At 40.1% G+C, this 61,022-nt stretch overlaps 1 protein-coding gene across 1 annotated transcript; it reads left to right on the top strand.

Moving 5' to 3' along the window:
- Nucleotides 1–9,435: 9,435 nt before the first annotated feature.
- Nucleotides 9,436–33,887, top strand: BCAT1 (branched chain amino acid transaminase 1; the record flags this gene model as incomplete). The annotated part of the gene is made up of 9 exons (XM_080363350.1): nt 9,436–9,561; nt 13,044–13,154; nt 14,027–14,146; nt 16,446–16,609; nt 18,257–18,399; nt 25,104–25,189; nt 27,035–27,175; nt 28,286–28,360; nt 33,846–33,887. The coding sequence occupies exons 1-9, from the start codon at nt 9,451–9,453 to the stop codon at nt 33,885–33,887; spliced, it is 993 nt and encodes a 330-aa protein (XP_080219476.1). The 5' UTR covers nt 9,436–9,450.
- Nucleotides 33,888–61,022: the final 27,135 nt, after the last annotated feature.

Below are 61,022 nucleotides of genomic sequence, written 5' to 3'. Positions count from 1 at the left end.
ATAGGTTTTCTAACCTGCAGGAGGGAAACTGATTGACCTGCTATCTGAAGCTGTAGGATTTGCAAATAACGCTATTTGTCTTCAGCAAATAACAGGAGCTTTTAACCAAGATAAAAGCAAAATGTTAGGAGAACAGCCAAGGGACAGTTTGACTGAGTTGATTTATAGGACAAAGAAAGTGATGCTTTATCTTTTTTTTTTTTTTTTTTTTTCTTTTTTAACTAGGAGCTTAAGATGTCTGTAAAAGCACAGAAATTCTAGTCGAATTTTGGAAATTCCATTTGACTTTTATAATATTCTGGATTTATTTTTACCAAGGTGAAGAATTACTTTTAAACTGCAGGGCTTCAGCACCAGCCAGTGATTCCTAAAGGAAACTATATGACTGCAAGACTTAAAAAATCCATTGTGTCCATACAGGTTTCCAAGAATTCTTAAATGTTAATGTCATTGTGATATCAAGTCCCCAGATTTGATATTATCTGTTTTCTTTGCTGAACACACATGAATAGGAACTACAATTTAGGAAGATAATTTATTCCTTTTTTTTGCTAGAGTATTCTAATGGCCTTTCTGCTTGCTTTTGAAAATGTGTCTATATTCTGACTCGCGTTAATATAACAGCCTAGAGAGCTGGAATATTTTTATCTTACTCCCATACTTGGTTCCCATTTCTAGGAGAGTGCTGAATAGAATGAACTGGCAAAATGTGGCAGCTTCAGTGGCAGATCAAACATTGCAATTCATGGCAAATAGTAAGTTTACCTCCTGTCTGCTAGTGTGAGAGGGAGATGGGATAAGAGAAAAGACAGGTGTGGCTAACTGCATGTTTGAAATTATTCCTGTAACCTATACATAGGAAACTGTAGCAGGAATGCATTTTATATTCCCAAAAGTTTTTGAAATTCCATATGAAATGGTGAATTCTGAATGCCTTCATTCCATGAATCCACTTCCCTGCATGGCTGCAAGCTTATTAAAGTCAGGGTAAGAAGATTTAATTGCAACTGGACATGTGAGATTATGATTCTATTCTTGGCTATTCCACATAACATGTTTGTGACTGGCCAGGCTACTTAGGTTAAATATTTCTAACTTGTTTGCCTGAAATTTAGGTTTCAATTTCTTCCTGTAATATGGCTACTTTTTTAGAAAAGCTTAGATGTAAACATCTCATCTTTTGTTTCACTTTGTGTGAAATAGAAATTATAATGTTTCCTGAACCAGGAGATAGTCGTGTCTTGAATTTTTGTGGACCCAATTTATAAGGTTAGTTGTTTTTTTTTCCATACAGCATTATTTAAACATCTAAAACAATGCACCACTGTGCAAAAATGCGGTATCTGTGAAATGTCACAAATCTCTCTATTCCAATTTTGTGTCACAGGCCAGTGTGAGCCCTCAGCTTGTGTTAGGCTCAAACCTTCTCCCAGGCAAACTCTTTCTAAAAATGGAACATTGTGTTTATGCTGCAGTGCAGAAGTACAGTGGTTCTGAGGCAAGGAGCAGCACAGCATCAGGACTTGCATTAACCAAGCTGTCAGATCTTTTGAGAAGGAGCAGTATATACTAGTAGGGAATAGTATGAATAGTGTACTTAGTTGATGTCTTCCGTTATGAAAAATGGTCCTAGTTTTGTATTTATGGACATGTTTGAGTATGTGTCTATGAGAGGACCTTCTGTGCAAGGAATTGGGCTATTGCAGAATTGCACTCTTTGATTTCCCTTGTAGTTATATATGGAATTACTTCTTTCTAATCAAAAACCCAGGTATATCTACATTGCAGACAGGAAGTGCAGTTGCTTGGCCAAAGAGGATTTTTATATAGCTAATTTGACCAGCTAGAAGGTTTCCTTAGGATCTGTAGGAACCCCGTTTCTTCAGCTTTCTTAACTTTAAAAACTTACTTCAGTGGAGAACAAACTAATGAGTATAAGACAGAAAAAAAAAAAACCCAAACCATTACTAGTCCACTTCATTTCCCTGAAGTAGTAGAAATGGGTGAGACTATAAAGACTGAGGTAGTTTTGCTTCCCTTACAATCCAGATTCCTGTGAAGCTAGAAGAAGAGGTCTTGATTAACCTAAATGGGCTTTGGATGAAATTAGTGGGAGTTGGTGCAGTGCAACATTTTAGCACATATGAAAAAAGTCTTAGTGCCATTGAAACCAATGATATTATGCAAAATCTAAGTGTTTGAGTGTTTGTTGGTCAAGATTGGTTTCTTTAATGCTTTCTCTACAGTCTAGGTAGACTGTAACTTTCCATCATCTTTATTTCCCCTTCAGTGTGTTTTGGGAGCTTCAGACTGTGTTTTGAGCTGTGCTGCTGCCATAGGTGCCCTTTACATTCTCTAAGGCGAGAAGTTCACGTCAATTCCAACAACTTATCTGTTGTCTTGTCAGAGCAGGTTTACTTCCCTGCCGTCTGCTCCAAATCCAATATTCCTGCATCAGAGTTGGAGCATCTGGCAGACCAAAGGAAAGGTTAAAGAAGCCAGCGATATGTTGTACCCTTTTCCTTTTCTTCCCATTGCTTGCTGAGTGTAACAGAAGGTCATTCGTTGGTTTGACAAATATGTGATAAATATTTGTTATGAATCATTTAGGTAGATAGATATCTTGCAGAGGATGGACTACACAAAGTCTTTCCAACCCTATTTTCTGTTGCTTCCATGGTTGACTCACAACTGATTCAGAGTCTTAACTCCCATTTGCTTTGCCATTTGTTCTGTGGTTTGTTACCCAGTGTACAGTTAACCTGATGCAATGATTCCTGACTGCAGTCCAGTTACGTGTGCTAACATATTCTCGGATGAAGTCTCAACGAAGCTTCATTTTGAAAGTTTTCTGGATATTCTCCCTGGGGTTGCAGAATACATTTTGTCATATTTTGTTTCTCTTCATTTTTTTCATAGTAGGAAGATTAGGCCTTCCTGCTCAAATCTTTTTATATCTAGGTACGCTTTCCATTCTCAAGCCTCAGGCTCTGCTGTAAATTTAAAATAGTAATGATGATAAAGGGATTATAGGATAGCTTACATGAATATTACTTTATATACTTACAAGCTAGTAATAGATTTACAAGAATTTATTTAATTCTGTCCTATTCTGTTTAGAGATGATGATAGAATTCTTATTGATCTTATTTTTTCTAACATAGACTTTATTATTGTGCTCAGAGCCATACAAGGCTTAGCCCTATACAGATGGTCCATGCCTCTGAAAACTAACAGTCTTTTCCAAAGAAGGTGGGGATGAGAGGGGGCGGAAACCAACAAAACAAACAGATCTTGTTTCACTCACAGCCTTTAGGACAAAAATCTCCTCTTTTTTATTCAAGTAGGTGCTGCTGTGGTGTCAGCTAGTGATTAGTGGATAGAGCTGAGAAGTAGTAAGTTGAACAAACTACACAAAAATAACACCAGCTAGAAGAGGTTGTGGTTGGTTTCATCTCCTGCAGTAGTATTCAGCATTTCTATTTCTAAGACAGGGTTTAAGAATAGGCAGAGCAGGCAATTGCTCATTTTGTCCCAATGGAGGAGCAAAGTACCAGTTTCCCTAAGACCACACACAACCTCGGTAACCTTTTCTGCTTTCTAGTTGCAGAGCCTGGCACTTGCTCCTGTCTGCTCTGATGCCACTGATGGAGGAGTTGGCATGTCATCCCTGATTACTCTGAGTTTGGCATTAGTTTGGCACAAGACTTCTTTTGTGTGTGTCTGTGTGTGCATTAGTAGCTGTTAAGCATGATTCACGATGTCTGCCTACAGAAAGCAGACCCATGTGGTGAGGCTCTTCCTGGGTCAGGTTGCGGTTCCCTGTGGATTTCTCGTAGTAGCTGCTCTACAGGAGCAATTATGTGCAACAAATAGTAGCGTGAGGCTGCTGGGCTGGAATATCTAATGGATAAACTTCTCCAGCCAGCTGAGAACACTGTTCAGGTTAGCAAGAAGACAGGGGCCATCCTTTGCCACTTGCAGCTTCACATCTGAAAAGTGATGGAGATGAATGAGTTACAGGAGAAAAGTGGTAGCTTGCTCCTTGGCTGCAAAGCCAAAAAAAACTTCAGAGAAGAGAGAGTTGCAGCTTCCAAAGCCACTTTCTTCAGCCTAGTTAGTATCCTCAACCTAGTTTCTCACCACTGCTTCGCTTTGGCAGTGAGAAGAGCTTCTCAGCCCGTCATATATGAGGTGCCTTGGGTTTCAGGAGGCCAGGCAGAAAGAACTATGGGGTGAAAGCAGCTGCACCAGCAGAAAGAATGGCTTCCTGGGATAGAGATGGGCGAGTTGGGAAGGGTCCAGAAGCAATGATGAGGGTGCCACAGCCAGAAGGACTGAACAACATCCTCGCCACTGGAGCCCTCCTCAAAACCACTCAGTCTAGTCCAAGCGTCGTTTGCTGCAGCTCTCCCTGGCTACACTTCGTTACCTTTCCCCTTTATTTACTCTTTGTCATCTCTCTCTTCAAAATTTCCTCTGCTACTGCAGCCCCATTTTGCTGTTCACAAGTGCAAGGGGAAGACAAGTTATTCAATTTTGCCTATGCTTCCATGTCTGCATCAGAAGGACCTGATCTTTCCTAGGATATGCTTACAAAGTCAGCATAAGTAATAAATAAATAATTGCAGTTGCTTTGTGATCTTGAATGAACCACCCTGACTAGAACTCAAGGAGGTTACTTATTTCATCAGAACAGGTTACAGTCACACTGAGCAGATGTTTTGAGGATCTCTGCTCAAACTTGCCATTATAGTTAGGTAACTTGTAACCTGTTTTATAGCCAAGGTTGCCAGTTCTATTTTTACTCAAGTAAGTGATAGAAATGCTTGGCCCAGCACAGTGTTTAGAAAAGTTTTAGTATGTCAAATATGTTACACCTGTTAAAGCTGCTCAACCTACTGCTTATGATCTGGTAGTTTCAGTGGACTGAAAGTAACTGCAGGCAAGGATCATTTGGGAAGTCATTGGCAAAACTTGATGGAAAGAGTAGGACAAAATATGCAGTTGCCATCTGCACCTTCCCAAGGCAGATCTCTGGGGTAAGAAAGGGATGTAGTAGTGAGAGTAACAGCTCTGGCCAGAGGCTGCTGTCAGCTCCAGATCCACTTAAGGCTATTGCAAAGGCTGGGAAGAATAAGCATTAAACTGACATCTTGGCTAGGGGCACCAAATGTCTTGCTACAGTTTTGGTTAAAATTGACACTGTCCAGCATGTCACTTTTAATTTGACCTAGCTCATAATTGACAAGATCTGGTTTGATCAAATGATGAATTTTAGTTTCAGGAGGTCACAATATATCTTCTTTGCTTGGGCTGGGTAAAGCTTCGCTCTGGAAGCAGTTGCATTGGAATCAGCAGGCACTTTTCAGATGAGGGTCTATTCGAAAAAGTGCATCTGGTCAAGGCAGTGGCTGTTTGTAGGTGTAGTGGTGGTATATATGCCCTGAAAATCAACAGCAGCCGGCCGGCTTCTGCACCGCTCCTTTTTGCCTACCATAGACAGGCCAGTCTGGTTCTTCCTATTTTTTACCAGGGTGCCCTGGGCTCGGACTGTGACATGCAGAGTTTGCAGAGCTGGAACTACATATTTTTCATTTTACTTTAGGCAACAGGTGCCAAATATCTGCACTCAGTAGTCTGTGTGCCACATCTGTTTCTTTTCTTTATCTCCCTTATCATTTTTGTTCCTGCATTTACCAGTTTTACTTCCAGTTTAATGGTTTTATTAGGCAGCACTGTCAGAAGGTGCTTGAGAGCATGTTAATAAACAATGCAAACAAAACCTAGCTGAAAATTGCCCTTTGTATTGGCAGCATGAAGAGTGGAAATATGGGTGGGTGTTAATGCCAATCCCTAATGCATCCTTAATGCTGCTTTCAGGGCTGTTGACAAAGGAAATAGCTAGATGATCTTTTGAGGTCCCTTCCAATCCCCAGCGTTCTGTGTGATTCTGTGTAAATTCTTCTTTATAAAGGTCATATGTGATACCATGGTAGCACTGCAATAATTTTTATATGAGTGATAATTAAGTAATAGGCTCTGCTCTCTTTATGTGGGTTCTTCTCAGTGTCTGGTTTTCCTTCTGCTCATTGAGCAGCACCACAAAATTCTGGGGCAGAACTTTGGGGCAAGTGAAGCCAAAAGGATATGTGGGCCAGAAGCAATGTTATATAGGGGATCTTATCACTTGGGGACCTACAAGAGGTTGAGGGTGCTGGCAATACTTAGTGCTACAGACCACAGTGTGGGAAAAAATAATCCAAGGATGGCTTCTCCAACCTCCTCCCACCCCCCATGGAAAAAAAAGATTGAATGTGTTGTGTGTCTTTATATAAAATGTATTTGGATTCTGAAAGATTTGGGTCATTTTGCACACTGTTAACTTGCACAACTTGCTGCCTGGTAAACAGAGGAAGAAAAATACAATAGCATGAGTAAGAGGGAAGAGCCTTAAGAAAGAATCTTAAGGAAGTAATGGCCAAAAAGAAATTCTTAAGTGCATTTTCTGAAAGCTTAACAGGATTATAAGGATCTGGAAAATAGCCTTTTTGCCTATTTTAATGATTGTTGCTGTACCGATCTGTGCAGTTTAGCCTATGTTTTATGTCTTCTGCGGGGTGTTCCTACTTTTATTTAAAGGAAACGTTACAGGTCAAGTGTCGTACCTGATGTTATTGAGTCTGATATTTGCAAAATGCCTGAATGAAAGCTGATTTCCCTAAATGCTGAAGGAGGTGAGAAACAGCAAGCGGGCTCCTTGTTCAAAGCACACAGCTCCAGGAAGTTCTGTGGTGGAGAAACTGTTTGCTTCCTTGCTGGACAAGCATCATGGGTACCTACCTCTCTAGGCTTTCTGCTGTCAAGTGACTCAGCCTGAAATCCAGTCCAGTGATCTATGTTTGTGACTGCAGAAGAAGCCCCCAATCCTTGGGGCTGAAAGCCAAGTGGCGTGGCTACTGCTGTGAGCCACAGGTACTGCTGTGTGGCCGCCTGTCACACAGGACAACCCGTTTTATTGAACCTGCAGGAGTGAGCACTTGCATGCCTCTGATCTCTAATGAGCTAGCAGGGAAATGACTCGACCTGTACCCCTCTTTGTGTTAACCGTTGGGGCATAACAGTGTGCTTGCATTGGGTCAGAATAGTTTTATTAAATTATCACTCACATGCCAAGGACTCTGTCCAAGGCTCTCTTGAACCCCAGGTCTCTAAAGCTGGGGAAATCTCTGTGGTGGCAAAACTGGGTGAAAGAAGGCCCACATGTTCCTAAGTGAGCGTGTTGCTTCACTTGTGGCTGCAGCTTGCTGCTTCCTCTACCTGTGCTTGTGGGCCTCTGAGGAGAGCCAGGTTAAAATCCTTCCCCATCCTTGAAGTAAAAGCTATTTATTAACCTCGGTGAGTTTAGCAAACAGTTTTACAGTGCTGCCTTTCAACTGTTTGTGCTACAACAACTGAGGAAGTGGCAAACTGAGACATATGTAGCCCACATGGCACTAAGTTAAACTGTTAGTACAACTGCAGCTGATAAAATCAGCACACTGATGGGAGTTCTGGGGGATGAGACTACCATGGGATAATTCTCATCCCCAGGCCAGTTTATTGTGAAGATAATTACCTTAGGAAAAATGACCTGAGATGAGACAGAAGCCTTAACTTTGTGAGAGCTGTTAATACCACTGCCGATAGGTGTTCTTTAGAAGCTGTGATTCTATCCATAGAGCCAGGCATATAACTGTGCTCTACATCCTCGCTTAAGCCCCACTGACATCCTGCTCCTGTCCAAGTGTTTTCCTGAGCTGAGTCTTGCATTGTGGATAATTGCAAACACTCCTTTATGACTTTTATTTTGATCCATGTTCTTTGGTGATATCTTTCTTTCCAAAGTGTCTGATAAGAGCTTGTCAGGTAAAATTAATTTTTATTTTCAGGACATCATTAAGTAGTGCTTTTCCCATTGACACATTCACTGCAGGGTACTCTAAAGAGTTAAGGAGAGTAATTGTTGTTTCATCAGATTATGTATTAGTTCAACCAGGCTAATGCACTGTAATATCTAGACAAGCCCTATAATTGGAGATAGAATGAAACAAGCTTTTAGCTATTCATGTGCTCCAGCTCTAAGTTAATTTCACATCTAAGCCATTAAGAAAAACAAACAACCCTCCCCAACAAATGAAAGCCAACAATCAATAAAAAAAGGCCATTGTTCATTAAAGATATTTTGAAAATCAGGTTGTTTACAGAGACAGGGATGTATTATTCTTTTTCAAGAGCTTGGAACTAATTTTTTCTCATTTTACAGAATGTATGCTGAGTCTGAAGAGTCAAAGTCATTGATATCACTTGCAGAACCACCTTTTAAATGCATGCGCAAATCACTTGAACAATAATCTGAACAACCTGTGTTCCAGTCTATTCCATATCTACCCAACACAGAGGGGTGTGGGTACTTGGGTGTCAGTGCCTTCTGAGTCATGTGAGGAAGGAGAATGGAGCTTCAAATACAATTCTTTGTTGAGTTCTTGCCTTTCTGACCAGCACAGTTTAAATGCTCATACGGCACAGAAAGAGAATGGAAAGGGTGGATCAAGACTCTGCCCACTTCAGAGCGCTCTCTAATTGTCTGGCCACTACCTGTGTATAAAAGGGGAGTGACATGCTTTCTTTCTTCCCTTGGTGTTCTTTAGGATGATTCACACCATGTGAGCTTATATATATATAAAAGAAAACTAACTCTATCCCAGCCAAAACCAGCAGAAAAAAACAGTGCCATGTTTCTGCAACTAGTCATTCATGGCTTGTAAGAGAAAATCTCTGCAGTTAATTATGCAGGGAAACTTTTAGCCTTCTTTGCTAATGGGATCTTTCTAGGAAAATATGAAAGTGGATGAACAAGCTCGTGTGATGCAAGTAATCTGCTGACACTGATCTCTCATACTGGTTTTATGCATTAAAAGAAAATAAGCATGACATATTTACCTAGTTGTGAGGGGGATTAATTTCTGATGATCAGCTTATGTTCTGAGATACAGCAATTGGGTGTTTCTGGAACTTGTATAGATGTGTTAATCTAAATGTCCAATAAATTTTCATCGGCTAATTTTCTGGTTTTATACCTTGCATGGCTTACACCACTTAACAGTGCTTCAAAATATGTTAACTACTTCTGGTATAAGCAGCACTGTGTATATGTGTGCATACACAGTATGAATACTTAGCCAGCTATGTGATTCTGTCATTAAATGTCCCTGCAGATAAAATGTTGCATTTATCCATGTTCATTGACAGAGAATAGTTTTTAAATCCGTCTGACTTAAAGATTTTTATACACTTTGTTTTTGTTTTCATGTTCTTCAGGCTTCAGATTTGATTATCACCCCAGCTACAACTTTCAAGGAAAAGCCAGACCCCAGTGGTTTGGTATTTGGAACTGTGTTCACTGATAATATGCTGACAATTGAGTGGTCCCTGGCTTCTGGATGGGAGAAACCTTATATTAAGCCACTTGAGAACCTCTCATTGCATCCAGCCTCCTCGACTCTGCATTATGCTTTAGAAGTGAGTACCAGATTGATTTGGAAACTGGTATTTTATTTCATTAGCTCTCGAAGCCATAGCTTTGTAATACAAGGATTATTACTGTCTCAAATTTGAGTTACATTTTGGTTTGTTAACTGATGTCCTTCCATAACAATTTCATTATTTAAAACAGGGTTATATTTGTGATGCTATAACTCAGAAGCAACTCTGGTCTGTGGATTCCAGCTCACTTAACTTCCTAGCCTAGTGGAGCTGAACCCTTTCTTGTGTGGTGACAAATTCATTTGATAAAGCTGTTTAGTTCACAGATGGTGGATCAGCCCAATTACTGTCTCTGGTGTAACTTAAGGAAGCGCTGGATGAGACTATCAGAGATGCCAAGAATAATTTGGTGACTGAACACGCACATCATGAAAGTTATTCTATGCTGTTTTAAAGGTTCATAGCTTGGATTGTAGGACAGGCTAAACAGATGCTTGTTTGCAGCTCTGAATAAGTCTGGAGAGCTCCAAACTAGATCTGACACATTTGACATATCCCGATGTATTTAAGCAGCGAATATACAGCAAGGAACTTTGGAAAGTGAAATGTTAAGGCGGAAACCAGCGTGGTTAACAGTTTCCGTGCTTAGCTGCTTACTGTCTAAAGCTGCCTTTTGTGTCTCCAGAGCAGCTCTGGCTATACTCACGTCTGTGTGAGAGCCTTGGTAGAATCCATTTGCTGAAATGGAAGCCTGTTTCTTCTCCCACTTTTGGGTAGATGGGAGTGTGTCTGCTGAAGTTAGTGGAGTTACTTGTGCCTTTTTTTTTCTTCCTTTTTTTTTTCCTTTTTTTTTTTTTATGTTTTAACACTAGTAAAAGGGAAGGATCAAGCCTTTCTGTGCTTGTTGTCATTGAGCTCCTGCATTCACAGTTTTTTGTTGTTGCTGTTTTTTCCCCGTCTAGTCACCAGGCCTCCAAAGGTCCTGTGTAAATTACAACAGGCCTCTGTGATCAAGGCTGCAGCTCTTGATTTGCCCAAGAATTAAGAAACCACGCTGGAGTCCCAAACCTATATTTCACTCATAGTAGCATATAACTTTAATGCTATGCCTCTGGCCCAGTCTGAAATCACTGCTAATATGAATATGCTCTTATTTTTTTCCATTTTTTTTATTCTTTTACCCTTGTTGCATCACGTTTCCTCTAGCCAAGAGGACAGACAGAGGAGAATCTGGTGCCAATGCTGTGGCTCAATGAATACACAGTGGGTATAACAAAAATGATGAATTTGGCATTCCTTCCCCTTTTTCCTTGCCCTCCATGATGCAGTGTGATAGTCTGGATCTGCTGAACTTCAGATCCAGCTTCTGTGATGTACAGATGTTAGATAATGTTGTTTGCACACCACTGTAACAACCAACCATCAAGCAACCACAGCAGTTGCTTTTGTTCAAGTTGAACATTCCTGGAACACATCACTGTCTCCCTTTTTAATGAGTGAAAGGTTTTACTGAGCTCTGGAAGGTTAAAAGTATTTCTTTTTGGAGAAAAAAGTTTTAACAGCTTGAGGAGGCTTTGTGTTTGAGCAATGATGTGATTCTTCTCTTAAGCCATTGATCAAATCTTAGTAGTAACATTCCTTCCTCTTCCCTCTCATTAAAAGTTCTGTGAATGTGCTTGGGAGAAGGGTGGGGGGACACAACTGTTCTGTGATAAGAAAGTAGCGTTACAGAAATGTGGTATTTAGTAACTGGCCCAAGAAAAATCATATCAGTTATCAACCATATCAGCAGCTAAGCCAGGGGTGTCAAACTCATTTTCACTGGGGGCCACATCAGGCTGGCGGTTGCCTTCAAAGGGCTGGAGGTTATTTTTTTGGACTGTATAAATGTAGGAGTAGTCCTAAAATAACCTCCAGCCCTTTGAAGGCAACCGCCAGCCTGATGTGGCCCCCAGTGAAAATGAGTTTGACACCCCTAAGCTATGCCATCCTTTATTAAAGATAGACTCTTTTCTTGTAGCTACAATGTCTATCCTAGCAACAGTTTCTTTTCCAAAACTGCATACAAAGCTTTTAATAAAGTTGGCATTGCCATAGGAATAAGATAAATTTTGAAGGCAAAAAGTTCTGGGTTCTAATTCTGGTTCTGCTACATAATTGGCAAGTAAGGAAAATTATCAGGATTCCTGCAACTCAGTTACAACCCAATTAAAATTTGTCATGTGGAAGGACCTAGCTCTGTCATGGGACTGCACAAAAGCTTTCTAAACATTGCATTTCACTGATCCTTATGGGAAAATTATATAAAATTTAATAATAATGAAGTCTTGAGTATTCTACTGATTATTTATATGCAAATACAGGACTCTTTTTTTCCATTTAAAAAACCCTATGTATGTAGATTTCCAACCACATAGAATGTATTTCCAGACTTTTTTTGTTTTGTTTTGTTTTGGAACAGTCAGGAAGAAAAGTCTGAGGAGACTGACAGGAGTGATGCAGTTGAATTCGTAGAACTTATACTGAAATTTAATTAACAAAGAAACGCTTTTGAGAAGAAATTCTAAAAATCTGAACTCTTACCTATAAACATAAGTGATCCTTTAATCTAAATAATACCTGTATATCCTGTATATATGTATATATTACTGTGAGCTTATAGATGTGTTCTCTATCTATATCTGGAAATTATCAGTTTGTAATTGAAGATAACTATAGATATTTTGTGGGCATATGTTTTTTTTCTGTGGTTAGGAGATGCTGTAGAGCGTTCTGCTGGGAAGGGCACTGGTGGGATAAGGGTTTCTGGTATAATAAATTGATTGTCAGTACTAGTCATGCAGATTCTGCAGTTCAACGGGATAATTATGACTAATTTAAGTTTCCTGTAAAGTATAGATTAACATTTTCATGCATTCTTCCTCTAGTGTAAAGCTGATGTATCTGCCTCTCATGACAGCTAAACCCACTTTCACAGAGTTAAGGGTATATGGGGGAAACAAGTGACCAGGATTTTGCTACAAATGCAGCAAGAACTGCAACAGAGTTCCCTTAATTACCTTATTCTATGATTCCTGCCAAAATGTGTTTTGGATGGAGCACTAAAAATTATTAACATATGTAATTAAATTCTGTAGATCTTTTCTGTAAGGGAGAGTACTCTTGGCTCAGCCTTAGGTATCTGTAAGGATGTGTGGAAATAGTTAAGTCAAACACATGGTACAAATTTTAATTGCTGTAACCAAATTATGAAAAAAAGTGGTTATCAGTAAGTCCCTTGACAGAGAAAGATCGATATGAAACACAAGAAGGTCATCTTTGTAATACAAACTTCATAATACTACCCCTCAGGAATCTTGTAAGGATTAACTAGTTAGCATTTATGCTTTGAGTAGTGCGAGCAGGAAAGTGAAGTTGTTTTATTTCCTGAGAGTATGTTCTGCTTTTGCACAGATCATCATGTGATAACATGTCTCAGTTATTATTTGATTTCTTTTCCTTCCTTTTTGACTTGGTAGTTGTTTGAAGGAATGAAGGCTTACCGAGGAGTAGATGGCAAAATCCGCCTCTTCCGGCCATCTCTCAACATGGACAGGATGGTGCGATCAGCAAGACGAGCAGCTCTGCCAGTATGTAGACAAGACATCTTATTCTCCTTAAATTGGAGCATATTTTCATTTTCAGAGTGCAAATCTCTGAAACTTTACAGAGGTGTAACATTTATCAAACACTCTTAACTCTTGAACAGTTAAATTCTGTTAAGAGATCTTGTTAGGCGAACCGTTTGAAATGCATTTTTCATTTAAATCACAACAGTGTTTTGCTTTCATTTTTGTCTCCCTACTGCCTCAGATGACAGAGTCTCTTTCTGAGAGATAAGTGCTGTTCTGCAGGTATTTGTATGCAGACAGCTGATGAAATTTTTCTTGTACTGATGCTCTTCCTTCTTTCCACTTCAGTTACATCCTTCAGCCTCTAAGTGCCTTTATATTTGGTCATGCTAACAACTTAATTATGCTTTTGGCAGGTGTATATTGACCAGTGAATTTCATCCCATGCTTATTAGCTTTATTCTTACTATAAGAACTTTGCAGCTTTGTAGAACTGGGAGATTTGGTGGGCCCCAAAGCATGCTTCTGCAGAAGAGGTGATGCCGTAGCGTGCAGCATGCTGAAGTGAAGGTGTTGGCTGCATAGTGAGTTCTCTCCACGTGCTTTAGATGCAAGAATGGTCAGTTGCTCCTTTTTACTGTCTCAGGAGAATATAGCAGCAGGAGGGCATTCAGGATAATGTATAAAAAGACGTAGTGGCAAAGACCATGGGATCTTGCATTCTATATGAAATTAACTCAAGGGAGACCGTGTAGACCTATGAACCTCTGTGGACTGTCACTAACGTATGCTGATGAAGTGTTCCCCTTAGCATGTGCATCTGTAAAGACCACAGAGTGTTCAGGATATATTTCACGTTTTGCATTTCTTCCTTTGCTTTTCCTTTGCAGTGTTTTGACCAGAATGAGCTGTTACAGTGCATCCGGAAGCTTGTAGAAGTGGAAAAGGAGTGGGTCCCATACTCAACCAGTGCCAGCCTATATATCCGTCCTACCTTAATTGGAACTGAGGTGTGAATCATTTTTTTCTCCTTTTAACTTTTATGTATTTAAGAACGGTGCAAAAGCCTCCATTCATAAAGGGAAATATGCACCAATCACTAGGCAACAGTATCACGGTTCAGGGATAAATTGTTTTTGTGTTTTTACTTCTGAGTTAGTCACTTGTACTCTACTTTACAAATTTATGTTGACCACACCACCACCTAGTGGACACATTGATTCATATCCCAGAAAGTAAACTTATTAATTAACTATTCTGAGTGGTAACGGCAAAATTTAGATTAATTTTGGTTTTGTACTAAAAGGATAGTTATTTGTAACATGGTGATTTTGTGCATTTAAAATACTAATAATCTGAAGAAAATGTGAGGGAACAGAAATTTTCTTGTGTAGATTTTGTAATTTCATCAGACATCTCGATCTTGACCTTAGTGAAATTTTGGAAGACTCTACATAGTAAATGAAAATGGCTCTTCTGAGAGAAACTTTTACCAGAACTAAGAACAAGTTCTTGTATCAATTTAGTCTTGAACTCAGATAAATCTGACCTTATACGAGGCTCCTTAGCAACTAAGTATTAGTGTGTAGTCTGTGAGTTTCATGTGAGTGTGAATAAATCCTCAAGTATTTATAAAGGGAATTAGAAACAGGGAGTTTATTTTAATTAAAACTTTAGGGGGGATTTTTTTAGCAGTAACAATAGAAAAAGCTGTAATGGTAGAGCATAGGACAAGGAAGCTAAAGAGTATATGGTTCCCAACTAGGCAAGTTACTCTTCTGCAGTATCCACATCTGTAAGTAGTTACCATACATGAGCATTATATATTTCACATGTGTTCTAGGAGTCTGTTAATTTAATGCTTGTAAACTAGTTGCAGATTTTCAGATGGAAGGTCCTCCACTCAGCGACTATAAAGTACTAATATTAAAAATGGATTTTTTTTCCCCTGTTTGTTTTCTGTTGTTGTTGTTTTTAAGAAATTTTTTTGCTGTTGAACTTTGTTTCAGACTAGCCAACATATCTGGCCTTTCCATTATGTCATAGGTGATTTCCAGGTAGCACATCCTGCTAATCTTCTATAAATCTGCACAGTTAGACACAACAGTCAGCAAGCTCTTTTGAATGATTGTGCAAGAATCAGGAAAAATATCAAGATCTCAGTTAGTTAATCTTTCTTCTGTTAGAAGTTTTGCAAAGGAGTGAGGTAGACAGAAATCAAAAGAACATTCTCAACACCTGAGGAGGGCTTATTTGAATTTTCGGGTAGTTACATTATAATAGTATAGTATTCCCTCCCACCTCCCAATTTAGCTTCATGTGATTTGTACATGATGTTTTGCTTAGACCTTTGGTCCGAAATATTTAAGTTAAATAACTTTATTTTTCAATGGAGACCTAATCTTTGAAACGAAGGATGAGCCTGTTCTTTTTACAAGACTGGTTTCTCTGAGTGAAGAAAAAACAGTAACGCGTTCAGTTGCATAGAGGGTCCCAAGAATCATGGGCAACCAGCAGTACCTAGCCCTGCTTGAGCAGGGAGTTTGAACAAGGTGATCCCTGGAGGTGCCTTCTAACGTCAGTTATTCTGTGCTTCTCTCAGTCCTGAGCTTTGCAAAGAATCATACAGTTAAGCAGAGTCTCCTAGCACAGAACTCAGACTTTGACCTGTGCCAGACTATTCACCTTGTATTGATGTTGATGATTGGAAGTGTGAGAGGCCATCTCTCAGGGAAGAGGGGTAGGAAAAAAAACTGATACATTCCAGGTTATTTCCTGTACTGCTGTGTGAACTATTTCCAGACAGCATGTCTCACAGTCATTCACAGAGCCAGTGCTCAACTCTACCAATGCCAATTCTAAGTGACATTGGCTAAATCTCACCACTAATGCAGCTGGCCGTGGTTCCTCCACTGTTGGTATTGCTAGTGGTGCCCCTTGCCAGTCCTCCCCCAAGGCAGCTTTAAAGGCTGATGCTGTGATTAATTCATATAATTTTGTAGTATCTTGTTAAGCAATTTCTCAGTTCTCGAAAGCTTGAAACTATTTGAGAAGATTAGAATAATACATAGATAAATCAAACAGCTATAAGTGAATGGTGACAGTAAGAAAAATTGGGCTTGTTACATTGCTTGGATGTGGGGGAAGTTATATAAATATTTTAACTGAAGCATTTTGCATTGTCCTGGGAAAAGCACTCATGCTGCAGGTCCTGTGAAAGCAGTGTTTCAGAAGCTAATTGTGCAGCATCTGATGTTTGGAGTAAAGTATACCAGTAACATTTGATTCGTTTACATTCCTCATTTTCAGCCTTCCCTTGGAGTGAAGAAGCCGACTAAAGCCCTACTGTATGTCATACTGAGCCCTGTGGGTCCCTACTTTGCAAGTGGAAGCTTTAATCCAATATCCTTATGGGCAGATCCAAAGTATGTAAGAGCCTGGAAAGGAGGAACGGGGGACTGCAAAATGGGAGGGTAAGAAAACATAATTTTGCATCTTCTACATAGCTCACAAAGGTAGGGGTTTTTTTTTTTTTTGTGAAGTATCTAATTCAGCAGAAAAAGAGGTATTAAATGTAGCAGTTAAACAATATACTCTAACAAAGATTTCAAAATTGTACTTTCTAAATATTATTTACACAATTCAGTTGCATATTTTTAAAGATATTGCAGCCAAGTGGACTATTTGCAGAGACACTGTTGCAGCATCCTGAGCTGAGGAACTGGACCTGGAAGGTGTTCATCTAATACTTTGGCTGTTCCACTTGCAGAAGTTAACACTAAATATATCACTTCTGCGATGCAGCGTTCAGTAAAGCAGCCTGCTGCCAACTGGGCAGCATGGACTGCTGACCTCCTTCCTTGGCAGACTGTCCGGACAAGCCATCTGCAGTTAGCTACGGGAGTATGGGTGTTTAAGGGAAAGCATGAGACAATTATCTGCATTGGCTTGACCATAGTCTGGCTGGCAGTTTTCTGCTGAAATAGGCCAAAGCACCAGTTAGGCAGAAACATAATTTTTTATGTCCAAGTACTTGACTTGTAGACTGAAGCTGCTTGGGACTTGACTAGAGCAAGGGTCTTGTATGTGGCTAAATAAATTACTCCATGATATATCCTTGCTTTTTGGTGTAAGCAAAACTTCTCTTCTTTACCTGAGAGTTTCTTTTCTAGGCAGGAAGTTAGTAGCTGTCAAGTGCTGCTCAACTGAGCTAGCAGAATAATCAAAGAGCAAGAAAACAGCTTTCCTTCATTGAAACTGGTGTTCTGAGACCTTTGCTCTTTGTGATTTTTTTGCTTAGTTTTAGAAGTGTATTAATTGTTTCCTGGGCATCCTTCATACATGAGCTGTGAAAAAGGAATAGTCTGGAGTCACTGCTGACTTGATTTGTGCCCAGAGGTGAGAACTTAACTCCAGTGTGGTCAGCACTTTGGAGCTGCTGACTTTGGGTCATGGTGGTTGTCGAACATCAGAAGTGAAAGGGTTTTCACCCCCTTTTAAGGCAGCTACAGATTAAACAAATATGGTTAAGTCAGGTTCATTCTTCAGGCAGCATTTTAGGGAAACAGTTGACCCTCAAGGACAGGGAATTCATCAAGGCCCATCTGAAGGTACTAATTCTGTGAATGTATTTTACTAAAAAAGAAATAACTTGCCTCTGGTGGCTTTTGTGTTCCAAGAGTTCATCCAACACATATGACCTATCTGTTCATCTGACATATATGAGATGAGGTAGATGAGTTTGTTTTGGTTTTTTTAAACCATGAGCTGGATGGGAATTGTTGCTCTCTCTCCAGGATGACAACTGCCAAATAAATATAAATCCTTTCCTAAGATGTCTAATTGCAGTTATTAGAATGTCCAGAAAATGGAACAAGAGGTATTTTTAAGACAATTTGGACAGATATGTTTGAGCTGTTGATGCCGTTCAGCCCTTCGACATTTTTTGTGTTGTAGAGAAATACTAGTAGAGTACTTCCAATTAAAATATTGCAGGGACAAGCAGTGACTCTGCAGAGCACTGGCTTATAAGGTAGGTATGCACACAGCCTTGCATAGAAATGAAAAAACACTCAACCAGACACTCATAACAGTTTGTTCTTTCTTTTTGTTTCTGGAAGGAATTATGGTGCTTCTGTTTGTGCCCAGCAAGAAGCCATGGAGTTAGGGTGCCAGCAGGTTTTGTGGCTCTATGGAGAAGATCACCAAATAACTGAAGTTGGAACAATGAATCTGTTTCTCTACTGGATAAATGAAAATGGAGGTAGAGTAACACAAAACATGAGAAGTTTAACAGAGTGGACAGTTGGAACTGTAATCCACAAAATTATTATTGGAGTGCAGATCATAAACTTTTTAATTACGATGGTTCAACAGAAGATACGTATATTCTTTTCTGAAAACTGAGACTGTTAGGTATACCATCGTGAAAGAGGAGATTCTGTTGCAGCTTTTAGTATTGCCTACTGGTAACATACTAAACTGTTAGTCCAGTCCAGGTTCTCAGAGGGTAGAGTCTTGTTGTGTACAAGGTGACACTGCAGGCTTGCTGTCAACTCTAGCAGCATGCTCAATCTTGAAGGAGGTGTTGGGTCAGAAGCAATGCAGACATACTAAAGAGCCTTATGGCTGTATAACTCTTCAAAACTCTGTGACTTTGCATCCCATCATCACTTTCTGGGAAGTCAAATGTTCCTGAAGCATAGCCAAAAGTATTTCAGCATCAAACTGATGAAGAACTTGGCGCTGTCTGTGAAGAATTTGAAGTTCTGTCCAGTGGATGCAGAGAGAGAGAAACGTATCAGTCAGCATTCCATATGACTAATGCTCAAATATACCATCGTTCTTGAAACCAGTTTTATGTCCTTATACCTGTGGTCATCTCTGAACAAGGTACATGCTGATTAGAAAACTGTTTAATGAGCAGCCAACAATTCAGGCATTTCAAAACCACTCATCAGTTAGTCACATAAGTGTTCAGTGCTTGGGAAGTGATAGCTGCACCTGAGAACTGGTTCGGAAGACTACATGACTCTGAGTCCTTAAAGGACTGAGCCAATGTGTAGGCAAGTGAATGAAAGGACATGTCCTGACTTCCATGAATGCTGGCCCTCCATTAAAATTAAGTGGTTTTGAGTTTTTGCATGGCAGCAGATGCACAGTATGGCCTGATTTTGTCATAGTAGCATGGGTACCCTTGAAAATTTGCATTTTTCTGACAGTTCTCAGCAGTAGTACAGAGGCAGCATTCTGTGGGGACAGCAGTGTGCTTTGGATAGTGCAGGGTAATGGGAATCCGGCTACCTGACTCCTATCTCTGGTTTCATTACTTGTTCTTCTGCAAAATCCTTGTCACTTTTGTAAGAAGCAGGATGATACTCCTTCAGTGTTGAATGAGTCTCTGAAGTCTTGTGAAGGAAACTATAAATATGAGAAATGTTGTTGTTATAGCAGCAGTAGATTTGTCAGTGTAGCTAGATGGCCAAATTCATGCCTTGTGTAACTTCACTGGAGAGACACAAAAATAGATTTTGGCTTGTTCTGCCCAGGGAAAGGACACTGAAGGGGGGACGTAATTACAATTCAGTGTTCTCATTGTACTTAAACCAGGAATACCCTGGAGTTATCCAGCTGCAGCACCGTACTGTTCCAAAGATATGCCAATCACTGTGTTACCCATGCATACTGAATAGTACTATTGTGAGGTGGTCGTAGCAAACAACTTGTAATTCATGCCACCCAAGCTAGCTGTATACTGGCGAACCTGCCATTTCACACAACATAGTCATTAGCATCATTGGAGCACTTTGCTGTCTCCTAGTGTGTTGATTAATACTTCATTTATATTTCTGGTTGAGAATGCAGTCTCTTGCTGCCAATGTGTGTTGTCACATACCTGCCTATGGCTTTGCGTTGTGATTTAACAAGTGGTTTCCATTATGTTCTGTCACTTCACAAAGGATACTTGCTTAGACTGTGGTTTTGTTATGCAAATTCTGCAGCTGAGAGAGTAATCTGACATAAAAATGGTGAGGCAGAAATTGCAGATCATCATCAAAAGGAAAATGCCCATCTTTGTGTGTTCAGAGATCACTGCAAAGTAGTCTGAACTACTCTTCTTGAGCTGCTCTTCTTGGTGTATAACAAATCAAAGACCCAGGTCAGTAAAGCCTAGACTAAAGGACATCTATGCTTCCAATGAAAGCAATCTTTTCTTGCAAGCCTTTGCTATGTATTTTCAGATACAGCATTGTGACTAAACATGGTGTGTTGTTTGGGGCAGCAAAAGGAGCCTGGAAAAATGTTGTGTTTGTAACATTGAGGAGGGAGTAGGGGAGCAAACTACTAAATTTCTGGTAAAATAACCTGACATGCTCTGTGCTACTCTTGTATGTCTGCTGCTTCTCTGGCCGAGCCTTAGAATATGACCCAGTATGGATCCCTGCTGTTACATAAATACAGGAGTGTGATATTCATCAAATGCTGACTACGGTTTATGTTCACAAAGTGAAAATTTTCATCACCCTACAGTCCCTTTTACCTGCACCTTCAGAGCACTTAACAATCCCGAGAAGCTGTTAATGCTGAAACTGATTTCTTTTAATAATGTCTGTTCTTCTGCCGAGAATACAGGCTTGACTTTGTGGAAAACCTTAAAATTTGAACCTGTGTCCAACCTGAAGGTTGCTAACTATTAAATCTGTTTACATTTTCAAAAATTCTTCAGAATGACTTGGAACCATCTGGGCTCTTCTTCTAACTTCATTGTTGAGGCATTGTGAATAGCCTTCAAGCATTACTTAATATTTTTGTGCTGTTATTAAAATGAGCATTAATAGTGCCCACTTCAAAATGACTTACATGAACCGAACTTTAAATATTTTGAAAGATTCTCTGGAACAGGTAAAATATCAGGCAAGTTCACATAGTGTTCTGTAGGTGGCAGGTTATTTGTGCTGCAGAAGTATCTTGTACAAGTCAGCTACTAACCAAATCAGGATCATACCCTCTACTCTAATAGAAAGCCATAGCAGTATCATGAAGGGGAGGGCAACAGTTAAATGAGATGGCAGACAAAGGAAAGGAGGGAAAAGTAATTGAGGAAAGTAAATTCACAGAGAGGTGAGGACAGAGTGATTGCTTGAGGGGAGAGTCAGAGAAAAGCCTGGGGGTGATAAGGAGAAACAAACAGCTCCAGAACAAACTGGGAGGGGAGGTCAGTTGTTAATAACAGTGAAATGAAGGTTTCCTGGGTTCTCCTTAACCCTGAAGTTCACTTGATATCTGTTATCATTTTGATAAAATATATTTTTGTGAATTTCTCAATGTTACAGAGTGACTAGTACTGAAGGCATCCCACGTTTGGAATTTTATCTGCTATACATCCATAAATACAGTTGTGTAAAAAGCTGTATAATATGCAAGACCTCATTTTAAAAATCCCTTTGAATGCTCTGGTGGAGTTCAATTGTTACAGCATGCCCATACCATGCCTGTTGTAATGGGGCACTGGACTGATCATGCTACTACTGTAACAGTAGTCAACTGATGAGAAGCCTTGACATTTTCCTTAAAATGCATTTCTCCTCCTTTTTGAGGCTTCTAGCCTATCAAAATAGTTCAGAAGGCACATGGAGTCTGTGGGTTCACAGTCTGTTTTTTTGGAGATGGACAAACTGATGTCATATGGAGCCTGATTTGGCATCAATTTGCAGAGAGCATGAGCTTTTTTGTGTGCCATGTGGTATAGCAGCACCATTTCTGCTGTATACCAGGAGCACAGATGTTCCTTGGGTGGCCCCAGGCTGGTAGGCATCATATGTACACTTGACAGAATTCTAGAGAGCAGGCTGTTTGAAACATTTTGAGACTCCTATGTCCTGTCTGCTCAGTGCTGTTTCGCATCTGGTTTGGCACCTTTTCAAACTAGCTCACATCAATCTATACATGTTGTTGAGCTTAAACAGATCTTTACCAAGATCTGTGGCAAAATCACCAAATAAAGAACTTTATCTGGTGTGTAGTCACAATCTTTGGTATTAAAGTCCTGTCATGGATGCACCCCAAAAGTCAATTTAGGAAGGCAATAAGCTCCAAACAGACTTTATTCTAACCAGAACTCTTTAGCAGAAAACCAGCTACAAATGGGGTTTATCCAAAATTTTTCAACACTCGACTTTATAAAACCCACATTCAGGTACTGCTTAGGAGTTCAGTTACTACACAGCCAACTCAAACACAAGGGGATCAGGTCCAAAAACTCTAGAATGATGATTCAAAGTACATCTTCCCAGTCTTACGAAGTGAGGACTCTCAGGGGTGCTCAGATTGTTTACCAGGTCAGCAATGTGTCTCAGTCCTCAAGGAATGTTTCTCAGATGGCCAGTCTAAAGAGGAGAGTCTTTAACTGCAGAACCACTGCTCCAAGGAAGATGAGCTCAGTGAGGGTCTCTGGCAGGCTCCAGTTACACCCCAGTTAAAACTGAGCTGTGGTCATTTATGGTAGTTGTCCAGAAACTTCTCTCAAGGAAGGTGTTTTGCTTGTCAGAGGCCCTGTCTGTTGGCCAAGGGGTGTGTGCATGACCATAGCGGTCCATCAGCCTAGAAGTTTCTGTTGCTTTTGTAGTGGGAGAAGTGCATCTGCCACAGGTCCACGTTAATTGAAGTTTTCTGTTAGAGAAAGGGGAGCACTTGTATATGACTGAGTCACAAACACAGAACATCGGGTTTTCAGTGTTCAGAAGCAGGTGAGCCCTGTAGCTCATAGAAAGCTTTAAAATCTTCATCTTTTGATAGTTGTGCCAGAATTAAGATGAGACAGGCATCACAATTAGGAGTGATGCGAGATAGACTCCAAAAAAAGGAAAGATACTCTTCCTGACTGTATGAGAAAGAAGAGACTGCTGCTGTACTTAGGAGTCAGAATAGGTAGGAGTAGTTACATTTGTACAGTCTTAAAATTACTTTCGGCCCTTTGAAGGTAACCACGAGGCTGATGTGGGCCCCGGTGAGCGTGAGTTTGACACTCCTGGGTTACAGAATGGCACTGTTTGTTAGTCAAACCTGAGCAGAATATATAGCCTGTTCTAGAGCAATTTTTTATACATTTTGGCATGGCAGTTTACATATATTACCTATGTGTATATGGATCCTCATAAGAGGAACATGGAAGCATAGGTAGGAAAAAATTAGTCCAAATGAATAATTCCAGGGGTGGCTGCATTAAAAAATAACAGACATTTCCTGAGAGAACAGACAGTGAGTAGCAGCTTCAGGGAAGAATTCCACATATTTATCCTCTGTTTCCCATATCCTACCGCAGCTCCTCCAGAGTGGGAGGGAGCCCTGTGGCCCTCAGCCTGGAGCTGTGTGTGTGCTGGCTGGCAGGCAGTGCCTGTGCACAGAATTATAGAATCATTCTGGTTGGATTAGGCCCTCAAGGTCATCAAGTCCAACCATAATCTGACTCTAGCACTAAACCGTGTCCCTAAGAACCTCGTCTGTGCACATTTTAAACACCTCCAGGGATGATGCCTCCAGCACTTCCCTGGGCAGCCTGTCATCTGGCTCACTCTTGAAAATGGAGTATTAAGCAGCTGAGTTCATCCTGCTCTCTCAGTCCACAGGTGAATACCATGTTTCTCTCTTCTACAGAGCTGCAAGTTTTCACAGGACGTATAGAAGTATCTTTTAAGACAGCTTATCCTTTGAGATGGGTTCAAACAGGCCTGGATTCAGTGATCTTATGTGGGTAGGGAGAAGGGGGCATAATAAAAACATGAAGATACGTATCTTGTTCTTTTATGTGACTATAGTAAAAATTAATCAAAAACCTTAATGGTTTGTGGATTTACTGAGCAGGATACTACCCTTATAAGATCAAGAAGATAATGGATTCTCTATGGGAAGAGAAAATGCTTAGAAAAAAAAAATGAAGTATATTACTGAAAGACTGTGTATGTCTTCACTTCTCAGTGCAAATTTGAAACTGTCTTAAAATAGCCTGGCTGTCTGAAAGAGTAAATGCTCAGTGTTCTCTGATGATAGAAAACATTGAGTATGCTATGTGATGGTTTAAAATGAAAGTGATGATTTCAAATGAAAAATGTCGGCTCTGATTTGATGAAAAGGTCAAATGGATTAACAAAGACTACATACAAACTTCTGTGTTGTAATTTAAGTATCTACCAGGTATGGATTACCATTTATCTACCATTTCATTAGTTATGTTAGGTGAACATTTATGTAATGTTCTTTTTCAAAAGCAAACAAGAAAAACTAGCTAACAAACCAAACTAGTTGAACAATTTGAATTGTTGGTGCTTTTGGAATTTTCTTAGGACTACTCTTTTTGTGTATAGAGAAATTTAGGGGCAAAAAAGATTGCCTAGACTAAGACAAAAGATCATTCAGGAAGTCTCAAGACACATTTGTCAAGGTTTCTACTGCTTTGCTTGTTCAGTAAATGAGCCTCAAAATTCCTGGTACATATTTCATATTAATGTTAGAAAGGTGGTATACTGGATCCCATATTTCTAAATTAAATAAAGCAGGGAACATCATGATCTGCTGTGGGATTATTAGGCATGGCTTTGCCTGTGCCTCTCTATTCTGAATTTGAAGACTGAGCCATTCATTGCTTCCCAGTAGTTTTACACTAAATCCGTAATATGCTGTGGAATAAAACCTACTACCAGGCTTTAGCCTTGTATTTATTAATGTATTAAATGTGTTTCTTCCCCACCCACTGAAGCATACTCAAACGTTTCCAAATAACAACAACTTACTGGAAGTGAGTTTGTGTAGCCTGTGTTCTTATAAAACTCTGGTATATGTTGCATCTTACTGGGTGGAGAACGTTTCTGATATTATTCAACTTTTTAATTTTCAAGTTTGGTGTAATATTGATGTAATATTTTTGTTTCTTTGTTTTTCAACCAAGGTATCTATTTCTTTTGTGTTTGACAGAAAATGAACTGGCAACCCCACCTTTAGATGGCATCATCCTTCCAGGAGTGACAAGACAAAGCATTTTGGATCTGGCACGCAGCTGGGTGAGTGTTTCGACCTTGGCAGTAATGATTTCTGCTATTATGTTACAACATGGATGAAAGTAAACATTCGTGGTGCTCAGCATCTTTAAGTTCAACTGATCTGTTCAAATCCCTTAACGTAAATGGGAACTAAGGGCATGCTAATTCATAGATTCCCAGCAACATCAGCAGAATACCCACACCTGTCACACAGAACAACACCAAGCTTGTTAGAGTAGCTCTGTGTAGTATTTATCATGAAAATTCTCATTAAATCTACTAGTACCAGCAACTTAAAGCAAGGAAACAGTTACTGTGTATGACCACAGCCTTACTTCAGTCGTCAGCACACTATTTCTCCACTTAGTTTTCATGTTTCCACCCTATTTCTAGTAACTAGCATGCAGCCACAATCTTGAAGTCGTCTATCTCCTTCCAGATTCCAGATCGGTAGTGTGGCCATCCAAGTACTTTCCTCTTGAAATGCAACAAACTGTTCACTCTGCCTGTAGGGTATTGAAAGGTTTTATTGCAGCTTGGATAAGAATACTATACAGCCAAAGGCTCATCAAGCCCAGTGTCCTGGTTTTAGTCAGGCTGATTTTTAAGGAGTAGTAACAAGAATAACACAGGTGTGCGTGATACTTTCCCCCTGGTGTTAACTCAGCTTCTAGCCACCTGTAGCTCAAAGATTTCCTGAAATACAGTTCACAGTTATATCACTTAAATCAAACTGGGAGTGAAGAGAGCTAGGCATGTACTTCACAGCATGTGTGTGTCACTTGTTGACCTGCACTGGGCTCTTATACATCTTTATTGGTATTGATACTCCCCAAGTGCAGATATGCATGCACGCTTCCAGTCCTATCTCCTTTATAAGTGAGATACTCCACTTGATAGGGCTTTTTTGTGAGATACCACACTCTCATCTCAGTCCTTTTGAATAATTAGGTGTCTTCAACTCTCACAAAGGTTGCTCTCTTCTTCTTGATTTCCATTCCATAACCTATCTGAAACTCTGCTTACATGGTGTCCCTGCTGCTCACTCTCCAAGTACTGTCCTGTCCAGCACTAATCATGTTTTCTGCTGTCTTAAGCATCTCTGTTTCGTGTTAAAATCTTGCTTATAAAACAAGAGCTAAGCTTTGGTTTGGTCTGTCAGGACAATTAAGTCCACATAAATCCATGAAATGAAAATTTCAAAGTTTGATGTTTATTTTTGTTCTCGAAACACCTTCCCTCAATCAGTTGCTATGCATTCTTAAAAACTTGTAGAAGGTAAAACACTTCCTATGTTAAGACTGTCAAATATGAATTAATTTGCTCATACCTGTAGTATGTTAATTTTTCTATGTAACGGCTGTATGCAGGCTACAGTGTGAAATTTCTCCAGGGTTTAAAGAAATGTATCACATCTAGTTGGCATTGCAGGTGGAATTAATAGAATATATTTTGCTTAGGAATTGTCTGAATGGGATGCAAATCTCTCTTGACATAATTGAGTAACTTTTGTACAAACTTTAGCATGTGAGAGACCATGAGTAGTCAGATCCTGTGTCATGTAACCTGTGGCAAATTCTGCTGTATTGTTCCCTGGTGCATAATGTTGATGTTCTGTACCAAATCAGAGGGAAATGCCACTTAGTCATCAGCATTGTATCTGGCAAACCACTGGCTTCCTAGATGGTCATTGTTTTGATTAGATTCTATCTTGTGTGATGCTGAGAAGTTTGAAAAGGTCACAAGATCAGAGCCAAAACTTGTCTGGTTGCCAGTAGGCTATTAGTTCTGTTAGAGAGGTTTGACATGGAAAACAAAAATACAAACAATTTTTAACAGTTTTTATGGTTGATTCTTCTTGTGCAGAAAGAATTTAAAGTGTCTGAGCGATACATTACCATGAGTGACCTGACAGCTGCCTTGGAAAAGAACAGAGTAAAGGAGATATTTGGTGCTGGAACAGCTTGTATTGTATGCCCTGTCTCTAAAATTTTATATAAAGGCAAGGTAAGAAAATGTGTCTCTCTCTTTCCACATCTCTGCTGCCACCCCTCACCCCCCTTAGAATTTTATCATAATTAATTGCATCTGAAGCAAAAAACAAGTGAGATAGAAAAGCAGTGCTACCAGAGTCTCCTGGAAGGATAAACAGTGTCAGTAAGTTGTTTCTCAAGTGAGTTACTAGTATGTTGTCAGAAGAGAACTTGACCTCTGCTTTTCTGGGATTTTTTATACTTAAAATCATAATATCTCAATTCCTGGGAAAAGGAAGAAAAAAGTTCTGAGCCTGTTTGAAGGTACAGAAAAATACATTCTCCCACCTAGGAAAGGTAAAGAGGGGAAAGACTTTTGCAGGAAACGACATTTCTGAGCCACTGCATTTTTTCCTTCTTGAGTTCATCTCTTCTTCACCTGCCAATGTAAGGAACCAGTACTGATGGCAGAGCTCTTTCAGGAGGGTGCACAGCTGCTTCTACCTACTATACACCATATGGGAGGTTTCTCCTGCACAGGTGGAATTCCACAGGCATTCATCCTGTTAAACTGACCTGATAAACAGCACAAAGTTAGCTCAGAAGGCTGGGTTATTGCAGCTACATACATGGATGTGCTTTGTTCTATTAAATATGACAAGTAGAGCAAATGTCTGTAAGGTGACATTCCTTGAATTAATAAGGTGAAATAAATGTGTTGATATTATCAGATGATAAGATAATATGAGACATATCAAGGTGCTGAGTCATAAGTACCTTAAGTACAGCTGTTTTTTTTCTACACAATATCCTTTGAACTGAAATACTGTATGTAATGTTACTACTCTTACCTGTATGATATACTCTGCATATTGGACAGGTGTTTTGGAAGGCCTAGATTAGCCTTTGTTTAAAAACAGCATAACAATTCAACTGATCTGAATTTTCACTGGCTCAGCATGCCTTCCTATAAAAAAATCATTATGACAATCCTTGCCTAGTTATAAGGAGGGCTAGAAAGCTTGGTAAATATTTGCTAAAGTTCATGGTGACCCTGAGGTATTCATATGGTATATAAAGCTATTATTACATATGATTCTCTCTTTCTCTCTTCCTTCCCTGCCCTGTATTTATTCAATGTCAGCATTTGCACATTCCAACTATGGAGAATGGACCTCAGTTAACAACCCGACTCCTGAATAAACTGAGTGACATCCAGGTAAGGTGCATGCTCTTCTTCAACCAGATAAAATGGTAAAAGGTGAAAATTTGAAAACATCAGAAAATAATCCTTTTAACAGTGGTCCTATGGGCACTGTGGTTTGTCTCGTTTTATTTTGTGGTTGTTTTTCTACCTTGAAAAAGTATGACATGGATGGAGAACAGTGTATTTTTTCCCTTATCATCTTGGAAGCTGGATGAGAGTTGTAAGATACTACTGCTATCAGTGAAATCCAGTACTATTGTTATAGGCTCCCTTTTAAGGGGAAAAAAAGAGATAAACCATCTTAATAATGACATTCACAAATGAATATAGGTTGATGAATGAAGTGATGGGTGAAGTAGTAAGCACTCACTGTGCACAGCCATCTGACCCAACATTTCTGTTTCTCAGCATCTTTCCAATCACAAGGTCACTGCTTTATCTTAAAATAGTTCCTTCCTCTGTGTTTTGATAAAAATCCAAGTCTATTTGGAATCCGTACTTGACCTCCATGTCTGGGCATAGAAGTCAATACCATTTCAGATAAAGTCAATTATCAGAACATGATGGCCCTTCTTATTTTAGTTGCCTGTTTTCTTTATTTAGCATAGTTTATGGTGTAGTGGATTTGGGGATAGGAGTAGGTTTTGGCAAGTTATTAATACAAGCCCTTTTATTTAAGATCTGGTAGCAGTATTGTAATGATTTCTTGAAATCAAGTCTGATGGCTACTGTTCTACATTCTTAGCTTTTGGGTCAAGAGGTTCTTAGATTTGCTACTACAATTTTTATCTTCCTGCCAGTAAGCACTGAACTAAGAATCTTCTTGAAAGATTGTGAGATGTACTGCACCACATAGCAACTCTATGAATCCCATAAAGTAATCAGAACTTTTTAAGAAAGAGTCTTAAAGTTTATTTTTGTTTCTATTTTACAGGCCCTTTACTAGTGTATAGAAATAGTCTGACACAGGGTTCTTCTGCTGAGTCCCCAAAGAAAAATTACTCATCAATTGCAATCTGCTGTTCTCTGTCAACTGACCTAAAATCTCACGATAAGCGGGTTCATTTGTGTAGTGTTATTTATTCAGCCTTTTGTGCTATTGTGGTTTTTTTTTTCCTTGCTTAATTCAAGTAGGTTGAAGCAGCCTTAGACAAGGGCGAGTCAGGCCATCTCATATCAGTTCAGTGGTTTTTCTGTATTCTTGTTCTTTACATATTTTTTCACCTTTCACAGCTGCTGGTCTCCAGCATAACTATTTTTTTTTCTTCCCCCCTCCCATCCCTGGCTAAGACTTGTAGCTCAGTGATGCAGCAGGACCACTTGACTGTTCTTCACTAGGTGGATGACATGGGGTCAGCATCTCTTGTTTTTTAGAATAGTATTGGACATTTTTGGCTGCAATTCAGGGAGGAAAGAATTCCTGATATTCTAGTACCATTGTGTTGGTGGCTGAGCCAGCTTGCATGGGGGCAAAAAGAGACACTCCCCTGCTGTGCCAGCTGGAATGGTTTGAAATCTGGGTCTTTCTTTTCAAACAGTAGTACCGATAGCTGGGAAGAAGCATAGGAACCTTTGGTTCTAGTTCTTATTGTTTGTTGAAGGCAAGGAGAGGCTTAGTATTCCATGTTCTCAGCTCAGTTACATGTAGTATTTTAATCATCTTACTATAAGAGAATACACAGCAGCCTTTGTCAGAATCTCACTACATACCACAGTTTTATTTCATCGTTCTCATCCCAATTGCCTGATACACCTATTTAAAATAACAGTTGGTGTCCATCACTTTATTTTTTGTGTTCTCTTATGTCCAGATTTATTTCAGGGACAGGCTATAAACTGATTTTATTGATAACCCTTTTCATTGTGATACATACTGATCGCTTTTTCCACAGCACTCTGCTCTATATTAAAGCCATTTTGTCAAGTATCCATCTTTAATGTCTAAAAGCACTTGTGTAACTTCTGTGTTACCTTCTGATGTCTAGATGATGCTTTTGCAATATGTGTTAGGACCCTCAGCAATTTGTGACCAGTTTGAGTCTCCACTGATCACTTCTAATTGCAGTCTTGGGGTAGCTCAGCATCAGAAAGAACTGAAAGCAACTCTTACTCCTGCTGAGAGTTATGTATGGGAATAGGTACTGGCTTAACAGTTTGTGTCACGAGGCAAACAACTGTCTTCTCTAGAAGAATGGCTTGTGAAACCCAGAATTCTGGTTCAGAAGCCAACACTAAAGTATACATCTCCCTTGGCCAATAGATAATGCGTGAATTAGTGAGACATATTTATCCAGCCTGCTCCCTGAAGCTTCCTTGCATGCCCTCCCTGATCACCCTGCTTTTACACCCCCAAACAAGGCTCAGGAGGAGGCTGAAAAAATGTGGATTGCTTCTAACCAGTATCATTCTTGGACCTTTTTGTCTTACAACTGTGCACATACCATGCATTCATTAGTTACATGCCAAAGGTAAATCCATTATCCCTGGAAAGTGCTGGACTGTTATGTGTATGTTTACTTCTGGGTTTTCTTCCTTCTTTAAAAAAGCTGGGGGAGTTAGAACACTTCATTGTTAGAGATATGATTTTAAAGAGAATGATGGCTGCTTCCCCTTTGAGAGTCAGTCAGTGGGTGCTGATTGTGTTTCTGCACTTTTCCGTCTCTGGAAAGATCAGCTCATACCCAAGCGAACCCCAGGTTGTCACACAGAAAACAATGCTGCAAAACACAAAATGTAATATGTAATATTCTTAACATATCAGGGGAGTTTTCAGTATCTTTCACAAAGATGTTTCATTTATTCTGCCAGGAGGAGGAAAAAAGAAATCTCTTTGCAATATCGTTAGACTATGATAATCTCATTTGGAGATTATTCCAAAGAACATTCAAGTTCTGAAGAACAAAATGCAATGGAAATTACAGCCATACACAGTTTTGGTCTGTTCTGCGCTGTTGTCTGAACTAGGGCAATATATCCATTTCATGTTGGACAATGGTTATTTGTAAAAAAAGTTCACATTTTCAGTATCAGCATTATTCTGCATATGCACCTGTGGCCCAGAGCTGCAGGGATCCATATCCAATATCATTATACTGATTCCTTTGTGCACAATACATGCTTGTCTAGCATTTTCAGAGTACCTTCATTATTGTGTTTCCAAGTCTGTTTTCATGCTGCTGATTGTTCTTTTGCAAGTCTTCTGTGCTCAACAGGATTTCTTTGGATTTGAACAGCTGTTCAGTGGAACTAGAACTAGAGTGACAAATTAGAAACTCATGGGCAGAACTGATTCCATTTCTCATGCCAATTGAGAGAGACAGTAGTAGCACTGTGATATACATTTCTCTTCCTATCACTGAGTGGAAATCATGATTACTAAAGGCTAATAAAGATTTTAGATTAAATTATTTACATTGTATACAGTAACAGTGTGCTTATGAATGAATTAGTCATAGTACGCTGTCTCCTATAACTGCTTGAGTTAGAAGATTTAAGAGATGAGATTCTTTTCTCTGGGAATACACTCACTGAAAACACCACTCAGATGTTTTTGTGGTTTTGCACTCCATGCTTTGAGAATAAACAAGGCTTTGCTATACCCTTTAAAGCGTAGATCAGGATGCAACTTGGAAAGTTGAATATAAAGTAAGATGTATTCTCTGTACTACATGATATAAAATACATTTAAACATGGTAGTCAAGACAGCAGTGAACAGACTTCTAGGCAAAAGCTGTATCTTTATCAAAGCTGCACAATCTGACTGGATAGACCAATGGAAAACAACCAGGGAAGGAAAATGGATATGTTAATTTTTACAAAGCAGGACCTCAGGGGAGGAAAATAAGGATGGTATTGACTAGCCTGAAGTAACAGTGTCTTTGGCAGAATCAGAAAAGGAAGCTAAATCTGCTTTTATTTCCGGAATGATTGTGGCATAGCATCTCCATTCTCCTTTTAATTCTGCAAGCAGGTTCAAACCATAGTGAAATGGCAACTCAGACCAGCCCCTTCAATTTTTGAAGTCAGCATCATAGCATTGGTGGGTAGATGCCCCTACCAGCAAAACGTAAAAATAATCTCCTGGCCTTTGCCTGCCTTCTGGTTTGGGGGAGGTGGGGGTGCTACCTTTTCTCTGAGAAGCAGTGGTACGAAGGCCGAACAGAGATATTTTTTTTTTTTCCTCTCTTTGCTCCCATCCTCAAAAAAAATTGCCTTACATGAAGGTAATCCATGCTTTGTGGCTAAACTGATAACATCTGCTTTTCCTTGGTTAGAGGTCCCAAGGTAACCATGCTGACATCTGGGAATGCAAACTGGAAATCCTTTGAACAATCAACTCATCCGAGGTCTTGTGTAGCACCTTACCAGTGTTTAGTGAAGCACATCACAGGCTGCAGAACAGGAGCAGCAGAATTAGTAGTGAAAAGAAAAAGTAGATGTGGTACATGTGGAGGTCATTTAAAGGCTTTACCTGCTGGAGTAAAGAGTGAAACACACGCACACTGAACAGCATTCCTTTGTGGATCTAGAAGTGTGTTTTTTCTGGCTTATCCTCATTCGGAGCTGTTATATTTTCCCTGATTTAGTGTGCATTTATCTCCTTACCTACTGATGCAGAATCTGAATTGGAGGAACTTCCTTTTATCCTCTCTGGAGAAATGATCATCAAGTGATCTTTTCAGCCTATGTAAAGCCTCTAAAAACATGTTTTATTGCTTGGTGTTTTCAAGCTCCATGAACATGGTACTGTGAGACAAAGGCCTCCCAACTTATATCTGCCTCTAGTCTGTCCACCTTTGCTTTACTTACACACTTGAGCCCTATGTGCCTTTTAGGGGCTCTCTGGAGCATTGTTTACAGGGCCAATGACAAAGAGCTTGAGAACTTGGAGCCAGTTTAACAACCTGAAGTGCTGCCTTGGGACTATATCATCCCCTGGAAGGGATAAAGCTCCACGTAGTAGGTTGCCTTCATTTCTTCCTGGTGACCCTGTTGTTTTGTGTATGGAAAGACAATTTGTTTGGTTTGGTTACAATTCTCTCTAATTATACTCTGTGGTATTTGTGGTGGATTTTTATTTCACATTCAATCAGAATGTTGTAATAAAAAGCCACCTTGAAAATAAAAAGAAATAAAAACAATTTGTTTGTTTGAGCTTGAGTAGGGGCATACTTATGAATGAATTAGTGAATAGACCTCAGGGAATAATTGTATTCAATTGATGGAAAGCTTAGTGAAGCAGAACTATTCTGTGTTATTTCTAGTGAGTATCAGTATTGGCCTTTCCCAGTCTACTTCTTGGAAGAAAGACAAAGCTTCAAGCTGCCTTTAGGCTTTATTCAAATAAAAGACAGCAGTAAATGCATAAGAAATAATGTAAACTACTGTCACGGTGGTGGATATGAATCTTTATGAGGATAGACATAAGAAGTTATCATTATTGTACAGTGTTACTTTTAACATTTATTCTTAAACTCCATTTTTGCTTTGTTTCAGTATGGAAGAGAAGACAGCGATTGGGCAGTGCTGGTGTCGTGAAGGTGGAAGAGTTCAGACCCTCCAGGCAGAACAGACATGAATAATGACAACTTCTGTAGCTGCCTGTGTGTAGCTTAGTTTCTGTATCGGTTTGCTCCCCAGGGTGATTGTTTCCATAATCTGGCAAATTGTGAACACAATCATTTTGATTTCTACTGTAATCCTGTTACTAGAAGCCTGTTTTCCTGGTAGAGGTTCTAAATGTTAGCAATAGAACTTTCCTAAGAGTTTTCTTAGTGCCTCCTTGTGTCTTATGTACAGTCTAAAAACTTGTAAAATGTTCTTCAACTGCTCTTCAGTTTGTTTGTTTTACTTTAGCTGCTATCACCAGCAGAGCACATTGTCATATAACAAAGACATTGCCTGTTGGTTGGCCACAGGGTTCTACTGACGTTATTCTGCCTTTTGCTCTGTGTTCGGGAAGCAATTAAGTTTGGCCATACGTTCTTTCCTTTCATAATTTGCTTGTGTGGGGCATTCCTTATCTTGCATAGCGCTCTAGATCTCTTCATGCATACTCTGTCAAATAACAGCTCTGTCCTTCAGGCCAAAATTTTCTGAGTTGATCTAGCCTGCAGTATGCTCTTGGTTGGCCTATTGCCTTTCCCTCCATGGGGATACGCAGCAACAGCTTGGGCAGTGAATACCTCTCTAAAAGTTGACTACATCCTTCCATTTATGATTTACTGGGCTGGGGCAGGCCCTGCTGAGACAAGAATCACCTTCACTTGGGTGAGCACAGAGCTGGGCACTGCAGACAGTGTTGTCTTCCAGGTGATTGTCTAGAAAATAAGATTAGACAAGTGTGGCTGTGACAGTTGAACTGCTCTTCTAAGCAACCAAACCTTTGGACTGAGGAATTTCTTGCAACAGCCAGTCACATAATTTAGATCAGGAAAATGTTTTTCTTGTTCCCTTCCTGACTTACTGTGAAATATATCCAGCCTCCATTGACAACGTGTACTTTAATATGGCCTTCCTATTAAGGAACAAGTTATGTTGTCAGCAGAAAATGCCTAGCACAAGAAGGGATTTCATTCAGACCCTGGTTTTATTCTGATCAATCACATACTGCTTCATACACTGTTGTCCTCTCACATGCAGTCTTGATCTTGTTTGGATGCAATATAGAACAAGTAGCCCATAGTTAGGGAAGTAAGTTCTGCAAATGTTCACTAACAGTTATACTGTAATATTTTTTAGCTTTCTCTTTTTGCACACAGCTTTGTCGAACAGCTTTAAGATATATTTTGCCAAAAAAAAAAAAATCACCATATTCTGTATCGATGTTCCAAAGTGCTACTTCAGTGTACAAATGGTGGAACTTCAATACTAATGGAGTCCTATAAGAAGGAAAACTGAAATATTAATTGCCATAGTTTGCAGTAGGGATGCACCAATATTAAGGGAAATACTTAGCACTTTATTTTTGTTAAGATCCAGTGGTATATCTCACATGCTTTCTAAGTCGTTTGTATTTACTACCATTTGTTAATATACTTTAAAAAGGCAAAATATAATTTCTAATAGACCATCCATGCCTTATACAACTGCTAAAAAATAGCCTTATGGCTTTCCTGTTGCTGTTAGTCAGATTTTAAAGACAACCCCTTCTTAGCCGTCACTTTCTTTTGCTTCCTCAAATCATTACTTTTACTATCTTTCACTGCACTCCAGTCTGTTGTTTTAATGAAGAACAGTTGAAGGTTCTTTCTGACAATGTAACCATTGTTAAAATTTGTTTGATAGTTTTCTCTTTAGAATACAGCTACAAGCACAAAATGTTGTTTCACTTACAGTAGCAATAGTATTGTGTTTCTGCTTTTCTGACTGTTTGATCTGTATTGTGTGCTGGTCTTCATATTATAAGCTGCTGGTAGTCTTTAATTAGAGGGGTGGAAAAATCGACATGGGGAATATGTCAAAATGCAACGTGGGATAGAGTGTTTTATGCAATGAGACAAGTATCGTAACTGAGGAGTGCCTTTAACTGGAGTGTGGCATGGAGCTCTCTGAAGATGATGTAATGGCAACCAAATATGGCTTCCCTTTACTGAATTGTCTGATCTTTCCCCTTATGTTCTTCTTAGATGTAGCAGCAAAAGGGAAAGTGGAAATGTCTAACTTCAGATGCACAGCAAAGTGGTTGCATGATACTTTAACATGTCAAGATGTTGATAGAGTTGACAGGTATCATGTATCAAAAATCCCCATGAAGGCACCAGTATGCTAGCAGTAATCTGTTCACTAGTCAGAATGAAAAAGGAATAGCAAGAAGAGTTATTTTACTGTGTTGTAAACCTAGAAGTTGCATAAAACCCTTCTTAAAGTGGGTGTACATAATTTAATGTGAGGAAAACAGGCGGTTCCATTTATTGTGGTTTGCACTGTTTCCTGTTCTGACCAGAGAGACACCTTGCCTTTTACTGCACATTTTGCGCTGTTGGAGACTTCAAAGTTATGAGAGTTGAAACTGGAATGACCCATAGATATGCATAGACTTTTCTAGAAGAGAAGAATGAAAACATGTAGTGTGCATATGTTAGCTGCTGTCTTTAACATCTTGGTTAATTGCTTTATTCTGACAACGTCAACTCAAAGTTGTGCTTCTTTCTAAATGGGATCCAGGTGAATAGGTTCTAGATCTTCAACATTAAAACGTATAAATAAGGGAGCTGACAGGTCACTAGAATACAGGAAACTATTCTGACGTTGCATGCTGCTCTACCCTGCCTTCTACCACTGCTTTTTTTATTTTGTTAACCAAACGAAAGAAACAGTATGTGTAAATAATAGTCAGTATTGCATTCTCCCTATTTTTGCCTGTAAAATTTAGGAGGGAACTGTGGTATTTCCTGGGCTAATAATAGATGATAAAAGAACATCTGCACATCTTTTCTCCATGTGCCCTATTTGTTTAATTGCAACAGATTTACATAGAAAGAGTTTGGTACATCATAACTAGGCAATTATCCATTCTTCATCACTTAGTTATGGTTCTCCTAATTGATCATTTAAGACATAAGATAGTCTAACATTAGTAGAATTTGAGACTGTTCAAAAAAGATCAACAAATTAATATTGTTGTATGATATTTGCATAATTGGCTGCAATTATTTAATGTTTAATTGAGTTGATCAAATGAGATTCGGTCTTTCACATGCTTATGTTTTACAAACACTGGTACTTTAAAATGATAATAATGAGCTCTAATTTTTGTATGTTCTTTCTTCTCCCCTTCATTCTTTTGATTATTATTTTCAGTATTGAGCATGTCCTTAATTTTCAGTTTGGTGAGCATGATTCATGCATAGGAAAGAAGTCCTTCAAATGAGAGAACTTTTCATGAAACTGGCGTTTCATGCAAACTGTTTTGATGCCAAGAGTTACGGCTTCAGCAGCTAGCATTACATAACTAAATTCTTAACTGCAATGAGGGCAAATTTGCTGAGAATTTACAGTGACAGACTGTGGTGAGAATGTTAATACAGGTTCCTGCTTAGGTTAGATAATCTGTTCAGTCTGTAGTAGTGCAAAGCAAACAGTTTTTCCAGGATATAGAAGTCTGGTAAGACACAAGCAAGATAGTAAGAGATCTCTCTACCCAGCCATCGTTTATGCCTGTTCAGCTATCTCAAGCCAAAAAGCAGTTGTCCTCCACTCCTCTCCCTTGATACGTTTTTGTTTAGGGTTTACCTAATTCAACAGAGACATGTCATCGATTCTCTCCTGTATACTTACTTACTTTATACTTACTTGTCCTCAGGCATAAAGATGGTAATTTGGAAATAAGTACTGTTTGAAAGAGTCATTCAGAGTGCAAGTTATTTGAAATGCCCGTCTAATACATGGTCTTCCAAGGAGGTAGACATAAAACCAACTGGGACTGATCTCATAGCCACCTGATTAGGGGAGGAGCCCTTTTGAATTCAATGACCTCAGCAGAACAATCTGCATAATCTCAACAGATTGCTTAGTGTGAACTATCTGTTGATAGTGCCTTGCTATGAAATAGAATACAGATATGGTAGCACAGCCTGCCAGACTATGGCACATTGGCTCTCTGTATGAGGATTCACCTTACCGGTGGTAAATTTGGATGTTCTAGTGTCAGGGTCGTATACGGAGAGGTGGGCTGGTGTAAATGATGGCTGTGCCTACCCTGAGGTGGGCTGTTCCTTGCTATCTTTCACTTCCACACAGACTTGCAACAGCTTTTCCCTGGCCTTCTGTTATGATGGCGTTCAGTCTGACATCTAAAAGTGATCATTCAAGTGATTATTACATTTTGCATTCTTTTAGCAGTAGTGAAGGTTAGAAAGAAAAAAAAAAAGTGTTTTGTTCATCTTGCAGGTGTTCAGGAACGAGAACTGCACTTTAGCACTTGCATATGTAGTGGCTGAACAGACTGCCACTGACTTTGTGGCCCTGGATGAGTTATCTGACCCCTTTGTCAGTGCAGAGTAGTGGTACTACCACTTACAAGACTTTTAACTCTCATCCAAACTTTTACATAAAAAGTTATTTTGCTACACATGAAATGAACTATTCAGAAAGTTCTTTAAACAGCAGAGAAAGATGTCATGTAAAGTCCAGTATTTCCAGAATCACTTTAGCATGGAAGTATCTTGATTATGCAGGAGAAACATGTTGTTTGAATGAGAAATATATTTAAGGCTTACTGTATGGACACATAAACAAGCAAAACATATGGTTTAGAATATAAAGTAGCATACAGAAAGATCTTGAAAAGAGAATTCACCTCCACCTCTCAAAAAGTGCTACCTTATTTGAAAATGACGCTTGAGGGAAGCATTGTACCTCTTAGTGCAGAGTCATTAAATTACCACTATTCTAGAGGTACACTTTGTCATGTAGCACTGAGACATATCTCTTTATACAGGTTGACTACAAATTTTCTGAACTGCAATATTTAGTAATTGGGAAGTGTCAGAGAGCTGTGTTTTACTGTATTTTGTCAATGTCCTCAATATTTGGAAAAATAATACATAAGTCCTAAATCATTTAAGCTCAGTAATGTCTTAATAAATATTTGTGGTTTTAGTCATAATAGCAAAAGAGAGTACTGGTATTGAGTTGGTGAAAAATACCATTGTTGCAATCCTTCTGTCCATGCCTTGCTTTAAGCATCGTGGTTATTAGTGGGAATTCCAGGATATTTTCTCTTGACTATGCAGAATCTGACTGCCCTCTATAGCACAACTGACAGATATATCCCTAACTCCATAAAAAGCCTAACTTACCCATTACTGTAACAGTCAAGTACATTAGGGCTTAGCAGGTGTGGAAGAATGCTGAATTAGAATAGTCAAGCCTTAGATTTGGAACAAAGGTTTGGAATTAGTAGCTCAGATAGAAATAAATCTCATTGACTGCACTAGCAAGGTTAACCACACCCAAATTTACTAAAAGCAATGCTGTTTAAATTCACTAATAATAACAGCATGACTAGATCCTCATCCTTCTCCCTGAAGGTAAATTTATACTGTTTGCTTATCTTAAAAGTTAATTTATTGTGTCTTATTTTTACCATGATCCTGAATTCTCATGCTAATTCTAATGTTAAATTTCGTGTTCATGGGAAGACCTTAAGGAGGATTTAAGACCTTAATGTAGAATTTCCAAGTCTTTAACATACTTGCTGGGTAAAGTTAAAGTAGGAAAAGAGAGGACAGCTTTGTGGAAGTAGTTAACTACAGTATTCCAAGTGGTTTTCCAACACTTATCATTTTTGGTTTTTACCAAAGAGGTATGTAGGCAATAGTAGATAAAACAAGTGTAGTGCTTTTTTATTTTTTTCTAAGGAAAAGTTGGGAAAGTTTCCAAGAGCTGGTTCTCTTAGTAATGCCAGCTCTTTATAGGACTTGATTCTGTCAGGCTTTGAGCAGTTATTTAAATGTGAGATGGAGGAGTTCAGAAGTTATCTCAGGGGGTACAATCTTGCAGAATAGATCTTCTTTCAATTTATGATCAAAGTGATCAAGATATGAACATGGAACCTTTTAAATTTTGCACCTTTTTATAAAAATTTTGCTTTTCATTTTAGAATTCTTATACACTGTCACTGAACTATTATTGTAATCTGTCATGTCTCTGTAGGTTATGAAAAGAAAGCAAACATTCTGATGTAACCACCCTGTTTCTTTATGGCAAATGCCCTCTTCATTATGATTTGGTCACCACTAGAATTGTGACCTCTTCAGGCAAAATACCAGGGTTTTTTCTCTACCCTTATAGCACTCTCTTGAGTTTTCAGTAAGTACTAAGTGCTTGCAGCAAATATCAAAGAAAAAAAGTGAAAAGTCTTCTGTCTCCAGAACAGACGTGTTAAGGGATGAGAGTAAAATTACTTATCAAGTTGGTCAAGACAGGAGATCAGAAGAAGATTGTTACCATTCTCATTCTGTCCAAAACTAACTAACAGATCACCTAACAGTGAGAAACTATTTTCTACAGTGGCCTATTCTGTTCCCATAATTCATGTTCATTTTCTAATGGCCCAGTAGTTGACTAGAACTGCAAATAGAAGACAAAGGGATCATAAACTCTCTTACATAGTCAAGGATGTTGACAAAGAGTGAATCTATTCACACCATCTCCTGGGGAGATGGCTTGGACTCTAGCTTGCCCACTGTAGTAGAGAGTGACAGAATTTAAAAGGTTCTTTGCCATGATGGAGACAAGTCAGTTTTACATGAGACTATTTGCAAACAATTTATGTTGAAGCAGTAAATTTGGAAAGACAGATGTCCCAATCTAACTGACCTTCAAGGCATTTAGAAGGGTGCTGTAGTAGATATCAGAACTGTAGCATATAAGCAGCGGGAAATTAGCAACTTAAAAGAGGGAGAAGTAAACACCTCTGAAGGGTCTCTGTTTTCTCAAATGTTAAAGTTAACTGGGTATTTTACAAGTATCTGATCATATAAAAGCAGTAAAGGACAGATGTGTGAAAAAATACTGGATAAACTAAAGGAAAGTCTACCTCATTCTTCAAAAGGTTTTGTAGAAGCACAATTAAGTGCTCCTAATGGCATTGTTACGTACAGACCATCTGGCATGCAAGAAACACTTTATATTTGTATGTCTATAAATCCTGTAATAACTGTATTTTGCTGGCAGTAGAAACAGTCAACACTCGCAGTTTTCCTCATCAAATCTGTTATGCAATGTTTCTGTCTTCAATAAAGAAATTTAATGGGCACCTGTTTGTGGCATGTTACGAAATCATCATTGTTGAGTACAGCTAACTGAAGTGTAACTATCCCTTAGATAGGACCTGTTACGAAATACACTCTTAAAACTTGGATTAAAAGAAAAAAAAATACCGAATAAAGTGCTGTATTTAAGAACAACAGAGCAAGATGCAAGTGGTGAGGGATAAGTTAACTCTATAGTCAAAATGCAAAGCCCATATCCTGCCTTCTGGCTTGCACCAAAGTCTAGGGCTATTGACACTCAGAGGGAAGAACGAGGCCTTACCAATGGCAAACATGCAACTACCCTGCCAAGCCTGGAGGCTCAGTTGTTTCACTTACGGTAAAATGCTGGCCAACAAATCAAGCAGCAAAACTACCTACATGCTAACCATGTTGTCATGAAACAGCTTTTAACATGCTAGGACTATATATTAATAGCAGTGATTGAATACAGGCCCCAGGGTTTTGGGTAATGAACTCAAGGGAGGGACCCAAAACCAGTTTTATACTTCCAGCATGTCACAGAGCGGTTTTGAACAGTCATTACTCTGAAGTGTGTCAACCAATGAGAAGCCCTTAGAAGATGGAAAGCGCTGAAAAGTGAGTGTCATTAAAACTTCGACATTTTTCATGTGTAATAGCTATATTTACCAGAATACTTGACGTATTCACCCTTTTCAGTGCAGGGAATACTGTCATTGAAGGTAGTGCTGATCCATGCTGTGGTAAAGCACGCACCAGGGTAGATTTTCTGTCTGGTTTGGTTCTCAGTGACTTGGGAGAAAGCTGATATGGACGCAAGTCACTTTAAAGAAGCTTTAGACAGGTAAGTACTAAGAGTTATTAATTACTAGAAGAATGAGCCTAACATGTCAGAATTGGACTTCATTCATTTATTTTGGCCTCTCCACTTTCATGCTAAGGGAAACTTTCTTAACTGTATCTCCAGCACTGAGCTTCAGTAAGACAGCTTTCAAAACTTGCTTATCCAAACTAGTAATAATTTGAGGACTGATCGTACAAGGTGTTGAGTGGGCTTCAGAGACAGATTGACCAGTGCCTTTTACCAACACTTTAAAGACCTCTTTTTTTGCTCCCTTTTGAAACATCTCAGTAGCTGGCAACAGTTCTGTTCAGCAAAGCTCTTGTCACGGTACCACCACCAGCACTGTGTTCTTGAGGATGGAGAGAATCTGTTCTGAGAACTCTGATCTGGGATTCATAGTCTGGTAAAGTTGATGTTGTGGTGAGACGCTGTAACAGGCTGCCCAGAGAAGCTGTGGATGCCACATCGCTGGAAGTGTTCAAGGCCAGGTTGGATGGGGCTTTGAGCAACCTGGTCTAGTGGAAGGTGTTGGGTTGGAACTAGATGATCTTTAAGGTCCTTTCCAACCCAAACCATTCTATGATTCTGTGATGTAACCAAAAAATGCTTTATCCTTCCCTTGTAAAACATAAGGAAAAAAACTGCATTCTGTACATATAAACAGGGCAAGGAAAAAAGTTGGGTATGCCAATATAGGCAGTCAGTGTTAGAATTAGAAATGCCAGTTTTGAGGGTATATCAATAGAAGTGTGAATTTCAGTTTTTCTTCTTCCTTTCCTTTTGCTCAGTGCTATGATATTGTGGCATCACAGTGGTGATTTTAACAGAGCTGCTAAAGAATTACCTTGTTGCCAAGAAGAGCAAAATTTTCTGTAGTGGCACCTTTGTTTTTCTGGATGCTTCTCTGAGGAGGAACTTGTAAAAGCAAATATAGAATGTGGAAGTTGTCTACTTCTCTCTTTCCCAAGGGCATGATTTTTAATGCCAGGTAAGAAATGTTTGTCCTGCTCTACCTGCAGGTGGTATTATATTGGATCTGTACAAATTTAGAATATTAACTTCTGAGCATCACCAGTGCCAGGTTCTGTAAGACAAAACTGTTTATATTAACTCATATATGTTCTTGTGAGTCATTTGAAGAAATTGTGTTCTTCTGAAGCGATTTCAGAACAACCTCTGGTTTATAACTTTTTTTTCCATCTTGCTCATGGAATATTTATTTTCAAAGTTTCAACTTTGGTTAATTTATGCTTTTAGTGGTATATAGGCACTTATCCTTTAATGGCAGTATAGGCTAACATTTTTAGAGGAGGTAAAGAGAATGCATGTACAAAGAAAATATCGTAACCAAACTCTGTATTTGTGAGATAAATACCTGACTTTAAAGAATAAGCAAAATCCCAAATGTTTAAAATGGATCATTTCTAACCACAGTCTATGTAAAATGCATCTGCACCTTAATTTTAGACACTTTGCGTATTTTCAAATGGAGTTAATAATGAAATATTTTAAATTATCTTATTGGGTGGCGTAACAGTTACATGTCTAAGGCACATATGTTTCAACAAAAGGCCAGTCAAGTCAATACTGACTTGATGTAATATTGATGAAGCAGGTGTTTTATAAATCCTCAGTGAGCGGGATGGTTATCTTCAGTACTTAGTGTGTACTCAAGGACCCTTCTGGGTGTGCCCAAAGGTGCAGGTGTAGGTAAAGCCCCAGTCTAGATGATGCCTGTGCAGTTGAAGCCATGTTGTGATACAGAAGCATGTGCTCTGCAGGCTTGTTTGTGTCAGGTGATTTTATACCTGTCCTTTATACATATACAAATTACATACATGGTGGGAGGCTGCCACTACCAGAAACTCTATCACCTGTAAAACAGCTAGGGCTGTCCTGACTCTCATTTTGGCCGGGATGAAATTCATGTAGTGTGCCACACATAAGCTGAAAACGAAGACTCTGACTCACCTGTGTTTTAGGTGGAGTTTACGTAGATCATCACCAAGCAGAGCCAGTGGAAACCTCAAGTGGTATTAGCTGAGACCCTAACTTGATATGGCCTTGGTGCTCCAAGCACGATGAGGAGAATGGCTCCACTCTTCTGTTCCCAGCTGCTCTGTCTGTGACCTTCCCTTTCTGGCACTGGTGGCACCAGAGCAGCTGCGGAGTGACCAGATCACTGCTTCACCACAGAATGGGAGAAGCATACGCACATGGACAGGAAGAGCAGGACTGCTCTTTTGGCCATGGCAGAGTTTTTAAGGAGGTGAAGAAGTTAAGGAGTTAAGAAGCCATGCTCATATGAGATGTTAGGATTTGAATATCTCCCAGGTGCTAGCCACTTTTATTATGGCAATTAAACTTTTTATGCTCCAGACTGCGTAAGTCATTACTGAATTCTGGGTTCCTTTTTTTTTCTTCCTTTTCCTCATACAAGACTTGTGCCTGAGCAAAGACTTTAATGTTTGCTTTACTGTGAGGGCCCAGGTCAGAAAAGAAAGAAACTTCTGAAGATTTTTTTATCTTTATCATAAGATCATAGCTGAAAACTGATTAGAACAAAGATAGTGAAAAACAGTGCTTAAAAACATGAAGAAATATTCCACAGATCAGACTACTGTCCCAGTATCTTTTACCTCTAGGGATGGGGTTCTGACCATCCCATGGCTCTGGATCCTACCAGCTAAGATTCACATTGCTCTTAAGTGCTTATAAACTTAACATCGTTTCCTTCCTCCATCACAGAGTCTGTCCTTATTTATATCATGCAAAGAACATAAAATGTGTGGTTTATCAGCTGTCTTGAAAAGGTACTCTCACAGATACCACCTTCTTAAGCATGTCTTGTCACAGAGGTTCCCTTTGCTATTCCCTCCTTTTGCACATGGAATATTTTTATGGCTCTTGAGGAAAGCGTTGAGTCTGAGCTAAACTCAAGGTTAGAAATCCACCCTTATCCCTGCTGCCAATCAGTTTTCTACAGAGAGTTCTCCCTATAAGGGGTAAGGTCAGTAACTCACTGGTGGGGAGAGACCCCATCTGTCTTGTACTTGGTGCGATCAAAATGCCTACTTGGTTGTCAGCTGGCAGCAATCTTCACACTGGTTGCAAAGTCCTTGCAAAGTCATTATGAGGATTGTGAAGGTGAGACGAGTTGGTTATCCATGTTCCGTTACCTTATTAAGAGAAATTACTTTTCCTCCTGCTCTGCTTTTGTATCTTCATCTACCACTGGTGATAGTGTTAGGCTGGTGGGTGCTAATAGCTGCCATCAGGCAAGTCATTAATCCAAAGATCTTCAGATTTTTCAATGGCTATGCCAAGGACTTTTCAGACTGCAGAGTTTGTAGCCTCTGTATGTGTTAAGATGGAGAGTAGAGAAAGGTAGTGCTGCGCTTGCTTTTCTGAAGGAGCAAAGAAACACAGTTTTGGAAATGTAGAGTTTATTTGCATGGCACATTTGAGGTTTCCTGAATGAGGAACCTACGTTTTGCCGCTTGGTCCCATCATATTCCTGAAATGAGAGCCTCTTTTTAACGAATAAACAGACTAAAGAATTATATTACCTAAATTCATTGCCTGTATTTTTGCTGTCATGGAAAGAATCTGGTAAGACCTCACATGCTGGTGCATCTCTCCTTGTGCAGCATGACCTCCAAAAGAGGCAAAGCATTTTTTTAGTTATTATTATTTCAGGGAGACAAGACTATGGTTTGTCAGCTTAGGTAGAGGTTTATTTAACAATATGTGCATGAAAGCCTTGGAACTGACACTGGCGTTATGCATATGAGCCATAACCAATCAGCAGATTCTTTAGGTCAGATGGCTGCTCTGTTCATGAAAGATAAGTGTTATTGAGTTCCTATCTTGCAGCTCCTTGCTTCTGCTTAGGGGAATCTTAAGAGCTTGACTGTACCTCTTACAGCTGTTTAACTCTCAGAGCCCCTTGGAAGGATTCTGTTTGTTGGTCTACATGCTGGTATGCTTGAGCACCACAAATGAGAACTCCTTATTCAACATTTCATTTCCCATTCCAACAAAAGGAGAGCAACATCTGTACTATTTCTCCATTTTTGAATACGTGTAATACTGGCAAGATTTTTCAGTACTAAGATAACATCAACTCAGAAGTTAAGAGAGATGTCACTAATGATAAAGTTCAGGCTGACTAAAGGGAAATTCCCCAAATTTTACAGGATAAGATCATATTTAAACACAAACTTTATTTTCTGAATATATAAGTATATCTGCCAAACCTCACAGCTCCTTTGTGGCAACTTCTTCCTGGAAAGAGAAAGTAACATGAACAAGCCTCTATTATCTGATACTATGATTTAAGCATCATGAGGGAGAGCAAACAATGTCTGACCAGGTGAAACTCTTATTTAAGTCATATACGAAGTTCAGGGCAAAATTCATCTACTGTTGAGTTGTTTAACCTGCTTAACATTTATTTTTTTTCTCTGATAAAATATATATTGTCAGGAAAAATAATTTTGTGTCTCCATAGCTGGTAAACAGAAAAATGTATGGGTTTCATTTAAAAAAATAAAAGTAATTTTTCAGGGAAAAAATGAAATTATGACCCACAGATCATTTGTAATCAAGCAAGTATATTTTAACAATTACTGTTTCATTCATAAGGTGATACGTTTGAGATCTTTCACAGGAAAACTGAAAATCAAACTGCAATTACAGTAGATTGCTAAACCCATGCTGGCTTGTAATGATTTATTTTTAAAAGACACTGCTTCTCTTGGTTTCCTCTGCAGTGCATAATATAAGTTTATCAGATGAGACATGATTTTCATTAGGGAAAAATTATAAGCAATCTGGAAAGGAAGAAAAAATTAGCGTTTACCCTTGATCAGTTCCTTTCTGTGCCTTTGAGCAAGGCAGGTAACTCTCCTAGCTCCTATTTTCCAGCTGTAAAATGTGGGCAATATTTCTCAGCAAACTGAGAGACTCCTGTGAGGATAAATGCGTGACAGGCTGTATGATCAATGAGCAATGGAGGGCCATATGGACCCGAAGACATATTCCACCATGGCCGCCTTCTCCACATTAATTTGTAATAGCGTGCTTACTCTTTCAATTAAACCTTACAATCACATTTCTGCCAAGCTCAGTGTTGCTTCCAGTTTCAGTGAAACTTCGCAAGCTGGAACATTGCCTACAGCTGACAGTGACATTTAAATGCAAGAAAATCAAGCTTATGCATGGCCAAACCTTCTATAATTCCAGGCCTTATCAGTCTATGGTGTTGATTCCGGTTTAAACAAATAAACACCTGGCTCATTTTCACCTAACCTTGGAAGAATTTGAATTGCCTAGATGTTCTACTTTGAATCCCAGGTGAAATTTGGGATTACGAATGTTCAAAAGCAAATTAACTATGCCAACAGCAGGCATCTAGGCACAGTCTGTTTTTGCAAAAGAGTGCCTTGCCACCCAAAATTTCAGCCCTTTTCCTTTGTGCACGAGGCCCAAACACAACTTGGACGTCAGAGGAGGGAGGTAAGCTGCAAGAGGAAGGACTTTGGAAACTGCACCAGAAAGTCAAGTTTCTGTGCCCCTGTGTTTAGTGGCCATATTTTTTGCATGCAGAGTTTTCTTAATTGAGGGCCAGCTGTTTTGGAAGTATGAAGTTCTTCTGTGTTACTAAGCAGCATAGAGTAAAAGAACCCACACAGGTGAAACTTGAAGCATTTACAGTGTTTATTTCTGTGATCTCCTCTCCACAAGGAGGTTTTTGGGCAGCTGCCTTCTGGCTTCTTTGTGTAGCATCACTTCTGTTTAGCTGACCAGATAATCTTTGGGTGTACAAGGTGAGGTAAAGTGGCTGAGATACAGAAAGTAAGACCCGTGTTGGGCCTCTTCCTTCCTGCCTGCAATTGGACTATTCTATTTTCTGCTTAAATGCACTCTGTAGTCGTGGTTTAAAAGAAAAAGATAAAGAAAGTAACCAAAGATCCCTCCATGACCTCCACTGCAGAAGTAAGAGCTGACATCTGCCCTGGAGCCTCTGCAGTCAGTATCTATTACGTTCATGTCTGTATCTTGTCCCTGCTTTGGCTTTTCCAGGTTAATGTGATTTTCAAGTGCCTGAGCTGCAGGAACATTCATTCTCTGATAAAAGACAGAGCTCCCAACTTATTTTCATTTAGCTTGTGCCTAAAACCTGCCTTGTCTCCAGCAATCAGGTTGTGACCCCTCTGATTTCCACTGGCAGAATGACTCTAGGTTGTTTATCACAATTTTAACTTTCCAAGCATATTATTCTTTTAAGTTTAGATGCTTGATTAGATCTTTCTTCTTACCTGAAGAAAGATGTCCGTGGAGGGATATGTGCAGTTCTCCCCCCAACTGGAAACTGTAAGGAATGTGAGAAGTGTTGCCACTTTTCATACACAAAAGAAAAAAAAAATGCCCTCTGTATTTTCAGTTCACAGTAACTTCTCTCAGTAAACACAACACTGCCAAAGCACAGTAATCCTCTGTGAGGTAGCAATGGATTTTTAGACCCACTTTACATAACCACCCTCCCACCCTGCTTACAACCTAAATGTGATATACTGTGTTCTTATGTCTATGCTTAGGTGCGTTTTATCGGCACAGGCATGCAGCTGCAGCTCTACCAGTGAAGCTGCATTATTTGTTTATATAGTAAGACCATACCTAGCCATGTCCCCACGCAGGAAAAGTTATACCAGGAAAAGCACATTTTTGCTGGAACAACAGATTCATTTGGGTGTTCGGTTGGCACAGCTATGCTGGGGAAATCAGAGTTCACCATGCTCTTAGTTGGCATTGCTGTTAGCAGAAGTTTGGAACGCAGTCGTAGTCCCACAGGACTCTCATAGCTCAGGAAGAACAGATTGCCTTTAAACTTACTGATCCCAAGCAACTCAGGTCTTTGGTGTTTTCTTGACAGCCCTGGGAGCTTGTGTGAGTTAGAACAGGCTTTTGCAGAGCTTTTGTAATGTAGTGTGTTTTGTTTTAAAGTAGAATACCCTTCCGCGCATAACCACTTCTACCGCATTACTTATAGGAGCAGATTTGAGTACTGCCTTCTCCAGAAGATCATTTGTAACCGTTTTTACTGTAATCCGTAACTGGTTATTTACCTAATCTCAGAAGTCTGCTAACAGATAGGGAAATTGGATCTTGTTCTGGTTACCTTCCCATCTTTAAATCTGGTGCAGGAAAAAGTCCAAAACAAAAAGAACATCCTCCTTGTCCCTACCACCCAGTACCCTGTCCTCAAAAAGAAAAACGAAACAAAACAAACAACCCACAAATACAGAGAACAGAAGTAGAGTGTATTTCAACGTGAAACTGTCTGTATCAGTCCTGCCAAGAAACACAACAGTATTAATTCATTTTGTACTTATTGAAAAGGTTTTGTACTATGTTTCTTCCAAGCCAAACAGAAACTGTAATAAGATCTTTCTTATGCTGAAATAATGTACAAAGGGGAGCATTTGAGAGATTCTACCTAAGAATGGACCACAGTCATCATCATCCCATGAGCGCTACCCTACAAGTTTAGTTTCTTATGTCACATTCTCTACTTTTCCATCAATTCACCACAGTAGTATTCGGGTTCATAGTAATTTTTAATTATTTTCTATTTGAATTTCAGTCTGCCATTCACTTTTCAGTCTTCATACTGGTCTGTTCAGTTACATTCTCCTGGTGAGAGGATGCCCTCAGCAGACACAGGGCAGCGTTACTGCTCCTGAATCCTCTGTGCTTGTCTCCCAAAAAGGTGATGAATTGGACAAGTGGCTTTGTACCCTGGCTGCTCCTACCGTGTGCCAGAGCTGGGTGAGTGGGTTGGTGTCCTGTCAAGCACACACTCCTCTGCTCCAGTGTCTCTTCATCCCTCTGGGGCCTCTGAGCACTGGTGCTGATTTGCCAAGTAGACGTAGTAGCCACTAGTAGTGTCTGTCCTTTATATTGCGCTAAATTAGAGCTGGCCAGTGGATGGGACGGATCTAGTCCATAACAAAGTTTTACTGTCCCCTTCTCTCCTCCTGGCAATGCTGGCAGGAAAGCCTGGGTGCTGCCACTGCTCTTGTAAAGCTCTGGGGTACAGAGAGAGGAGATGGGCGTAGAATAGACAGCCAAAGTCAAAGCTGCCAGGCCTGGCTCAGCGTCAGGGCCATGTGAACCAGCCTCTGTTCTCTAAACACACAGGGGAAATGAAAGCGGCCTCCTAACTTCTAGGCAGCACTGAGAAATTCTCTGGGCTACAGTACATTAAAATGAAGGAATGGCAGAGTCTCACGGAGAACATTTCTGAATTTGAGTTATCTAATTCTCATTTTGATTTCTTGCTCACCCTTCTCTTTTCTTTGTGAGGAAAAAGAGGTTTTATTCTTTTACAAAAAGCAAGAAGCTGACTACACAGTTTATGCTGGCTTTTTAGAATCAGTAGCATAGCACAACCCAAAATTATGAGTCAGATCTTCTGACCCTTCAAGACAACCTTAAAAATCATAAGCATATTTTGCAAAATAAACCAAACATTTGGGTCCCTCTTTCTTGGCTTTTCTGTTTTTAAACTGCCTTGTCCACATATTTCACCTTTCCTCTTTATCATATGTGCTAAAACATAACATTTAAAAATACTTTTTTCCTGCCTTCAGCACGTAGAGCTTTAAAAAAGCCTACCAGGTACTAGGGAGCTTGCACTAAAACACAGACAGCTGTTTACACTGTATCAGGTATTTTTCCTAACAGTTTTAAGATGTCTCTATGGCCGCAGTCAATTTGGAGTATCATTGCTCATCTTTTTTCTCATCTCTTACCTCTCCTTTTCTCAGATATCTTTGCAGCCATATCTGTTGGTGATATCACAGAGTTCGACAACATGCTTATGGTCTTTGCAGATTGTGTATAGCAGCACTTTGGTTTAATAAACGCTTCCAGATGTCTACCCATCTATCTTACTAGCTTTAATTGTCATCACCACGAACAATCTTTACCTTTCTGTGAAAAAGATTTCAATATCAGTAGTTGTTTACAGTGAGAAGCAGAGATTAGCAGTATTATAACCTGGCGCTAACATGTCGTGCAACTAACACACATCACTTCAGATGTACTCAAAACGTTATACATGGGGCTGTGAGAAGACCCAGCATTTGCACCTGTCGTTCAAATCAACATGTTACTCTCCAGCCTTTGTCTCTTGAGAGGATTTTTCGAGATTCTTGTCTTATTAAGGGTATGAATTTGTAAATTATTCAATTCCATGCAGGTAAAGGTCCCAAGACCTTTGACAAGGATAAAACACTCAGCTTCTTTAATGTCTCTTCAGAAACATAGTCCTGTCCCCACCAGCCACCAATGCTGACCACATAGTCTCATTCTCAGGTTCTTGGGGTGTTCCTCAGCCGCAGCTGAGCTCAGAGGGATGTGCTTGCCTTTACTGGCTTCTTTCACTTCGTTTGCTCACAGTCAGGAAAGTGGTACAGCCAGAGTTGCCGCAGATTTGGGCTACAAACTGAAAATAAAGAGACCAGCTTTAGAGTTTGTCTGTAGTAAATATACAGTTTAGGGGACTGTTACCAAAATACCAGCAGGGTGACAGGTAGAGAAAAAGATTAGTGCCATAGTATTTCAGGATGAACTTTAATTAAGAAATTTCATGAATCTTACAAGAAAGCTGGTTTTCACAGTATTTCCAGGTTGAAGAGATTTTCTAGGGTCACACCACAGACTTATAGATGTATTTTCTAGAAAAGGCTTTAACCATCACTTCCAAGTAGGAGAGTTTCTGCCAGCCGTGGGGATGCTTCTGCTGGATTTCAGGAATCCCTCAGCCACGGATGCTTTTGGAAAGCGCCTTTCTCACATTCTTACCAAACCTGTGTTTTACTAGTTAGCAATAGATGGCGCTAAATTTCCACCTTTTCAGCGCTGCGAGCCAGAAAATGTATTTGAAGTAATTAGGCCTGCAAGATAACACTTAAAAGGGTTACTGCTGAAGTTGATGAAAGTGTGTGGGCATAGAGAGGCAGGAGCGCCAAGATGCTTCACCAGCTGGAGAAGTCTTAGGTGAGATAGTCTGGCTGCCAGAACAGGCTGCCAAGATAGTCAAAGGGAAGGAGCCAGGAACGGAGAACGATTTGCAAATTCTTGAGAACAGCTATCACCATCCTCTTGCTGGCTGGGTCAGGTAATGCCTGTCATTATCAGCGATTGAGGATCCCAGGCCAGACGTGTTAAAATCCCAGTAGAGATTCTCGGTCTACTCGGTGGTTTGTCACAAACTGCCCTTGTCCTGGGTTTAACCCGTTCCCTGGTGCAGGGGATATGTTTGAGCTGCGTCATTTGGGCTGAGGCTGTGCTGGCAGGACTGGAGATAAAGGCTTCGACAACTTTCTCAGAGCCCTTCTGCCTCATCACCCCATGGTTCTTGGTGCTTACAGGTATGGGGAGCAGTCATAGTCATGTCTCACATGAAGCAGAAGGGAGAGGGAAGAGGCTTCCCCACTGAATTTTGTGCTCGTTTTCTGGCAGCAGCAGGGAGAAGGCGCACAGCATGGGGCTCAGTGCTTGCAGTTATCATTGCACTGGCTTTTTCTTTCGTATGATAGCCCAGCATCCCAGGTGACGGGTATTGGTGAGGAAAAGGACAGGACAGCTTATTGCAATAGCGATTCGCTCTCATGCATGCTGTGGAAATTATATTCATAAGAGGAGAGGCTGTCCTGCTGGGATCCAGAGCACAGCTGGTGCCATATGGCCTTCCCTATACTGCTCGGTTAGCTATCCTCACCTGGCCGTGCCGAGCAGCTGCCTGCAGACCCCTCGTGGATTTCTTAATACTGCGCAGTCTGCCCTCATGCAGAATCATGCCTGAGATCACTGCTTTTTAAGGTACAGACATGATGTTACTTATAGAGGTGTGGAGTGCGGAGAGGAGGTTGTGTTTGTTAGCTGGCACGAGTATGTTTTATATGCTGCTGGGCAGTTGTGTGTACCTGGTAGCCCTCAAATGCTTTCCCAAAATAAGGCAGGTCAGGAATACCATTCACAAACTTTTTTCCTGAACAGTTTTCCCCCCACAAACACACATAGACATAACTTGCATGGCTTTTTTTTTTTTTTCCTTCATCATGGAAAAATCTCTTTCTGCATTTCTCAGAAGGCTTCTCTTCAGAGCTGTTTTGCACAATGGTGTGAGCAAAGTTAAGTATCTTGTGGATGATGGCTGCATTGCATGCAATGCTTGCAGTACACTGACTTCTTTATTAGATGGGCAGGAGCTGGCACTGCTGGAGCCAATACAAGTAAGGGTGTGCAGAAAGAAAAGGAATAGCCCATAAGATAAAATCTTGACCAAGCATGTGAATTGAAGATACAGAAACATAGTGTCAAAGCAAAGAACACATGCAAATTTTGCTCAGAGACATGCCATTTGAAAATGAAAAGTGAAAATGGAAATCTTGTATTAACTTTGCAAAATTACCAACATTTGTCAGATCCAGTTACGCATCAGGAAGAACCAGACTGTGACTTGCCTTGTGTGAGGAAAGCATCCAGGTTTATGAGGTACATCCGGACTCTCATTCCTGCATCCTGCAAGCCAACTGAATGTTGCATGACCTAATAATGCTCCTCAATGCCTGCTGGTTTAGAATACGACCATTCACCAGTTTGGCACAATTACAGCAAAGTATAGATGCTTGAAATGTGCAGCCTAGAGGTTTAAATGTGGAAGCTCCTTTGCTCCTCTCCTTGCCTCTTGTCCCTCAATAGAGTCTTTCACCAAGGACTTCAGTTTTCTCTCCCTGTTTCTCTAGTAGTACTACCTAAGAGTGGTGTGAAAATGATTGGTTTCATTTCTGTTCAAAGCTCTAATTAGAGGTGGTATCTATTATTATTACTACTGTTACTACTACTGCTACCACCACTGCAATGGTATCTCTCAGCAGTACTCTGCAAGAGAAAATTTGCCGTAGATTGAATTTAAGGACATCTAAAGTCCTCTTGCCAGCAACCTGCTGTTTCCTACCTGTGCTTACAAAAGCTGTCTTGTAGTGACAGGCAGAAAGGGTCGTCTGTCCTCTTTGCCAAAAACTTAAAAGCCCCAAAGTCAAAGGCTCTTAAAGGCTCTTCAGTGGCAGAGATTTGTTTATAAAGACACTAGGAAGGCTGCGGTGCTTATCTAAGCCTGTGGGACTTTCAGACACTCAGCTGATGTTAAACGTAGGTCGTTGCGTTTCGGTGGCTCCTCTGTGGCTTCGGGAGCTCTGCTGCAGGCGGAAAGGTTTGGAAATGCTGGTCTTGGTGCTGGCGGCTCGTGCTGTTCTAGGGGAGAAGAGGTGGCTGCTGCCGCTGAGCAGCGGGAAGCTCCTCCGCTTTCTCATCTCGTCAGACAAAGGGTGTATAGAGCAGAGACTTAGACCCGTAAATCCGGTGTAATTAAAATACTGAATGTTAACTGTTAAAAGTACTCTGAACAAAAAAAGACTCTGAAAGAGTTATTAAAAAAGCACAGAGTTTTCAATTACTGCTAAGTGAAGCAATAAATGCATATGTAGTTACTGATGTACCCTAATTATTATTCTGAACTTCTGCCTTATTAGTCATGTACGCTGGCTGGTGAGGGTAACAAGCTGCAAGAGGCAAAAATGATTCTCCAGTCTCCTTTCTTCCAGAAGGTGTTGCTATTATACAGCTCTGTTAAAGACACACAAAGTCGTGTAGAAAGCAGGGTGGAATAAAATGTGGTAAGGCTGGATAAAAAAATGTAAACCATACTAAGTATATAGAATTCAGTCACAAGGATTTCTATTATGCAGGGAAAAGAGAGCCTTTAGTGTAGTATGGGTCCACAGTATAAATAGTTTGGCAAAATGTAAACACCAAATATTTCCACCAGAGATCTTTGCAACCTCACATACAGTAGCTCTACTTTTCTTTTTCATTAAGGACTTCTTTTAATAAAGGGGCTTTTGTGGACTGAATTGGGAAAAACAGCAGCCACCTGTAACTTTTTTTTAAACCTAACAGTACATACAGTACATCTATCAAAAGTGGAGGAATTTGAAACCTGCAGACTTTTTAAAGAAGCAAGTTCCACACATGATATAAAACAAATGCCATGTGTGCACCAAGCCAAGCAAATTAACAAAAGGGCAGAGGCATTTCCAATATTGCTTAAATAACTCAGGCTTAATAATGGGCTCTTTTCACACAAGCTCACAAAAACTAAAATGTGTTTAAGAAGAAAAACATGCATTTTCATTGTATTGTGTGGCAAGAACCCTGATTTTTTTTAAAAAAGCCATTAGCCTAAGCACATGAATTCTCTATGGGGTTTTTTGGGGGTGAATGTAGCACCTTGATGTAGAGCTGTTCTCTGTGGATAAAGGGGAAAGATTTGGTTTCTTGGACCATTATGTATTGCTTGCCTGTCAGAAACACTCTTTTGAGGTCACTTCCCCAACAAATGGGCATCACAGAAAGTACCCTGGGTGTTGCTTTGTTTGCTACCAGTATTCAGGGAGAAGACAAGTGTATGTGGGTACAGAGACTGATGCAATACAGAGACTGGTTTTCAGAGAGGCAGAACTCGCTCCGTTCATGCTGCAGCCAGGTTGGTGTCTTTGGATGCTCAAAAGTTCCATGTGTAAAACTGTGAAATGTTCCTAAAGGTGGCACCTTTAAGTCAGGGCAAGTGTATTCAGTTAAACTTCAGGACTAGCAAGGCCGTTATTCTTCACAACCATGGATAAATTATAAACCCATTCCTAAGCGTGACCATTCAGCTTCAGCTCTTGGTGGCTAGTGGTGTGCTAGTGGTGAACCACAGTGGTACTTTACAGGCATCTAGATTCATTAGGATTTCCTTAATAAGGAAAAAAATATTTTTAACATGATCGTGCTTACGTTTTTCAGTCCAGTGGAGAGTGACAAAGAGAAAGGACAAAAAGATACCAAAAAATGACTCATGCAGGAAATGCAAAGTTATGCATTGGTTGATATAAACAGTCCTTTGTATAGAACTGTTGTTCCCAATCTTCATTGGCTTTGAATAAGCAATACAACATGTCACACTTTGCTTTTCCTGTCGGCCTCCGTTTGAACTTCTCAGTTCCCTATTGCCACAGCAGTGTTAAGAGGTCTTGTGAATAAAACATTTATCCTCCTTCCATGTAAAAAACAAGGACCTCTACCACAGATCCAGTACAGATGAACTTGGACTCTTCTGTCCCTGCAATACAGAGCTCTCTGTGACTACAACACTTAAAAGCTGCTGCCTTTTGACTCCAGCCCTGTCTGGTTGCGCTCAGCCTGAGTCTGAAGACTGAGATATCGCCCTGCTACTGCTATACTCGCCATGTATCTGGAGCTATTGGTGGCTTGTTGTGTCTCAGGTGAAAGAGAGGCCTCTGCACCAACTGCTTGAATGCTATTGGCTTTTGAGATGTTCCAGAAATGCTCCAGAAACTCTCTAGGTGGCGTTTTGTCAATGCCAGGGGCCAAAGGTGTGAATAAGAGCCATGTACACCCACCAGAGGCTGTGTCACAGCAGGAGCAACTTGAGCAGTCAGTAAGGCTTTATTATGGTCTCCTTGTGCTTCCATAGTGTCAGCCACGATTTTCCCTCTATCTAAAAGTGCTTTGCAAACATTAACAAATAAATATATGCTTTAAGATTTTGTTCCCCCTTGAAAAATACAGAATTACATCAGAGAACCTAAGATGTCTGAGAATCACAAAGTTACACCAAGGATGTGAATAGAAATGATTAGTTCCCAATTCCTCTTTTCCAGCCATGGTTTTTTTCCCGTAGTTTATTCTCAGTAGTCTCCTATTGTCTTGCCATGAAATTAAATACAGCTTTTTGAGACAAGGACCTCACCTTTCTTTTTGCCTATTATAGGCCTCACAAATTATTACCTCTAGGGACTTAATGAGTGCCATGAGCATTACTGCTGGGTTGGGCTTTCTGCTCCTTGGCTGTGTGATTTCAGTGCACTTGAATTAGAGCCCGAACCTTGATTCGACTTTGACTCCGATAGTTCAGAGGCACAGTCAGGTCATCCTGGATCAACAAGCAGCTGTGCATCAGCCAAGCGATGGTAGCTTACATGCTGAGGCCCGATGCTATACCGGTTCCTCAGGCTACTGTGGCATTCCCAGCGTACCTGAAAAGCAGCTGTTTCTGTTATTCTCTGCTGTCATACCAAACAGAGACTTCTTTTTGTTAAGTGTTTTGGATGTACAAATTGCATCATAATGTATTGGCCTAGTGCATGTATGATACAATTGCCTTCAGTGGATAGATACAGAAATGTTTAATCTCATCCTGTGCTTGTGCACATGACCTGCTTGCACTGTCCTGAAATGCTGAGCATCAGCAGCCAGTCTCCATTAGACTTTGTCCTTAAAAAGCAAGAGCTGTGTTCCATACTACCAGTTGCTGTGGAGTACTTGATGAAGCTCCTAAATGGGTGTATATTTTTTTACAATGTCCATTAGTAATGAACTAAATAGCTTAGTGTAATATATATCTTTGTGTCTAAACCAATATAACTAAAAGGAACCAGCCAGCTCCTTTTGTCACCATTGAAAACTCCTTCACCTTTTCCCCTATGAATAGTACTGGGCTTTTTGGATCCAGCTGTAGCAAAAAAGGTAGATTGTCACTTTACAATTCAAGAAACAAGCTACTGGACTTTGGAAAGGGGCTTCTGTCAGCTTTTTAAAAGTGTATTATTATGCTTTTTCAATTGTTGTCTCTGAAATACAGCTGTCTGAAATTTGGTTGTTTTCCCCATATTTATTTATTTGTCATTTTTAATCACTTTTTAAAACACATTAAAAAAGAAAAAAAATCTATATTTGGCAATTTTACCTGGCAAGTAAGTGTCCCCCTGCCTCTCCTACATTCTTCTTTTCAATACAAAAATTTAAAGAAGAAAATGTGAAGAAAATTTTAAAAAAGAAAAGGGAAGAAATCAAACAGTCAACAAAACTGTTTTAAACTCAACAACTGAAGAATCTTTAAAGAGGAGAACAACTAATTGCAAAATACTCATGTTTTTAAATTAAAAGAACGGTGGTTTTTTTAACACCAAAACAGCCTTCAGGACAAAACATTGCAACCAGCTTTACTACACTGCTATCCATATTGGTGCTGGCTTCCCTGACCTGGCTCTGCATTACTCGCTTACCACAACAAACTATAAAACTGTCTTTGGTGAATGCAGAGTCCTTTCACACGGCTGGCTACATCCTTGGGCTGGTATTTGGTCTGACTAAAGATGAGGCAGCTGAAAACTGTGACTGTCACAAAGTGACAGTAACCCCTTTCTGCTCCCACTCACCTCTCCTGAGCAGGCAAGTCCATCCTCAAAAACTTATACGCTGAGTATTTCAAAGGCCTCTTCTGGGCAGTTGTGCCAATGGATCAGTCAGATTTCAAAACAATCTCTGATCTACCCATAGCAATAAAAAGAGCCCTCTTGAATAACCCAGTAATGGAGCAATCCCTGATGCCAGTTTGACCAGCACAGGTCACTCCTGTCTATGTGCAGCCTGGATCTGGTAAGGAAGCTTGTGATGCCACCAGCTGCAGAAGGCAAAGGAAAACAGTTGCATCATGCAGGGAATTTTTCCTTGGGTGAAGGAAAGGAGAGGCTATGTAGTAGTCATCAAGCAGCAACCTATAAAGTTTTGCTTTGGTTTTCAGTGCTGAGCAGTTTGGTCAGACATCCACAACTTAGCAACTGAACTCGATGTGTCCTAGTGCCAGCTGCTTGTGGCCTCTGTGTCTGTCTACTGATCAGTCATTCGAGACTATGAGCTTCATCATTCTCCACGCTATCTAGATTTCAACAGTTCTCTTTTGGGGCTTTTCCACTGACAATTTTGAACATACCTCTCACAGACTGTAGGTGTGAGCCACGGTGCTCTTCCACCCTTACCCTATACCATTGTGGCACGTATAGCATGGCACGGGCAGAAGCCAGCTCCTGCTGGAGGAAATCCATCTGTGATTTTCAATAAACAAACAAATTTTGTGGGGGAAATGGCCCATACATGTCCTGCTGGCTAGATTCAGCAGCAGGGAAGCCCACAGCTGATCAACTCTGCCTTCATCATTGGGTTTCACAGCAGCTGGAGCCACGTCCCAGAGGAGCCCAGATGATTCAGCTGCTGGACAAACAAGGAATTAACACAATAATATTAAGCAAGAAATACCACCATGATCTCCTGCGTATTTGCCCTCTCCCCTTCCTTCCCTTATGTAAGGCTGTACTAAAAATCAGACCTTGGCTGGTGTTCTGGAGAGGAATGTTTGACCTGGTGAGATGAATAACTGGGTTTAGTGTTGGGGCCACCTTTGGCCAGGACACAGCTGGGAAGGGGGCAGCAGAGCCCCCTCGAAGGTGCTGAGCACTCACGTATGGCCAGAAGCCCTGCTCATCTCCAGCTTTTTGGCTTGCCCAGCCAGAGAGAACGTGCAGCCATAGCAGTGTTTTGGGGACAGACTGGGGACAGCCCAAGGAGGAATGTACATCTGCTCCTCACCTGCTCTGAGACCCAAAGAGAACGGGTGGGGATGTGGGGGGCAGGTTGGGATGGTCGGGCGTGCCACAGCATCCCCTCATCCCAGTGTGGACAAAGCCTTCCTGAGGCATTGGGCAAGGCCCTGTGGGAAGTGGCTCCTTCCCTCTGCCACCCCAGCCCTTGTCCCTTTGCAAGCAACAGCTGGAATCTGCTCAAAGCTGAAACGGTGTTAGTGGGAATCTGAAAACCATGTGATGCACTTGTCCCTTTGCTGACTCAGTGCACCAGGGACCCGTACTGTCCTTTGAATTGAGCTGACCCTGGAAAACTTATTTTGCTGGTAAATAAATTGAAGACTATCTCAGCCTATCTGCTGAGAACAAGAGGGACATCTGGCATTACTGCACTTTCCCACTCAGTTCTCAGTTCTAACAAGTAAATGACTGATGAAGGACCCAAAGATTGTCTTCCTTTATGTGATCTAACAAGCCACAGGATCTGCTTTTCACCTGACTTATGAAATGGCAACCCAAGGGAGAGAGGTCTTTTAGAGGGAGCAACCTAAGATGGCAATCCCACTGACACAGACTAGGGAGTCCCCCTGGCAACAGTCCCCTTGCATTTGGGTCCAATGTGAAGCACCTGCCCTGGGCTCATACTGACAAGTTTTAAAATATATATCAAATGATTAGAGAAATGTGTAGGATATTCATACAGACAAACATAAGCCATAGAAAAATAGTCTCCGAAACAATCTAGCCATTCCACCTACCAGCCAAGGTCATAAAAAGAGAAGAGGATTGCTGTTGTCATCCAATTAAAAGTGCCTAGGCAGGGCTCAGATACAGTCGTATGCTGGATATTATCTGCATTTACGTAGATAAGCCCATCATGTCAGTTAAGAGTGAGATGTTGGGCTCTTGAGGGACATGCTTTGCCCTCACAATTGGAAGGAAATTATTTGTGATCGTAGTTGTCTGTCACTATTGCTCAGTATCATTTAATGCTCCTATTTCAATAATGCCCCAAGGCTTCGATTAAGAACTGGAAATGAACTAGAGTGCAGTCAAAATGCTCTTGCTGTTACTGCAGTTGTACCCCATCACTGGAGAAATCACCTTTCCATCAAATACTCTCCTCACGCAGATCTTCCTCTGTGTTTCCTGGTCAACAGACGGGTCTGGCAGCATGTCACCCTCTGAGCAGTGAGATGTGCTTACTGGACATTTATCCATCACCCTTTAGATACCAGTCAGGACATTTAATTTTTATTTGCATGTGCTTTCAGAGATGCAAAGTTCTGAGTGTTTGGTGGGGGCTACTGCTGTTATCATTTGATTGCAGCTGCATGTTTGTGTCCCTGGCAGCCAGCTGGGGTTCTGGCAGTCCCGGCAGGTGACCCTTTGCAAGTCACTTTCTTGCCTGCTTCTTCAGTCATATGCTGGCTGGTATGGGGGCATAAAGGAGATGGGGAAAATATTATTGTTCTTTATCTAGAACTTTAAAAATATTTTAAAAAGCAAAATATTCTTTACATTTTATTCTTGT

Source organism: Nesoenas mayeri (genome assembly GCF_963082525.1).
Source record: "Nesoenas mayeri genome assembly, chromosome: 1".
In the NCBI taxonomy this organism is placed as follows: Eukaryota; Metazoa; Chordata; class Aves; order Columbiformes; family Columbidae; genus Nesoenas; species Nesoenas mayeri.
The sequence above is the reverse complement of the archived record's forward strand: the minus strand, read 5'-3'. Positions and strand labels throughout refer to the sequence as shown.